This window comes from Coffea eugenioides, chromosome 8 (assembly GCF_003713205.1).
Source record: "Coffea eugenioides isolate CCC68of chromosome 8, Ceug_1.0, whole genome shotgun sequence".
Lineage (NCBI taxonomy): Eukaryota > Viridiplantae > Streptophyta > Magnoliopsida > Gentianales > Rubiaceae > Coffea > Coffea eugenioides.
The window spans coordinates 17002563-17074651 of record NC_040042.1 but is presented as its reverse complement, the minus strand read 5'-3'; the positions used below and the strand labels follow the sequence as shown (position 1 = coordinate 17074651).

General features: G+C 33.3%; 4 protein-coding genes across 5 annotated transcripts in view; 3 read left to right on the top strand and 1 right to left on the bottom strand.

Annotated features, from left to right (window-relative positions):
- Positions 1 to 25061: 25061 nt before the first annotated feature.
- Positions 25062 to 30092, top strand: LOC113781590 (pectin acetylesterase 8-like). Its single transcript, XM_027327550.1, has 12 exons — positions 25062 to 25276; positions 25375 to 25457; positions 25827 to 25956; positions 26068 to 26147; positions 26433 to 26519; positions 26629 to 26753; positions 26844 to 26904; positions 27228 to 27281; positions 27367 to 27444; positions 28741 to 28846; positions 29461 to 29606; positions 29716 to 30092. Exons 1-12 carry the CDS (start codon positions 25156 to 25158, stop codon positions 29842 to 29844), a joined length of 1200 nt encoding a protein of 399 aa, XP_027183351.1. The 5' UTR covers positions 25062 to 25155; the 3' UTR covers positions 29845 to 30092.
- Positions 30093 to 32568: 2476 nt separating this feature from the next.
- Positions 32569 to 38704, top strand: LOC113781589 (protein TRIGALACTOSYLDIACYLGLYCEROL 4, chloroplastic). Its single transcript, XM_027327549.1, has 5 exons — positions 32569 to 33102; positions 35028 to 35274; positions 35548 to 35902; positions 36315 to 36652; positions 38043 to 38704. The coding sequence occupies exons 1-5, from the start codon at positions 32828 to 32830 to the stop codon at positions 38238 to 38240; spliced, it is 1413 nt and encodes a 470-aa protein (XP_027183350.1). The 5' UTR covers positions 32569 to 32827; the 3' UTR covers positions 38241 to 38704.
- A 7518-nt stretch (positions 38705 to 46222) lies between these two features.
- Positions 46223 to 51604, top strand: LOC113780990. 2 transcript variants are annotated; one of them, XM_027326804.1, is made up of 6 exons: positions 46223 to 46643; positions 47535 to 48512; positions 49283 to 49477; positions 49578 to 49711; positions 50782 to 50892; positions 51094 to 51604. In XM_027326804.1, exons 1-6 carry the CDS (start codon positions 46446 to 46448, stop codon positions 51152 to 51154), a joined length of 1677 nt encoding a protein of 558 aa, XP_027182605.1. In that variant the 5' UTR covers positions 46223 to 46445; the 3' UTR covers positions 51155 to 51604. The 2 variants fall into 2 exon arrangements, with proteins under 2 accessions (XP_027182605.1, XP_027182603.1); XM_027326802.1 differs by having other exon boundaries at positions 49557 to 49711.
- A 14078-nt stretch (positions 51605 to 65682) lies between these two features.
- LOC113779913 (alkylated DNA repair protein ALKBH8 homolog) overlaps positions 65683 to 72089 on the bottom strand; it is an 8339-nt gene continuing 1932 nt past the window's right edge. The window contains exons 4-7 of the mRNA XM_027325697.1: positions 69591 to 69716; positions 68784 to 69074; positions 66468 to 66533; positions 65683 to 65930 (exon numbers count right to left, since the gene is read on the bottom strand). Coding sequence (XP_027181498.1) covers positions 65874 to 65930; positions 66468 to 66533; positions 68784 to 69074; positions 69591 to 69716 — 540 coding nt within the window. The 3' untranslated portion in view covers positions 65683 to 65873. The remainder of the gene's footprint in view (positions 65931 to 66467; positions 66534 to 68783; positions 69075 to 69590; positions 69717 to 72089) is intronic.

The following is a 72089-nucleotide window of genomic DNA, read 5'->3' as shown; positions in this document are numbered from 1 at the left end:
AACATTCATGCTTTGCATGACTGGATGTAAAAGATTTTGAGCCAGATAAAAATTTCCTGTTAAAATACCGTTTTTGAACAACTTTGGTGTTTGGATGCCAACTTGAAAGTCTTTTCGTTATTATCAGGTGATATGCTTTCAGTTAAAAACTATTTGTACGGTATCCTCTCTGACTACAATAACAGCTGAAGTTAAAAATCTCACAGGTAAGAATGTTGTTTACTTTCGATACATGTTGAAAGCAAATGAGAAGTTAGTGTTAACTATTGTGCTATAGGGTTTTGTGTTTCTAAAAATATGGGACATGCAAGGAGGCATATGCAGGGAGATAGGGAACTCGTGGTCGGAATATGTATTGTACTGGAAGCTATAGAAATATTAAGTTGCCTTCACTAACATTTATGTTTTGTTAAGAAGGAAAATCAATGCCAAGATTTATCACTGGTGGAGTTATCTTTTCTTGATTCATACTTATGCAGTTTATGATTATCCTCCTGATTTTTTGCTGCAGAATCTTGAACTGGGTGATCATGTGGCTGAGCAGCTAAGAAGAAGGAATCTATTGTTCTGTGTTAGGTATTCATATAATCTGATTAGGAGCGCAACTGAGTGTTAAATTTATTATTGTAATCTTTTAATCTGTTTAGCCTTTTTCTAGAAAATAGCTTCAGTAGCCGTTTTTAGTTAATGTGTAGTTATCATTGTTAAAGAACTCAACTACAGATATTTTTTCTTTAAACATGGACTTAGCCCCATAAGTTTCCACCTAGAAAGTCTATCAAAGAATTGTCCATTTTATTTGACAGAGTTCTAGAAGGCTGAGGTTATTATAATTACCATAAGCCCTTTTTGATCTCCATCAAATGAAGGCCGGCCAAGCCTTTGATCTTAGTTACAAAATCTACTAACAAAAGTTTTAATTGATCTCATTTGCTTCCTTCGATGGATTACAATTTAGAGTATCATCAGTGTGCAAACTCGGATATGCACAAATTTTACCACAAGAAAAAAATAATAAGCTACTAATCACCTAGCATTGAAGAAAAAGACTATTTGATTGCAGAATCTAGAAGAATAAAATGGGAAGAGGGCAACTATTTACATAGGAAAAGGGTAAGTAAGACTATTTAACTCTGTTTTAGCAATATTCACAAGACCACTAATTAGTCGCCAAAGTTTTTCCAACCTGCACATCCCACACCACAAGCAGCTATATAACACTCTTCGCTACTGATAACAACATCATCTAAAAGCTCTACAAATTTATGCAGAAAAAAATTCTTAAAGGAAAAGTAAGTGATCTCAAGTACTTGTATCATGACACTTGGGTGAAGCTGTGGGACGAAGCCACATTTGTGTTCATATGCGTGTAGGGTAATATGATATAAGAACTACTCTTTATACATATATATATATATATATATTTTTTTTAAAAAGGAAGAAGAAGAAAAAAGACAGCCTCTAGCCTCACAAAAAAGATCATTATTTTTTTCTCTTTAATTTGGAGGGGCCTCCCTTTTATGTTCCTTTTTACATTAGGATAGTTCACTATGCAGAATTCACATAGCCAATTTTCTGCTTCATTCACCTTTTCCTTCCTTTCTTGATTCTGCAGTTCATTAAACTAAGAAATAAAACAAGACGACAATTTGGTTCTGCTCTACTCCTTTCTCTCAATTCAAATGAACATTTATCTTCCAAATAGGACTAAGTGAACTAAAAATCAATTCATTGTATATCATATTTCATTTATGTATAGAAATAAAGTGCATATGTTCTTAAAACTCTTAATCGATTTATATTTTCTTATCTCCATGCATTGAAGTTATATTTGATAGTAATACACGGCAAAGAGTGTTAAGCAACTAGCTGCACCTATCAAAACTTTGATAATAAATGTTTGAAGTGTTTCTTTGGCTACTTTGATGTCCCTTTTTTTTTTAACTAATAATTAGTTATAGCAATTTGTATAAACAAATTACTAAAGACACTTATCTCCATAGACTACATATTTAATTATTCATCCCTTTCAAACTTACTAATAATCACCATACTTTTTCTCTATAGATTACTATTTTTGTTACTTCAAAACTGGGTAGGGCATTTTACATTTCCATCGCGCAAAGTGCATTTATGCCTCCTAGTTATACTTAACTTCTTATTGGGCTTGTGGTGAGTTAAAAACTAGTGTGGGCTCATGTGCACAAAAGGAAAGTTGAGTTGGACCAATCCAGTACAAACCGGTGGATTTACCCCCTATCCTCTATGTGAGTTAAGCACAACCCAATTTTGTTTTAATTTATTTATCTTACCTAAATGGATAGAGTTTTGACTCTTTCCAAAGGATAAAGTTTTATCTATAACAAATTTTTCCTAGACATTCTTCTTCCAACAGATAAAATTTTATCTATAACGAACATTAACAAAAAAATATCCCAACATTGCAACATCAGTTTTTGTGAAGCAATGTTTCTTTTTGGTTATGAAAATCTTATCTTTTCTTTCTAACATTTCTTTCTTGTGGCCTAGAAATTGCAAGCTTTCTTGCGGCCTAGAAATTGCAAGCTTTCTTGCTTCACTAATGGGGCACACACTACCTTTATTTCTCTCTAGATTCTTTCTTCTTCCTTTTCTCCACTCTCTCTACTCCCCTCCTCTGTTGGTTTGTTACATTTGCTGTTCTTGTTCCCTCTTATAAACAAGAGGAATGCTTGTTTAATTTTGGAAAAATATTTCAATACCCTAAAAGCATGATTCAAGTTTTTGTCCATTTCATCAACTTTATTATTATTTCCTTCACATTGTTCAAATTATGTACAAATATAGAAGTATATAAATGCTACTTAGTATATATTAAAAATATTAATAAGGCTTGGTTTACCATTGATAGTAAATCACAAAATATTCATAGTAGGAGGGAGGTGAAAGCAAACCACAAAATATTAAAAATCTTAAGACTTGGTTTTAAAGTTTTTTATCTAACTTGAGAGAATGTTTGCCATTGATTGATAGTCATATGTCTTTCTTCATCAAATTTGTAACTGTAAATTTTAACCTGGAAGTTTATCAAATTGGACAATTGTAGGTTGTTGTTATGCTTACTGAAATATACTGGATATATTTTATGTTTTTGTGTCAATACTTTCATTTCATACAAATTATTTTGACTTCTAATTTGTTATGCACATATCGTGAGCATGAAAAATAAATTGCCAAATGGTCTTGTGATTTATTGATTAGATGGGTGATAATGATAAACGTTCTAAGTCTTTAACTTCCATACTAATAAATTTGTCAAAAAAATAATTTATTGAGTGCTTGCGCATTTGAACTAAATAATCATGATATGCCAAAAAATCGCATTCAAATGATTAGTAATCATATACTAAAAATTGAATCCAAATGCAAATAGAGTTTTTTTTTTTTCAAATGCAAATAGAGTTATCCTTGATATAAAATTATGAGAGACCAAATTGCAAGTTAAGTCCATTCGTTCACTATTTTCAACTAAGAATGTCATTTCCAGCTTTCAAAAAGTAGAGATTTGTTCACTTTGACTTAAATGAAGTATTGTATCATCTTTGCAAATCTTTTGAATAAGGTTTTTGGTAGCTAATTCTCATTTTCTTTAACTATCATAATAAAATTGGTAAGCCTAACTGAATTTGTCGAAATGCTAGTTCTATATATATATATATATATATATATATACTTTTACATCAACAATAATATTTTTATAATATAATCTATCCTAATATAGGGGGAAAGGAGCCTAAGGAGGCTGTGTATAAGGGGTTAGCAGATATAAGAATATGACTAAACCAAAGGAGTGCTCTGATACCTCCTTTAAATTTTTTTTACTACAGATAAGGTTCAAGGCCACTAAGCCAAAGCTGAATGGTTATTCTGCCTAGGATAGAATGGCTAGAGGTTGACATCAATACTCGACTAAGACACCGTACCCTTCATTATAACGACCTTTATGGAGCATCCCATAATGAGACAGTGCATTTGCTAGTTAGAAAAGCAAATCCCTAAACCAGCTGTTCCCGTGGGGCTATGTTATTTGGACCAAGATCAAGTACAGTTGAAATTTTTGTACAACCCTTACCTATAACTACCTTTACAGAGCTTCCATAATGAGACAAATTTTTGCTAGTAAGAAAAGCAAGTCTCTGAACCAGCTAATCTCACAGAGTTATGTTGTTTGGACCAGGAAGGGGCAGGTGCAACTGGAATTTTTGTTCAATTATTCAGTTGTTATACTTTGTACATAATATGGTAGTGTCCTACATAACTTTGTTCGGTTTTTTGTAATCATAAATTTTATTCGTGCAAATTAATTCAATGCATAAATACAATTGCATCTATAAGTTATACATTAAATTATGAATAAAGTACAATAACCATACCCAACCCAACGATACTGCCCCAATTCCATGTTATTTAGTCTTTGATACTAGCAAATTATTTAACATGTTTAGCTTTTCACTAACTCATACTCATCATCATAAAGATTGCTAGAGTGTTTTTTTTTTTATTATCATTAGAATATAAAGAATAACATTTTACTCCAAATGTAACTTAGAATTTCATTCTCATGATCCTCTTGCACTTTTTTCTTCCTTCTATTGATTTTTATATTGATTAATGTGTTACTGTTGTATTTTCTCGTATTTCCCTCTGTTTTGTCCAATTAATCTTGAATATTTACTTTCCAAAGAAAAGACGTTGATTTGTTTTGTATTTCTTAAATACACAGTTACCTTTTTTTTGTCAAACTACATTAACCTTCTGAGCATATCTGCCATGATTTTCCATATTTTAAAAGGCTACTAAATATGAATTAGGAGCCATTAATATTGGCAGTAGCAAGAGCATTAAAATATTCTTTTAACCTTGAAGGAAAAATTTTAAATGCGAACATGTACACCAACCTGCTATAACACATTTATGTATGCACTATCAATCTACAATTGAAATGACTCCCATACTATCAATACATAGTTGGCATGATGTCCTGATAAGCAATCTTTAAACTCATGAAATTTTGATTACCACTTCTTGATTAGTTGTAAAATCACTGATACAATTCTTCTTCATCCTTTTCTTCTTTGATCTTGTGAAGGTTCTTCCCCTAAGTGATTTGTATTCTACTTGATGCAGACTCGCATGCGATGCTTTGTAATAGGGGTAACATCGAGTTAAATCTAACTTGAGTATCCCCATGCTCAAACTCGAGCTCGATGTTCAAACACACTGCTTGAGCTCGAGCTCAAAACATATATTCCAAGCTCGAGCTCAACTCGTAGCAGATCGAGTCAATACTGGATCGAGCTCGTCAAAGAATTTCCAACTGAAGGAATAATTTAGTTATTTTTAAAATATTAATTAAATATTATAGCGAGTACTCAATAGAACTCAATGAGCTCTCGGGTACATAATATCCCTACTTGAGCTTGACTCACAGACTCAATCGAGGAGCTCGAACTCAACTCGGGCTCGACTTTGACTGAGCTCGAATCGAGCAGCTGAACTTCTTTATGCTCGACTCGAGTTCGATAATTAGATTTGATTGATTCTAGCTCGACTCAAACTTGATGTTGACTGAAATCAAGTCAAACTTTGATAGAGTCGGCTCGTGAAAGCTCACGAGTGGTTTGATTCTTTTGCAGCTCTATTTCCAGCAATTTGTTAATGTAATTTGCTTTTATCAAAAAAAAAGAGGAAATTTGTCGTGAGTTTTTAGTCAATAAAAGTTTGGAAGCAATTTTTTATTGTTTTGATGTGACCCTCTATGAGTGATGGTTTGATTTGTTTACATTTGGGCTTTTATTTGTTTAAAATTTCATGTCATAAAATTTTAAAATTTCATGTCAAACTTTGTCATCTTCACATAAATAAGAGTGGCCCAGTATACTTAAATTTCACAATGTTGGCACATGGCGTGATCTTTCTAGCGTGTTGGCTAGGGGCGTGACATTGTCACAAACCTAAAATCTTTTCATCTATGTGAATGAAGCCCAGCAACAAGACAGGCCGATCATCAGGTTTATCTTTCAGGCTAGACGTTGTGTATTGGACTTTTTGTTTTTAAATGAGCCGATCGGAATGTAAAAACGGTGTGGATCTCGAATACACGTATTATGAGAAGTTCATATTCGTTTAGCAATTTCTTTGGGATTCATGACTAGGTTTAATTTATGAATACTTGTACAAGTATGTGCTTGAAAACGAGGCCCGTTGATTGGGAAATGGGGTACATATGGTTGACTTAGATTCGACTAATTGTGGTTGATATATTGCATGTACAATGCAAGTATACGTTTACAAAAATGAGTGTATTTTATGTATTAATTGATGTCCACTAGGAGTGGGCACGGGTCGGGTATCCGTCCCATTCACCATTTGGCTGACCCGACCCGCACCTTGCGGGTCAGCCATTTTCTGACCCTTACGCGCCCCGCATATCAGCGGGTCAGCGGTACCCGATTATAGGGTACCCGCTGAGATAGAGTCGGGTCAGCGGGTACCCGTCTCGCCTCATTTATCATTAATTTAAAAAAAATGATTTATATCAATTTAATTTTATATTTTACACATTCATTTAAAATTTAATAATTTTTTTTTTTCTGAAAAAAGGTTTCCCACCAAGAAACAAGCATGTGAAGAGAATATAAGATAAAGGAAAAAAATTAAAAGAATTCAAAATCAATAAAAGTTTGAAATAAGCAGCACAATTTTGAATATATATGTATCATATTAATTAAACTTTTTTTTATAAACTATAAGATCATGGCCTCTACAAATGAATCTTGTAAATAAACTATAATCTCTCATATTTGTAATGCAATTTATTCAATAAAATTATTTATTTAGCTTTAACTTATTATTTTATAGTGTGTGTATAAAAATAAAAATAATATATATATATATATATGCGTGGCGGATTGGGTACCCGCGGGTTTTCAATTATGTGACCCTAACCCGCCCCGCATCTTAGCGGGTATCCGACCCTCTTTTGATCCGATCAAATAATAAAAATCGGATATCCTAATTTTCGGATCGGATATGACGGCTTTTCGGGTTAGCGGATAATTTTGCCCACCCCTAATGTCCACAAATAAAATTTATATAAGCACATACTATATAGTGTAGAAAGTACAACAGAGAAGCTACACGAAAATTACCAACCGTACCAGGGGTCCCGTTAATTAAGCGGTTCTGCTACTAGCTTCATTGAAGCAAGAATGCCAACAAGGGTCGGGAAAAGCTCGCTCACCCTGTCTATGTAAAGTTTGGATTCAAGGTTCGCTTCCAGTGGTCTTCCGTTGTGAAGCAACCCATAAGAATAAACAGTAAGTTGCTGAAAAATGCGTCGATAACTTGCTCAACCCTTAGAATATGGTAATTTTCTCTTCCTCAACTTTTCATTGACCCAAAAATGTGGAAGAGTTATTAAGACGGATGCAAAGTGAAAAGAAGGGTAAACCAATAAATAAAAAAGATTTTGGTACTAGAAAATTGAATTACAAATTATTACGAAAGGGTAGCACTGTTGATACTACACTTTTCGTTACAAAAGTTCACCTCCTTTGTAATATGTACAATAGAAAGTGGAGCAAATGGTGTGCCACAATAACAGTAAGTTTAATCCCGGTCTTGCTAACCTGAAGAAAATGGTTTGGGAATAATCAAATTGTGATTTGACAAATTTTCCACTTGTGAATTTTGTAACTTCTAGGCAAAAGGTGCTTGCAATCATAATCCAGAGCATAACATCATTCAATTAGGCAAAAATGTTAGTTAAGATGGTCTAATTAAAGACATAAGTGGCAACCTTGGTCTGTTTGGATTGTAAGTTATTTGGGATTATTTGGGATATTTTTACTGTAACACTTTTTGTGATGTGATGTATGTGAGATAAAAAGATATTGGGAAGATAAAAAGGTGTATTGGAAATTGTAAAGATGATGTAAGCAAATAAAATTGGGGAAATATGAAGCAATCCAAACAAAAAATTTCACGTTTTTTATGAACATATTTTTCAATTATTTTTTTATTATATATACATCAAATTCTTTTTGTACATTTTTTTATATAAAAATTCTAAAACTTTGCAACCCAAATGGGTCCAAGACTTTATTAAATTTGCCTTGACATTATTAGGACACATTCACAGAAAATCATATCAAAGCTGACTTGCAACTTTGTCAGACCGAGAATTTGCCATGCACGAACAGAAGCAAAGTTGTACCATGTACTCGTAGCTAGATATTGTGGACAAATTAACCTGTCTGAATACAAATACTACTGGAGATAAATCTTTTTCATTCTATTGATCAATAGTGATTGTTATTCGAGAATTTTGGTTAGCTGTTTAAACCTCACAGAAACTCCCAAACGCGAAAATGTGAGCATTCAAAAAATAAAGCAAAATATATAAACCACAAAATACAATAATTAACTCAAAACTTATATATTTGCAAGAACGATTAATTCTATTTTGGACTCCTGAACTTGCACCATTTTCTTATTTTGTACCTTAAACTTTAATTTTTGAACATTTCACCTCAAACTCTTAATTTTGGACACTTTGCACCCTAAACTCTCAAACTTGTCCCATTTAAGTCCAATCAATGATTATGTTCACAAAATTAATGAGATAAAAGGTGATGAAAATTAATGATAATGTATCTTTTTGTTCCAGCTATGAATCCTTAGCTTTTTTGACCATTTTAAGCACATCATCATTTATTTATATGATCTCAATTACTAATATTGTTAGCAAAATTAACAAGATAAAAGATGGTGCAAATTAATGATAATGTATTGTTTTATTTTTGATATGATACCTTTGCACCTTTTGATTACTTGGCACATTATCCTTGATTTGTTGGAGGTTCTATACCATTAATTTTGAATAAAGTTGTCATTGATTGGATTTAAATAGGATAAACTTGAGAGTTAAGGTATAAAGTGTTCAAAATTGAAAATTTAGGATGTAAATTGTTCAAAATTGAAGCTTACAGCGTAAAGTAAAAAAGTGATACAAGTTTGGCTGCAATCCCACAAAAATAAAAGTAACTAGCAAGAAATGAATAATTTTTTCTTATCTTAATTATATCAATGCAACCATGAACCAAAGACTGGCATAACATTCGTCCAGGAGAGAGATACATTAGAAGTGCTTTTGATAACAAGATATTGGTTGTGATCTTCTAATGTGTGACAACAAAAAAAATTATCCAATTTCCCAGACGGTGTTGGATATGCATAAAATCTGTGATTTTGACTTTAAGCCTTTGCACATGGCACTGTCTTTGCCATACAGATGGTGGTTGAAACCACCGATTGTCCCATTGAGTGCTATGGTGCAGTAATAGTCGATCATCATAATTCATTTCACAATCTCACTTATTTTGTCTATCAAAATCAAGAAAGCAAGGAAAAGCAGAAAGGAGAAACTAGTGAAAAGAATATAGAAAATGAATAAATTGACATAAATGATAGTAGTAATTAAAACAAATAATTATTGACGAAATTTTCTATCTCCAAAAGTTTTGATATCTTGGAGTGACGAGGGTTTTATTGCCAAGAACCACTTTGTCAAAGCTGGAACCAGCAAGTTTATCTAGTTTGAAAATTAACCAAATTAGAAATATTACGGTGGTGGCTAGGTGTTAGATAAGGACATTCTTCTAACTCTGTGTTTAGTTAAAAGTTCGAGTCTAGAACTCCCTGCAACTTTTCTCTCAGTTTAAGGTTGGAATTCTGCAGTTTCTTATAGGGCTTGTAGATTAGTTGCTATAAAAGTGTTCAAGTTCCCTGCACTTTGAGCTTGTGCAATTATGATTTGGCACAATTAAGTTCAATTATTGGACTTCTTAAAGCATTAAGTATACACTTTTATAAACTCTAGTATTTCTTACAAAATTGGTGTACATTAACAAAATATATGGGTACAATTAGGTGATACAAATGAGAATAAACCATATGAGAAACACAATATAGTACAAAATCGCCAACAGCACAATTGCATGCACTGCCCCATCTGCTGAACAAGATTAATTTGTTGGTTGATTGTTATAATAGTCAATTTCATCCTTTATGATAGGCACGAATGTGACTAGTGACCCAATAAAACCACTAGTCATTAACTTATACTGACCGCTCTTCCTAACTCTTACCCCAAATTTTCAATTTTTTCAGTCACGGCAATAAAAAGAAAGTCAAGGATAATAATATAACAAGTCGAGTTAAGTCGAGTTTTATCCTAATGGAGCCAAATCTCAACTGAATTTTATTAAGTTAACACTCGAGCTCAAGGTTTAAAAAAATAAATATTTTATTTTTAAAAATAAATAAAATAATATTTTTCTTTACAAATAATAAAATATTATAAGTATATATAATTTTACTATTAAAATTATATATATATAATCGAGTCAGCTTGCGAGTTAACGAGTTGAATATTTTTTAACACGAATTTGACTTGATCAGATCGAACTCAAATCAAGTTACATGTTGATCAAGCTTTAACTCTATCAGCCAAGCGGCTCGACTCACATACAGTCCACCAACAACATAATTGCATGCACTTGTCCCAGCTGCTGAACGACGTTAATTTGCTAGTTGATTGTTATAATGGTCAATTTCATCATTTATGATAGACACGAATGTGACTAGTGGCTCAATAAAACCACTAGTCATTGACTTATACTGACCGTTCTTCCTAACTCTTACCCATTTTTTCACTTTTTCATTGACAGAAGAAAAAGAAAATCAAGAATAGTAATATGTATTACATTTGCTTTGGATAGAAACATTAGATTGAAAATTGGCAATGTACTCAATTCGGCGTGGTGACTTGAACCTAGAAACCAGAAACATACACACAACTTATGACTGAGAAAATGAAAACTTAGTCAACCACATGGAACCATAGTCTCATGTCACAGTCCTTGTGGGCTCTTCCTTGGAACTAAATTTCAAATTTGCTTCTTTTAGCTGTCGAATTCTTTGGACTTTCTGGCCAGCATCAACCTAATTTTCTGTGCACTAGAATATGGGTCCAAAAGTTTGATCATGATATAGCAGAATTTAGACGTCACGACTTCCTGCCCACTTAAATTCAAAAGAGTAGATAAGGCTTCATCATCACCACACAATTTGTTTATTAGTCACTTTCCTTATGATGTTAATGCGACATTGATTGCACTTAATTGAGCAATAGAAAGGCTCTACATACTGTACAACTCCATCTACGTGCTTGAGGGAAATTCCAAGTTGAAGTGTTGATAAAATCAAAATAATTCTGCGAAAATTGTCAAATATAAACTCAAAGAAAATGAAATTAATGAAGTTATTACTGCCATTAATTAGATGCACTTTTGACTTTAACTATATGAGTATTGGATCTCAACAAAATTAGGAAAGTTCAAGGTGTAGAACTTCAAAGTTTTTTTTTTTAACTTTTAATTGTATAAAAAACCATCCACAATGGTTAAGCATGGCAAATTAAGCCATGCACCTCACGGGAGGATGTGTATCCAGTGCCGAGCCTGATTGCATGGATACTGAAGAGGAATGAAAATGTGAAATAAGGGTGTCCTGATTGGGTGCTAAGCTGAAGATGATTTCATTTTGTTCTCCTTTGAAACCCCCTGCTATTTCCAAACTTCTTGTGGATTGATTTTGCCTGGTTCTAGCGAGAAGGTTTTAGTATCATAGCCAAATTTGAAATCTCAAAAATTAGAAGTCCTAGATTTAAATTAAAAAGGAAACTAATTGTTGCCTTTTTATGTATTTTTTCTTTCTTACCAAAAAATAAAAATAATAATAACAGTAGTGAAGCAAGGCTGTCAAACTGTCTCCGTTTTGAATTCTTACCTTGTATTTGTGTTTCTTCTTAATTTACAAGAATAGTAAAATATAATGAAACAAAAATAAAATTAATATTAATTTATGCAAAATTGGAGCCCTCAAAGGATGGACGTTTGCTATATCTGTCATAGGACCTACAAACTATCAATATAGTAAAGAAATGATATTAGCGAAACCACAAACAAAAAGGATATTGGTGAAATGAATAATGAATTAGTTAATTACTTATTAGACTTTAATCTTATTGGAATAATTTTACTCAAGAAATAAGAGTCTTCACAAAAAAAAAAAAGACTAAGGATCTCGCTAACCTCTACGAAGAGAGCAGTAAAGCTTCTTTTCCCCTATATTTTTGTCTTAGATCAAAGAGTAGAGTAAGGGCCAAACTGCTTGTATTTCCACGACATAATAGATTTACGAGATTCCCCTTATGATAGATTTTCAGCAATCAATTCTGAATAGGGTTAATTACATTTACCTCCCCTGAGGTTTGACCAAATAACGAATCGATCCCTGAAATTTGACCAAATAACAAAAAGGTCCCTCAACCGTTAGTCTTTGCCGTTGACTGTTAGGGTTAATTACATTTACCCCCTTGAGATTTGACCAAATAACGAATCGATCCCTAAAATTTGACCAAATAACATATTCCTCCCCCACACTAACTTCTGTCACTTATATGTAACGGAAATAGCCAAAAATCTAAATAACCCTTATTGATTTCCATCAAATTTTTAAGGATTAATTACATCTATCCCCCTTGTGGTTTGACCAAACTACTTTTAAATCCCTGTGGTGTGGTAATATTACATGTACCTCCTTTTTAAGTAATCTCGTCAAAGACACTTAAATAGAAGTAGTAAAATATCATATTTACCCTCTTTGTAAAACTTGTAGTTAGAGAAAACTTACCGTTAAAAAATTGAAGGTGGTTTCAATAATAATGAATTAAACTAAGAGTTTATTACTTAAATAAAACAGTTTTTAACCAGTATAAAAGAAAAAAAACCAAGTATGTAATAATCAAACTTGATAAAATATGCGCATAAAGGAACAAAAGAAAGAAAATGAAGAAAGAAGGAAAGCTTAGAAAACAAAAAAGAAATTAAAATGTGAAAAGCAAAGAAAGGAATGGAAAACAAAAGTAGAGTGAAAAAAGGAAACCGACAATTGAGCGATGAAAGAAAATTTATAGAAGCAATGTAAAGGTTCACTCAATCCACCACAAAAATGAGACGGACATGATTTTAAAAAATGAGACCATTACCTGGTTCTCAAATATCCTTTGACTACTTAATCGGCCATGACAAAGTGTTTTGTGTAGAAAAGCCTTTTGCTAGTTTGGTTTTACAATGGGTTACTAATAAATAGAGTAAAATGCCAATAGAAAGCTGGTACTTCATTTATATAATATAGGAAAAGTATAAGGAGCTGGTACATTATGGAAAGAAAAAATGCGTACTACATTTTCAACCCTCTTATTCGCTAGAAATTTTAATTTTACTTTATATTTTAAATAATTTTTTTTTGAAAAAATAGGTAATTTGTTCATATAATTGGGAAAAGTCGTAAAGCACTGGTATTTTATGGGATAATGGGTATAACCCCATGTAATCCAAAATTTGTCACACTATTTCACCAAATTATAAAATACGTGTATGGCAAATTTTGCATTACAAGGTCTATCAAAATTTACTCTGATTTTATCTGTTAAATAAATTAATAATTTGTTGGATTCAAAATTTTATCTGTTAACCAAAATTTTTTTCTGAAAACACAAAAATCGATAGGTCAAAAATTTGATGGAAATCAATAAGGGTTATTCAGACTTTTGGCTATTTTCGTTACATATAAGTGACAGAAGTTAGTGTGGGGGAGGAATCTGTTATTTGGTCAAATTTAGGGATCGATTCATTATTTGGTCAAATCTCAGGGGGGTAAATGTAATTAACCCTAACAGTCAACGGCAAAGACTAACGGTTGAGGGACCTTTTTGTTATTTGGTCAAATTTCAGGGATCGATTCGTTATTTGGTCAAACCTCAGGGGAGGTAAATGTAATTAACCCTTCTGAATAGGATGTTCATATTGATCGTCCTTTTTTTTTTTTACAATTCAACATATTTGACCTATTCAAACCAAATAATTCTACACATTACCAAGTCAACAGAAGCTAGAAATCTTGATATCTCACTTAGAGCAAAGTCTCCCTGATACTCATCACTACATACTTCCAAATTCAAGAAATTCATAAAACCAACACCAACGACGCTGAAAACAACTATGTTGAATAAAAAGCCTCTGTTTGATAATCTATTTTGATATTTAAATTTAATGGATTCAGATTTTAATATAGTCAAACGCATTTGATAATAAAAAGTAAAACATCAGAATTAATTAAGTGATACTATATTTTCTAAGTAAAACTTATTTCAAAAAATAAGTGATAAGTTATTCACTTATCACTTAATGTGATATACATTCAAATGTATCAGATTTAGTACTTAATAATTATATAATTTAACAGATTTCAGCCTTCACCTTTCAAATTTTAGATTTTAGTTTTACAAACTTCAATTTTATCAAACACACCTATAACTCTTCAAAAAAAAAAACATTCATTATTTTCAAAATTACAAACTTATCCAGCTAATTTATGTTAGTCACTTTAAGTTGAGTGGGGAATTGTATTAACACGTCAACGCAAGAAGATAAAAGCAAGTTAATAATAGGGGTAGAGACGCGGTTACGTACTAACCCTTTGCTCGGTCCACCTTGCATTATCTTGTCATGCATGTTTGGAAATTATTGCTCTTTTAATTCATTTGATTGGTGTTAGTTAGTAAATGTATAATAGCAGAATTCAATCTTTTCAAATCAACTCACAATGGCCCTTCTCTAAAATTTAATAATTTTTTTTATCTCTTCTCACAATCGTTCGCATAATCATAATTGTCCACAACTATAGAAGATATTGGACCCACTAAAAATCAAATATGATGTCTTTTCAAGAGAAATATGCTAAATGCTTCAAATAAGGTATGTATTTTAAGTGAATTTCCCCCTTTATCAACCATTTCTTTTTAATTTTTCTAGCCTCGTACTAATTTGTTTTTAAATTCTTATATGATCTATCACTAAAATTTCCTTTATGAAATTCCTCAATCCAAACGAAACTACCGTTAGTCGAATGGTGGAAAATTAACAGGTCCACATAAGAAGATAAACAAGTTAATTATAGCGGTAAATGATTTTGTCATAAACCTAATTAGCCAAAGGGACATATAATAATTACGTGATTACGTGCTAACCCTTTGTTCGGTCCTTCTGGTAAAATTCACTTGGGTGGTGTTTGTTAGTAAATGTACAACAATAGAATCCAATCATTTCAACTCATCTCCCAATGGCCCTTCCCTAAAAATAATAATAATATTTTTGCACCTTTTACTGTTACACGCAAAACTATTTGACCTACTCAAAAATCAAATATGATGTCGCTCCAAGAGAAAATATTTTAAATGCTTCAAATAAGGTGTGTATTTTAAGTGAATTTCCCCCCTTTTCAACCATTTCTTTTTTAACTTTTCTAGTCCACTACTAATTTCTGTTTTTATATTTTTATATGATCTATCACCAAAATTTGCTTATACAGCTTCTGACATTACACGTCTCAATGGAAAGTTAAAACAATTGTGTAATTAATTTGCATCAAATTGTATCTATACCTTTAAATTATAATCTTTCTGCACATAGCGTTTACTCAAAATTTACCCAAAAAAAATCCAGCAATGGTGGCAAATTAATGCGCCTGCACTTGAATATTTTTATTTTGGTATGTTAAAATTACATGAAATTATTTTATTCAACCAAAAAATATTTATGTTAGTTGAAAGTACATGGAGAATCATGTTATTATAGCTTTACATCCAATTACTTAGTCAATCAATCGTTGGTAAGACATTTTGTTTTAGTGGTTAAGTTTGGAAGCTATAGCCTGAAAAGAGAGAATAAGCACAACAAAATTTACAAAAAATAGGGGAGACCATTAGATCAAAGCTTGCTCTGTTTTTACTTATAATAAGATTGTTATTAGACTCCAACCCAAGTTCTTGCTTCATGATACTGAGATTTCGGTTGATTTATGCAACACTAAGGACAGGACTCTTTGCGATTGTTAGAGCAATTGCATCATGCAAGTGATAGAACAAAAGGGTTGAATTTAGAATTGCGTAAATGAAATTGACTATAGGCATAACTTTCGATAAATGGTAATTTATACGTAGTTATCTTACTATTTATATCTATTCTACTATTATGCAAAAACGTGTAGACAAATTGAAACTAATGATCGTAAAAGTTCAAAATATGCAGCATTTCTTATGAAAATAATGCTCTAAGAAAAGAAAAAGAAAAAAAGTCTTTTTTTTTTTGCAATAACCATTTCTTTACAATTTCACATGCATTCACGGAAAAATTGCTGCAAAAATGCCAGACAGTAAGACAACATCGGCTGTTCCTGTTCCTACATCCTTCCAACGCACCAAACAAAGCCAAAAGAGATGAAGAGATCCAGCTAAAAAGGACCCCAAAGAACCAACGCGTCAAAGAAAAGTCTCCCATTTCTTGAGTGACAGCTGACCTTAAAATCACCATTCAATGTGCACAAGCATCTATGTTGAAGTGCTCATTTCCTATTAAACAAATCACCGGCCTTTCATAAAACTGATAAAAGGGCCTCCTCAAACTTCTTTTGGGTCCTATCCAATGACCAATCATGGGCATTCCTTTCCCAATAACTTTTTAGAGTGTGTAGCTGGTTTGCCTGGTTTGCCATATATATTTTTCACTTCTCTTCAAACAGCAAGAGTTTGGCTGGTTAAGTATCGTGAAAGTTTTAATTGTAAAGTAGTATAAACTAGAAAAGTTACTTTGTCACTAGGGCCATATGATACTGCCCTATTTTTATTTTTGGTAAAGGATACTATCCTATTTTATTAGTGCCAAATATTGGGGTTGCTAATTCTTGGTCATTTATTCATATTTCCTTTGCGGAGGTCCCTCGAGAGGGTGGGGGACAGTAAAAGTATGATAGATTAGGTCTTCCTTTATTTAGACGTTATAAATAATTTCAATCTTGTATTTTTATGGAGGTCAATTATTATGTTCATCTCCAAAATAAATTTCGGGCAACATCCCTCCCCTGTAAAACGGGGCTTGCTAATGAGACGAGAGTGAGTGAATCAAATTACTTGTAAGTAGGTCATCAGGTTTACTTAAATCAGTGTTAATAAAGTTTGAGACAAAATTTGAAAGACATTCAAGTCGAATTCAACTCGAACAAAATACTAAATTGAATGATCATTGAGCTCAATTTGACCCATGGAACAAATATTTTTGTTATTTTTCAATACTTGTTCACAAAGAATGTTTATTCTATATGATTCAATCTCGATTAGGCTTGAATTTGGACTTGATATTGTATAAACTTAAGTTCGATAAAACTCGGCTCATTATCAGATTTAGTTCGATAAAGCTTGACTATGTTAAGAATAAATAGGGTAAATTATCGTTTGCCCTCTATGGTTTGATGATTTACCAAATACCCCCCCAAAAAAATAGTTTAAAAATTCATATATAACTCACTCATCGTTGGGGTAAAAGCGTCACCATTAGTTTTCGGTTAAAATTAACGGTCAACAGTAAAAATTTAAAGTCAAACTAATAAATCGACAAATTCACCCTTTCACTACTTTTTTTCCTTTTTTCTTTTTTTCCCCTCTCTCTCTCTCTCTCTCTCTCTCTCTCTCTCTCTCTCTCTCTGTGTATAGAGAAGAGATGATTTTGAAAATCTATACTTTGGTCTAGAAAATCTTAATTTTTTCCAAATACAAAAAGAAATAGAATGGAAATAAAAAATAAATAAATAAGAAACAAAAAAGACATGAGGGAAATATAAAACAAAAAAATAAGAAACAAAAAATACTAAATCTTTTTTACTATAAATAGCATTATAGGTTTTTAAACCAAACCTTTAATGGTATTTTCTATTTTTTATTTATCTATTTTTAGTTTGGAGCAAAAAAAAAAAAGAGTAATGGAAGGGTAAATTTGTTAATTTATTAGCTTAATTTTGACTTTTTTACTATTGGCCGTTAGTTTTAACGAAAAAATCTAAAAGTGACACATTAACCTAAATTATGAGGAGGTTTGTATATAGATTTTAAACTATAGGAAAGTTATATGGTAAAATATCAAACTATAGGGGGGTAAAAGGTAATTTATCCGAATAACTTTTATCGAGTAAATCTCAAGTTTCAACTTGATAGAGTAGTCAAAATCGTATTTGAGCCAAACTCAAATAGGGCATTATTTTACATCGACCCAAAATTGATTCAGCATATAGATAATATATTCATCCATTCTGCTTTCCTATTATACTAAAACAAATAACGACAATGGAAAAGCTTTTATTCACTGTTTTTTTTTTACTACGTCTTGTCCATATACTTCTTGAGTATGCAACATATATACTTGCGGCTAGAGGTGTCAAAATGGGCGATTTGGGCGGGTTTGGGTTGGATAAAATGGGTAATGGGTATAAATGAGTCAACCCATTTATACCCATTTAATTAGATGGATATAAATGGGTAAGTCAAAAAATGAATTGGGTAACCCAATTACCCATTTATAACCCATTTATTTTTAACTTTTTTGTAAATTCATTTATATTCATTTTTACAAACTAAGTTATCAATTTATACCATCCTTTGCCCCAATCATTAGTTTTAAATATTTATTTATAATGCTCAATAAATCTAATTATCAATTTTTTTTCCCATCTGTACTCTATGTCGCAAGATTACATACTATTTAATAATTAAACAATAGGAATATAAAAATTTGAACTAAGTACTATAAAAGTTAACATAAAAACTTAATCCAAAACTTTTGAACATCTAGCATTTTTTCGCGTGTAAATTTAAAATTTCATTTTGGAAAAGTAAGAAAAGAAACTAAAACTTGTCATAAATTGGTAATGTTGAAAAATGAGCAAGTTAACAAACTAAAAGAAAATAAAATGATAAGATAAAACCGACAAATAATAATAATAAGAATGAAACAAAAGTAGTTAACATCATGACAAAGTGAAAATTTTGAAAAAAAAAATGGGTGGGGGAAGAGAGGAGGTTTGGGGGTAGATAACCCATTTATACCCATATGCAAAAATTTAAGATACCCATATCCATCTATTTATGGGCAGGTATGGGTAAACTTAGTTAAATGGGTTTGTTTGACAGCTATACTTGCGGTGAATCAATTCAACATGTATCTCAGCGTTTACGTTAGTTCAGAAACTTCATAATAATAACACTATAGAAATAAATACTCACGTGAAATTAAAATAAAAAATTTACATGTGAGAGCCTTAAATTTGGAACCGAGATATAGATGGTTTTCAACTTCGTTTAGCTATATAAATACTTAATTTATAATAAGGGTGTAAAAGATTATTGAATCTCAAAAGGTCAATTTCTCATATATTTTTCCCATGTAAAGTTTTTTTTTTCACAACTTACCCTTTTGGCAAAAATTTTGTCTATTTTTGTCAGGGGTGAGCAACTAAGCATGCAGACATCAAGGAAAATGAAAGGTGGACTCGGATGCACAAGAAACAAAATCTCAAAGACAGACTTGTCTTTTTTATGTCCCTAATTCCACGTATAATAATAGTTCTGCAAGTGTTAGACTAATGACTGACAAGGGCTATTAGTAAATTTCAAAGTTAATATAATAGAGAAATCGTGTATTAGAACTCTGAGAACAGAGTATCTCATAATTTGGAGCGTTAAACTTGCATTAATCGCTTTGAGAAAATTAAAGTAAAACTAGGCAATTGATATGAACATTTAAGAGGACCGCCGGGAGGAAAAAAAACAAAGTTCTTACAATTTGTGGACGTTCTACTGAAATTTGAAAATTGAGTTTGAGTAACTTATTTAGAGTAGATTTATGAACTCATTAAAAGTAACTACAAAAGCACAGACAAAGAACAAATTTTGAAGAGTTTTTACACGATTGAAATAGCTCAAACGACGCTATTGACCTATATTTTGACTTTATCTTTACTCACAGAGTTATCTTGATTGATGTTCAGTATATGCTGTAAGAAACATTTCAAACTTATACATATGAGATTAGCATCCTGCTGGAATATAAAAGATAGCATAGTGGTTAACTATTTGGTGATAAATAAGAAGTTTTTTTCAAATCTATTGCAAACTTAAAAGCAGTGTTTTGAAAATCAAACCGGACCGGTCGGTTCGATCGATTGAACAGCGAACCGACCATGACACCAGTTCGGTTCTATATTAAAGTTGACTTTGTCAGAAAACCGATCAAAACCGGCCAAACCCATGAAAATTGTTGAACCGGTTTTCAAGTCCCCCCCCCCCTTTTTTAAAAAAAGTTTTACAAAATGCAACTATCAAGATTCAAACTCAAGACCTTTGTAATAGAAGACCAATGTAATAACCATTGCACCATCACATCTTATTAGCTTTTTTTGATAAATTATTTATATAAAACAAATACCCATATTTCTTTTTTCCATTATTTTACAAAATCTCATCCTCTCATGACTCTTTTTTTTGAATCTTCAACTCTCTCTCTCTCTCTATTTCTCTCTCTCCTCTTTTCTTTTGTCACTTTCTTTTTAATCAAACCTCTTTAGTTTTAATTTATTGATGTTTTCTTCCATCTTTTAATTTTGTTTTTGTCCATTAAATTGAAAAAAGTTAAAAAAGAATTATTTTTCTTTAACTCAAATTATTTAATGCCACAACCACTCACTTTTATCTCATTTTTTGTTTCTTATCAAGTTTGCATTTCTATTTTCGATTCTCTTGACTTCCTTCAAATTCCAAACTTCCTTTTTTTATTGCAATCTCTAAATCTCAAAAACGTAAATTAAAATTTAAGTTCACAATATCTAAATTCTCATAGACGTGAATTTTGTATTCTTTCAAAATGTTGTGATATTTTTGGGTTGGATTTAAGATTTTTTTGGTAGATATAATAGAAATTTAGATGAAATTTATTTGTTTCAACTTATAATTTAAAATTTTTATTTTTGAAAATCCAAGTTATTCAAAAATAGTAAACTTTTCATCATATAAAGTTTTAAATTAGTCCATTGCATGTCTTATTTTGTGCATATATATTTATATAAATTATTTTTTAAAAAAATTATTAAACCGGAGTCGAACCCGTCCGACCGATTGAATCTCGACCCTTTCACCTCACCGGTTCAATTAACGGTCCGGGTTTTAAAACATTGCTTAAAAGCACCAGAAGAAAAGGAGGGGAAAAAAAAGGAGAGAGAGAAGGTAGTATGGTATGAAATTGAGCATTCTTTGGTTGGGAGATATTCTAGATCAAAATGTCACCCATAATATGGAGCCTATTCTCAACTGATTCTGATCTTTATAAAATCAGATTTTTGAATAGTTAAAATCAAAATTCAAGGGTGTGTTTGATAAAACTTTAAGGGTACGTTCAAGGGTGCGTTTGAATACAGTCAAATGTATTTGAATTGTTAAGTATTAAATCAAATACATTTGACTGTATATCACATTCAGTGAATAGTGAATAGTTTATCACTTATTTTTGAAAGCAAGTTTTGCCTAGAAAATTCAATGGCACTTAATTAATTCAGATGTTTAATTTTTGGTCATCAAACATGTCTGAATATATTAAGATCTAAATGCAATAATTTTAAACGATGACTTTCATTATCAAACAGGGCAATATCTTGTAACTTTTGATTTTGAATTTTTCTTTTAGCCTTAAAAAAGGTTAGAAGCTTAAAGAGAAGTATTTGAGAACATAACATAAAAGATTTTCAAGAATTAAAAGCTAAAGTGCGTCCAAAAGATCAATTGAGAGCAAACCATATTAAAAGGAGATCTACTCTTATGGAACTTTCATGAAGTAAGCTCAGTTGTTGGATATCCTTTGCGTAAGAAGAAATTTTTCTGCCCTACAAATCATAATACCATATATCAAGGGCTCTTCTTTGAAAAATATAAAAAGACAAAATCAATGGAGTTTGGTACACTAAAATCTGTATTTCTTTTACTAGAATGCTAATTTAATGCAAGAATATGCATGCATTATCACCATGTGGAAAAATAGAAGTACACTTGTACCAAAAGATAAATTGCTTATCCTTTTCTTTATTTTTTTCATTTTTTTTATGCTTTTGGTAGTTCTACTTCTGCAATCATTTACGAATCAAATAAGTTGTCACAAACTTTCTCTGCATATATAGAGCTAATGTGGCATGATACCTTTGCTGATATGATCTGACAATAGGATTATGAATAAAAAAAATTCAAAATATACAAATCGAATACTTTTACAGTATTGAGAAATGGATTGACAAATGTTGGAAATCTTGAATAGTCTTGTTTGGATTGTAACATTTGAGTGTTTTTATAGAAAAGTATACTGTAGTGATATGATATATATAAAGTAAAAAGGTGATTAAAAAATATATGAGAATTTTTTTCACGAAAAATAGAAATTCAAACGTGCTTTTAACTTTTTGTGGTTCATTTTTTCCGTAGATTGCTGAATAAAGTACCATATTCTTGTAATTAATCTTGTAGGCTATGATGGTACCCAAAATTTGTATTATTGAAATGGCCCAAAATTTGAAACGGGGTTTAGGTTAGTAAAAAAGCGTCCAAAAGTCTGCTGACTTTGACCAAAAAAAAAAAAAAAAGGATCTAGATTCGTACTATGTACAATGAAACAGTTTTCAAACCCTTGTGCATTATTTGACGTTGACAGGTTCTTTTTTTTTTTTTTAACTTCATTTCGAGAAAATTTTATTCCATCCATTCATGGCAGCTTTTGGAAGAAATAGATAAATTTTTTTTTTTGTTGATTAGAGTTTATCTCTACAACCGGGAAAAATTAGAGAAAAGGGATACCTAAGTGGGGCTCGTGTGTCAATTTTTTCAAATAGAGAAATTCAATAGTGGAGGGCTGTCTAACAAACACCGATAGGACATTAGTCAAGTCAATTTTTTTTGTTTGGATTGTAATTTATTTGTAAATTTTTATTTATTTACATTATCAATACATTTTCAGTTAATTTTTTATCTTACATAAATCACATCAAAAAAGTGTTACAGTATTTCCTTCAAAAAATTATCCCAAATAATCTACTACTATGGTTGATTATATTATGCATGGAAAAAATTTTGTGTTAACGTTTTTTTTTCTCGAGACATAAATAGCTAAGCTACTTTTATTTTTGCTATTACTATAAAGAAGAGAAATGACCTAACTGGATTATTGGTGACTTGGAAAAAATTGTACCACGTCCAAATTAATCAAATAGGTGCATCCAAACCAGTGGATTAAATGTGCTGAATTTATTTTTTCGAGTAAATTTAGGTGAAAATATAAGTCAGGGAATTAGAATCTGAATCACATCCAAAAAAAAAAAAAAACCTAAATAACTGCAAACCAAACAAGCTCTCGAACACACATTGGGATTAGGATAGGTAATGCTAGGGTTTATGTGGTTGTGTATCATTGTCGTATTTATCATAACATTTAATCTACACTTAGATGGTTGTATTCATAAATTGAATTAATATATATGAATAAAATTTACATGCACAACAAATTTTTATGAGTTCTATAAAATTAGATTTAAAAAAAATACAAAAGCCATATCACACCTCCCCCAAATCCCAATCCCAATTTCTCTATTGGTGATTGGTGTGGCTGAAGCCCTAAACAACACATATTACTAACAAAATGTGATATCTCACCAACCAAAATTAAAGAAGTGAAAGGAACCTCATTCCCTTTTATTAAAGTTTTCATTTTCCATCCGTCACTCAATAAATGTCGATCGCGTTAAACGATAAGATTCGTCATTGGCTTTCCAATTTCTTTAGTCAAAGTCCAGATTCAGACAAAAATGCGTTACCAGTTTTTCCCATTTAAATAATTGTACTTTACCACACTACATTACTCACGTTTTAGCGCGGAACTAAAGTGTCGGCCGCCTTGATTATTGAAGGTGTTAAGCTGTTTCACGATACAGCACATATCACATCTTTGGGGGCGAAAAAAAGGCGCTTTTCTCCTTTTTTTAAAAAAAAATTTTTTAGTAGGATTTAAGGCCTGTAACTTTTTCAAGCCATTTTTCTACATTTTTAATTTTATTTTTTAGAAAAATGAAATTCAATGCCTCTAAATCTTGAAATGCTGTTAATTCAATAAAAATATAAACTTTTTCAAATATCACCTAAATTTCGTTCCAACCTATTTTTCCATCTCCAAAAACTTGCATCCCTAATTGGGTTTTAGTGCATTATAGATAAAGACATCACTTTTTCCTTAACTTATGTGTTATGCAAAAAGACAAAAATACCCCTCATTATGAAAGGTAAAATACTTTGCTTTGATTAATTGAGTCTTACATGTTAATGTTAATGCAATTGCAAACATGACAAAACTTAATAACAAAGATTACCAATTTTTTTCCTTTACAAAAAGATGATCAACAATGGTTCTCCACTTTTTCCTTATCTGGAGTACCAATAGTAATTATTTTTCACAAATTTTTAGTTTAAATCTCTTTATCAACATCATCATCAAATTTCTTTCTTCTTGATTAGAGTTTACTAATTGTATTATTTAGTCTAAAAATGATGTCAACTTGGAAAAAGAATCCTCAAGATAAAAACCAACATGGTAAAACTTAATTTTCGTCCATAAATTAAGTGAATTGATGTTAAATTCGGATTGCATTAATGTATACAGCTAAAATCATGTGAATCTAATCATCCTTTTAGCAAAAAAAGGAGTCAAATTAATAATGCTTTATAGAAACTTCCCTTTACATTTTCTATCTCACTAAGACAATAATTTTCAGCTCTTCAAATAAGTATTAAATTTCAGTTACAAATATTATTAATTATTTTTTGTCCCAGAAAGAAGTTTTTAAAAAAGGTTTCATGGAAATTGCTTTGTTTTTCTTTTTCTTTTAAAAATCCGACTAAGGTGGGATTCTCATTAATGATTGCAGTTGCCATACTTATATATATAGACAAGCTAAAGCATTTGTCATTCTTACTTCAGAGAGCTTTTCTCTGTTTTCCTTTTTAGCTCTCTACTTTTTCTTTCTTTCATTTGTTTCTAATTTTCGTTACTGGTGATTGATTCTTGAAAAGATATAGGCAGAATGCTTAATGGGAGATTACATCTGTGGTTTCACATTCTTGTCAATGTCTTGATTCTGCTCAGAACAGAAGCCTTCTTTGTTGATATCACTTATGTTGAGAGTGCTGTGGCAAAAGGAGCAGGTAAAAAAGTTTCAAGAAATTCAATGAATTTTCTTTTTTTTATAAGGCATTTTTTATTTTGACATATATAGGATTGAACTTTGTTAACTTTGTTGCAGTTTGTTTGGATGGGAGCCCCCCAGCTTATCATCTTGACAGAGGATTTGGAGCAGGGATCAACAGTTGGTTGGTTCATATAGAGGTTGGCACTTTGTCATGATAACTTTAGCATTTGAGAATTTGAATGTGATAAAAAATATGCAGAATTTGATGTCCATTTCACCAAATTGTCTCATGTTTTTCAAGTTCTGAAGCTTTTACTTCTTTGCTGGATCAAATAGTAACAGTTTGCCTTTGATTGGCTTCAAAGAAAAGCAGTAGAAGCTGCTGCATGAAGTAACTATTTTGAGTCTTTGATTACCCAGTTTCAAGACAATTATACTGAACACGGAAACTTTCTGGATAAACTTGTTAGCTGAATTTTCCTTGCTAGGTGAAATATGGGATCTTTTTATAACAGCAAAAGATGTTCTTTATGTGTATGAACAAAGTTTATATTTCAAAATCTCAGGGAGGAGGATGGTGCAACAATGTGACTACTTGTCTAGATCGCAAAAATACGCGCTTGGGATCCTCAAAGCAAATGGCAAAGCAACTTGCTTTTTCTGGGATTTTAGCGAACAAGCCTAAGTTCAATCCAGGTAATATATCTTTAGTTAATTATCATGTTTAAGTGCAATGAATTACTTAGTACTGCATTTGTTTTTGTGTTCTTCCAAACTGAAATATTGCAAGTCCTTTTGAATTGCCAGATTTCTATAATTGGAACAGGGTGAAGGTTAGGTACTGTGATGGATCATCATTTACGGGTGATGTTGAAGCAGTAAATCCTGTAAGTCCACTGAAACTGATAAACAGTAGCTTTAGTTGAAAAGAATGAGATATAAATCCGTTCTGCCACGAATAACCAAATCTTTAGCCAACTGGTCAATAGGTATGCAAAAGTTAATATGAATTCTGCAAATCCAGTGTAGATTTAGCAGTAGCTGTTTTTTCTGTTGTAACACCAATTGACTAAGAAGATTACAGAACTTATAGTACGTCATGATATTCAGTCTATGGCTAACCGCAATCCATATTTGGACTGGCTTCTGATGGACATGTCAAATCTGAGCAGGCTACTAATCTTCACTATAGGGGAGCAAGGGTTTTTGTTGCTGTTATTGAGGATCTGCTAGCAAAAGGAATGAAAAATGCTGAAAGTGTATGATCGACTGATAGCACACTCTCTTTGTTTCTTCCTCATTTTTTAGATACAAAAATTGCATGAGTTATATAATTGCTTTAGGAGCTCACTGAACTCCCTATGCTAGGCTGTTCTGTCTGGATGTTCTGCTGGTGGATTGACTTCGATTCTCCATTGTGATAGCTTCAAAGCTCTGCTACCCTTGGGCACTAAAGTTAAATGTTTTGCAGATGCGGGTTACTTCATCAATGCGTAAGATTTTACATTAGAATTCCGCCCAAATTGAGTTCTTGTCACTTTTCTTGAATTATCAAATGCAAACTTTGTATGCTTTTACAACAGGAAGGATGTCTCTGGAGTCCAACATATAGAGGCTTTCTACAATGACGTGGTTAATACACATGTATGCTTCATTTTATTCTATCCAATTTTCACTTTTCAATAGGAAAATTATTTGACAGGACCAAGTAGACCAGTAAATATACTCGTTGGTTATATCAATGGAGACAATATGTGAGGTTTTGTAGCTAATATGCACCAATTATGAAGATAAAAGAGCCCTGACCTTCATTCTGTTACCTCTCTTTCTTTTGAAGATATTAAAACTGCAATCCTTATCCTTTTTCTTCTGGCTGCTTCTATATGTGTGCTGATAAGTAAAAATTAAATGAATACGAATAGTCTGTTCTAACTCATTTCATGATTTGAATATATACTTGGTTGCAGGGATCAGCAAAGAATTTGCCTGCAACATGTACCTCAAGAATGAAACCTGGTCTGGTATGAGCAATCATATTAATATCATAAATTAAAGATGTTTGCTATGTAATCCACTTAATGCTGATTCGTTTCACCAATGTTGCAGTGTTTTTTCCCCCAATACATGGCACAAGAAATTCGGACACCACTTTTCATAACGAATGCTGCCTATGATTCATGGCAGGTGAGAATTCTTTCCAGATTAAAAAGACGAATATAGTCATGCCAGAAAACTCTCTTCGATCTTCAGTTCATTGCTCTAGGTTTGTGGGAGACATGTCCTTAAATTTTCAAGATGATTGGTTTTTTCTATAGGTTTTTTAACAAAAGATTGTAACTGCCTCTAATTAGGATTATTATCAAATTGGAAACGAATCTATCCACACGTATGTTAAATGATATCAAAAAAATTTAAGTAATCATTCTTCTTTCTTAATTGTGTTGCTAAGTTACCTGGTAATCATCACTTAAGCTGTGCTTGTTGTATTAAGTGTATTGAGTTGTTCACCAGACTGATCTGTGGAGCCCCGATAGGAGTCCTGATATGTATTTTATCATACTCAGTGATGAGATAAAATGAGAAACTTGAATAAGATAAAACCATGTGCATACAGTCAGAGGAGGTTGATACCCTGGTTTTAATTCCCAAACAAGTTTAGTGAGGATTATATATATGTATAATTGTTGCTTTCAAGAGTCAAGACAGGTAGAATAATAGGACAGACTTCTTGAGAGAATATGTATAGCATATGGTTTCATCTTTTTGGTGTAGCTTGTATTTGGCTAAAATGACAATTTCGTTCTTAGGATTGTGGCTGTTCTTCTAAACAAGATGAACCAACAATAGATGCTTCTGTTATCTTCTCTCGCTTCTGTACATAAGATGTCAAATTGTCAGCATTACGCTCGCTTGAAAATGTCTAAACTTAATTTGATTTTCAAAAAGTTCAGGTTTTACATCAAGGGGATATATAGCATATGGTTTCTTCTTTGTGGTGAAGAAATTGTTTTGGCTCAAATAACAGCATCATTCTTAATATGGTGGCTGTCATTCTACATATGATAAAACTTGGACATTTTCTTCTGTCCTCTTCCCTAATCAACAAATTATGCAAGCGGTGATACTGCTCATATGGTGCGTATTTGAACATGTTTAAACTTGGTGGCATTAGGAGAAGATCTGGTTATGGATAGTGCAATTACGTTCCTTAAATATTTCTTTCATAGTAAGCAAGGATGGAGTATTAGAGAGGGAGAAATTTCTCTAGCTTTTGATAACTGAAAATGACAGAGAATTTGCTGAGCTCACCTTCTCCTCAAATTCATCTTTTCTTCCATGGCAATGGCAGCAATATTCCGATATCTGTTACATATCACATAATGGAACAAGGATTAGTCCTATTGTGTTCTTCACATGTACCATTCTGTTCAGTTGCATCTCATTTTTCTGACTCTTGATTATTATTTTAATTTTGCATAGATCAAGAATATTTTGGCTCCTGGTGTTGCTGATCCCCATGGTCTTTGGCACAATTGCAAGCTTGATATAACAAAATGCTCTGCTAGTCAACTCCAAATCATCCAAGGTTATTGCTGCTTCATGATTTTCTCTTAAGCTCCAAAGATGCTTCAGGTCTTGTTACTTTCAGTTGCTGTAAAAAAGGTCACAAATTATCTAAACTTTTCACTCCACTCTACCAAATTATAAAAACTATTTAAAACATATCTAACAATGTGATGCTATAGAAAAGCAAGAAAGTAAGCAGAATCTTTTTTTAATGGAAAATTGATCTGTTAAAAGGCATGTTACCCAGCTTAACTTGTAAGTTGTAGCATAACACAACCTGTATTTTTCTGGTCATACAATAACAGAACCTCCTAGGACTTCTGAAGAGTAGCATTGACTTTGCTTCTGACTTGGGGAGCCCAAAGTTAAACTATTAGAGATGCAGAAGGGGAGTTATCCCCTTCCATCTAGCTTTATGTGATAGGATGAAATTGGTTTTGATGCTAAATCAGATCAGACTTAACACTCTGATCCAGTTTCTGGTGAATGATTGGGCTCTACAATTTCCCATAAAACCTCCTCTTTCCATAGATGCTCAACCTTAATTCCGATAGTCAGCAAGTATACAGTTAAAAAGAAACTGAGTGCGCTATCAGATGGATTATTTCTGACACTCTTTATGTTGAAGTTTAGGTTTCAGATTGGAGTTTTTGAGTGCAGTGAATGGACTAGGCACCTCTTCATCAAGAGGATACTTTATCAATGGCTGCTATGCTCACTGCCAAACCGAAATGCAGGAGACATGGCTCAGGGATGACTCCCCCAGATTGAATGACAAAGTAAGACATGAAATACCTCCTAAAACTGCTTCTGACTCTGTCCGTTGTCAATCTTTCTGTCATCTGCATCCTGAATATGCTGCTTTATCATTAAATTTGTTTTCTGCAGACAATTGCTAAGGCAGTGGGAGATTGGTTTTATGACAGAAGTCCATTTCAGAAGATAGATTGTCCTTATCCTTGTGATAAAACTTGTCACAACCGTGTTTTCGAGTCTCAAGATCAACCATCGGTATAGATAGATTCTTTCCATACAACTACATTTTATGACAAATTCCCTATGAGGTAGGAGGATTTGGAAAGGAAAAGAAAGAAAAGGAGAAATAGAAGAATTTAAGTTCCTATTTATCAAGCCATTGCAATAAGAATATCACCAACATGCAAAAGTGTGTGTCTGGTGATCTTATTCTTGTATTGTAATCAACAAAGACTTCTGTTCCATTTGAATTTAATCAATTTATCAAAATTTTATATTTGTAGAAAGCATGAATATGCTTCTGAGCTCATTTTCTTTTTTGCCCTTTCTATGGATTCAATGATGATGGTGTGACAAAATAGAATAACAACACAACCACTGGTCAGCCTGCAGTTAATGGTTTCGGCACTGATAACACAAAATCAATGGCAAATGTCATCAAGAAATATGTAACAGGTAACATTAATCAGGCTCCTTTAATCATCAGTGAACATGAAATCTTCCATTTGCAACAGCATTGATAGATTTTGCAGCTGGTTCTGCAGTCATACTGAAATATGTTGCACTTCCTTTATTGGCGAACGCATCCCTAGAGATTGAGAGGTTGTTGTGGTGAAGGGGAAACAGGGATCAGATGCTGAAAGAACATCCAAAATGTTGTCTTAACCACCTTATTTTGACCAAACATGGAAACAGTTAGCTGACGATGTATAGAGACCATCACATTTTCATGTTATTTAGTTCCTCACAGGTTTTACATAGGACTTTGTTTACATGTTACACAAGTATTCTGGTGAAACAGGTGTCGTAGGATCTCTACAAGTCCAAGGTGATTTTATTTTGCCACTGGACTATAGCTAGAATAGAATGTATTTACGCTGATTATCTTTTGTGTGCATGTATGTGTCATACGAGTGCTTTCTTGGCTGTGTATGAACACAGACATCAGAGGCATCCAAGTGGTACCTCTCTTATGTTGCAGCTGCGGATCTCCTGTGGTTGGCAAGAGAAGCGCACCATCCTGTGGAAGGTCCGAGATCGGGTTAGCATGACTTAGCTTGATCTCAATCATCCATTTCAAATTTAATGAATTTTGAAATAGACGATGGAGATTGAGTAAGGCCGTATGGGCCTTTAATTTTGATATAGACGGTTGACATCGAGTCAAGCCGCATAGGCCCAATCTCGGACCATCTACTGGACAGTCTAGTTCCTCCAACGAGCGCTGAGTAGGGCTGAAGTTCTGCCAGATTTATATTCTGTCAAAACCTTGTAAGAAAGAAATGGCCGAAAAAAAAAAAAGGAAAATCTATAGACAACCTTGCAAAATACCAAAATACTTTGGGATGTTCCCCATTATTCCAAGTTTGTCCTCAATAATCTATAGGATCTATTCTTAACTAATTTTTTGTACTTGCCAGAAAAATCTAATATGTAATGTTTTCAACTGCTTTTTTTTTAATCATTTTTTTAGATTTTGGATTTTCTAAAGCTAAAAACAAAAAAAAAATCTATTGTTTATGTTATTGGAATATGCATTTCTTACTTACATGAGCAAATGTAAAATGCCAAACGTATAATTCTTTTCAAAAGTCATTTATTTTTTCTTTCTTATTGTTTATGTTGAGCATTGTGATTTTTTATTTTTAAAAAGTAATAACAGTAATTAAGTTCTAAATAGGTCCATTAAACAAAGAAAGAAAATATATTCTTACAACAAAACTTTTGCTTTATTTACCAAGTATAGGTCCAATTCCACCTTTCTTCAACAATGCATGTTTTATTTGTTTAATCCTTGCATATTTTTTTAGTTCAAATCTACTTTAGAAGTGGACTCATTAATAAAAAACATAAGCTAACCTAAACTAGAAACATTATCAAAGTTTCTTCTTCAAATTATCAAACTATTCCATGCAATACCTCTTTCAAGTTTCAATTACAAATTTGCCACATGCTTGTTCTTTAGGGATTCTATAACCCATCAACTTTTGACTCATGATTCATGGCAAAGCCTAACTTGCCTAGTTTTCTGATATAACTCAATGCATTAGTACATTTGAAGATCGTTTCGCCATCTTGCAACAAAATTGTTGTAAAGAGAGTTGGTACCTTTCAAATATTTTGATTGTGCATCAAATAACTCTGGAGATGCCAACCATAGTTTTATAATTGAGAAGATATTGGTAACCTACTATGATCTCCTTTGTGCATATTAGAAGCATCAAGAATTGTTTTTTTTAGTTCCCTTCTCCAAAATCAGAAAAATCGGGACATTTGAGAGGCCTAACCCAAAACTTTCTCATGCTTGAGAATAAGTCGCAAGTATCACTGCCAATCCAAGAAGTTTTAACTATCCAAGTGTATTAGTCAAGTATACTAAAAACCCATTGGACTTTGGTCCAATAATTATGGACGGTTAAGAGACTTTCTTGTATCAGATTTGATTTCTTTTCAGTGGATTCTCGTCCATTTCTCATAATACACAAATATATGATATATGCCTTCATTTAATATAAAGAGATATGATCATTTTAAATTTGATTAAATGAAGGGTTATAATCATTTTAAATTTGATGAATCCTAACTCTTATTACCAAATAAAAACATATGTTATACATTCATATGTACATTATAAGAAATGTAAAGAGAATTTATTGGAAACGAGTCAAGTTCTCGTACACTAAATTTAGGGTTCAAATCCTGGTGTAATATGGGAAAGTGAGGTGCTTCCCTTCCTCAAAGTCTCCTCTTCATAGTAGTAGGGTAGATTGTAATTGTAGACCTCGGACCAAAAATTAAAAAAAAAAGTACATTGAACAGGATAATGTCGTTTCTCATATTCTAAGTTCTAACAAACGAGACCTTCTCGGGCTGAACCGAAGAAGGGATAAGGAAACGAAAGCCTTCGGCCCTTAAACCCCCGATTCCCAATTATAAACAGTGCCACTATCAGTTTTTTCACTCCAATTTTGCTTTACAAAACATTTTTTGCTTTTTGCAAATTTGTCTTTGGCTGCTTTTAGAAATGACGATGAAGAAATTGAGATGGGCAATGGACAGTGGGTTCTGGGATTTGGACATGTCTACGCCGGTGACTTTGGATGGCAAGGCACGCCCTGTCGCCGGCGACCCTCTACCTCTGGGCGTAAGCCGCGGCGCCAGGCTTTCGAGGCCCAGACAGATCGATTTCTTCCAGCGTTTTATGGCTGCACCCTTTGTCCCTTCTTTCACTCCTGACCGCGGTCTTGCTCTTGAAAGGGTCTTCTCTCTTCCCCTGCCTTCTTCCATTGGTGAACGCTGGTAAACCCATTGTTCCTTCTTTTCTTCCTTCGGCCCAATCCCATTTTTTCGGATTAGTTTCTCTCTTCTTCGAGCTTAAACGAATTTTTGCTTTCGTGAATATTCGAGAGGTTTTTCTTTTTAATGAATGATGATGTACATTGTTGAAACATTGATTAGTTGTGGGAAGTTTGCAAAAATGTGGGACGCTTTGTTGTATTGATTCCTTGCCGAATTTAACATTTTTTGTGTCTCTGTGTTTCTGTGCGTTGAGCATTATATTTAGTACACAAATCGGTACAAATGCCACTGTACGCTTTTTATGAAGTATGAATTAGGCAATGGATTGCACCTCTTTCACTAACTTTCTGTAATTCTGAGAGTGAACTAACGACTAATTGTGCGCTGTATGTTGGTAATAGAGAAATTTCTATTAGTTTTTAGCATTTTTGCTTATTATCTTTTGATAGAAGCAGCCGGGATTGACTTCTTTTCAAATGTCATTTCTAGATTCTGATGCAGAACAATCTTAGGTCTACTTCATAAGAATTGGATATTAGAAGATTGCGGGTATGAGCATTAAGTAGTCCAGAGGTGTCAAAATGGGTGATTTGGGTGGGTTTTTGTTGGTTAAAATGGGTAATGAGTATAAGTGAGTCAATCCATTTATATCCATTTAATTAGATGGGTATAAATGGATAAGTCAAAAAATGAATTGGATAACCCAATTACCTATTTATAACCCATTTATTTTAACTTTTTGTAAATTCATTTTTGCAAATTAAGTTATCAATTTATACCACCCTTTGCACCCACCATTAGTTTTAAATATTTACTTATAATGCTCAATAAGTCTAATTTCTAATTTTTGTCTCATCTGTAATCTATATCGCAAAATTACAAACTATTTAATAATTGAACAATAAGAATATAAAAATTTGAACTAAATACTATAAAAGTTAACATATAAATTTAATCCAAAAATTTTGAACTCCTAGCATGTTTTTTGTGTGTAAATTTCAAATTTCATTTTGAAAATATAGGAAAAGAGGCTAAAACTTGTCATAAATTAGTAATGCTGAAAAATGAGCAAGTTAACAAACTAAGAAAAAATAAAATGATAAGATGAAACCACCAAATAATAATGATGATAATGATGAAACAAAAGTAGTTAACATCATAAAAAAATCATGACAAAATGAAGAATTTGAAAAAAGAAAAAAAAAATGGGTGGGGGAAAAGAGTAGGCTTGGGGGAAGACAATTCTAAATAGATTAATTGGGTTTGATGTGTTACCCAATAATACCCATTGATTGGGTATTCATTTATACCCATATGCAAAAACTTAAGATACTCATATCCATCTATTCATGGACGGATATGGGTAAATTTAATTAAATGGGTTTGTTTGCCACCTATAGCATTAACCATGCTGCAGCTCTTCTTAGCGGAGTTCTAGCTCCATTTAAATTATGGCTAAGTTATGTAGAACCTTCAGTTTATTTCAATGTGGTGCTACTTGCACTGAGATGCAATGTTGCTGATAACTGTAGCTCAATTTGTTTTATGGCTGAGTTTGGGGCCTTAAGTATAGGGGAATATTTATCAGAAAGGCATGCTTGGATGCCCTAATTAATGTGGCACAATTGTATGCTGTTCATTGGGTAGCACATTTAGACTAATTTACCTACAAAATTTGCTTCTGCAAAATACGCATAAAATAGTGTACATTCATTCTGTAAAATAAAATTAGTAAAAATGCTCGTTATCTTTATGACAGACAGCCAACCATACTAATGTCACAAGTTATCTCTACATCTGTCATGATCCTAAGCTACTAAAATTGCGAGATGCAATGTTGATGATACTTTATTTAGTCATTTCAATCAAAAGTTGCCCATATGTGGAGTCAGCATTAACTAATATTTATGTTCAAAGCCATGCAGGTTTGCAACATTACTTGGACAATTTAATATCCAGAAGTTTGTGACCTCTATCAAAAAGGATGGGACATTGCAAATGTCAGAACCATCATGGTTACAACGCATCAAAAAACACCTTTCTGAAAAATCCCTTTATGCTTTCAACCTCTGTTCAGAACTTTTGGTAACACCTGATGATACTCTTCTTCTTAGCTATGAAGGATATGGTGATGAGAAGAACTCTAGGACGAAAGCAGTTCTTCATCACAAGGCAAGAATGTACGAACTCAAAACTGTTATTAATTGCTTGTTTATGCATTTTTTATGTTTCAAATTTCTTTTTCCCTTTTCTTTTATCTCTGGCAGTAGTAGGATTCAGCACACATTGGTATGTTTGCATAAATTATTCCTTTTTTCACTTCCAAGCTAGTCAAATGTTCCTTTGTTGTTTTTTAGCTTCTGCTTGTACTGTGCTTTCGTTGCTTTGCAGTCTGTTGATTCTTTTCCTAGTACCCCGTGTAAATAGATACTTTTGTCATTGCAGTTTCCTCATCATAATCTCATTGTTGAAGCTGCTGGGCTAGAACGTTTTGTTGATCACAATGGTAACCACTGGGATGTTCCATTTTCTCTGGCAGCTGATGTTGCCTCAGTTCCTGCTGACTCTAGTACAAGCTATCATTTGTGCATTAATCACGTGATGGGTTCACCGAATGAAGTTCAAACTCAGTCAGCTGGTGGAGCACCTGCTGCTCTACTCCCCGGTTTGTGTGCCAAATGTGCAGTATCCTTTAAGAAGAATGCCAATATTTGGACAAGTGAAGCACCAAAGTTATCAATGGTGCAACCTTACGACATTTTTTTGTCCGATCCTCATATTTCAGTGTCCACCCTTCTAGGTAAAGATAGGTTGAATGATCCTTCAAACTTTTTTGTTTAAAAAGCAGAAAAAAGGTTTTACCAAATACTACTTTGGTTTTTGAACTTTTCTTTGTGTCGCCTAACTTCAAGGTCCTCTATCCATTGTTTTGTCAAAATTTTATTTTGTATTATAAATATATGGATAAATTTCATCTTGTCAGTTGATAACGTCATTGCTTGGTATTTATGAACTCGGTCTTCTAGAAATAATGAGAAGACAGGTTTTCAACAGCTACTCTAGAGAATGCCATTTGCTTATGGAAGTTTACATGTTTGTCTATTTGTCTGATGATTTGCCGCTTTAATTAATTGTTGATCAACTCATACATGTGAAAGTTTTTGATACATTCCCTGTTTCATTTGGTAATGACGCACAATATGCCCTTGCAGGTGCTGTTGTGACAGCATTTGTTGGTAATACGTCAATCAGAACACAAGGAGAACATGATATACAATATTTGAAGGGCTCTGGACTTCAAGCACAGGCAGCAAATTCTGCCATTTCAGCGGACCTGTTTGCATCTGCGTTTTTCTCAGCACAACATGGAAATTTCCAAAGGTTATTCCTGGATTTGACACGCATCAATGTACGTTTGGATTTCCCATCAGGGTTAAAGTTTCTCTCTGGTGCTGCTCGTGTGGGTTATAATCTGTATAATTCTCAAGAACCAAGTTGGGAAAGAATTGAGACGTTATGTCCAAAAGCCACCTTGTCATTTCAGCAGCAGGTACGCTGTCTTATAATTGTTTACAGAGGATATTACTATCAAATCCACGATCAGAATCTTTTGAATAGCTGCTGTGACCCATGGTTTTTCTTAACTATATTGACTTGTGCTATACTCGTCAATGATGTTATCAAATCAGGAGTTTATGTTTATCTTTTATGGAGCTTCATGCAAAAGCTTCTCACTCCCCTTTTTTAAGTGATCAACATGATAACAAACACAGTTTTGGTATGTGCTCTTGCCCAAAGTTGCTTATAGTTACCCTTGGAGTTACCTCTTTTTCATTTTTATCAAATCAGATACCTCTAGTTTCACCATCAAATCCTCCAATCTCCCGTCAATAAAGCAATTCTTCCATTACCCAAAAAACAGCTCTTAAACTGATTGTTATTACAAGAATTGATCAATTGATTGTTATTGAGAATTGATCAATTGACTTGTAAATTGCACATTGGGTAGTCGTAACTTTTTCTCTTCAACTGATTATTCCTGTCACATTTCTTCTTTGACATATCCTCAGCTTTGAGTGCTCCCTCAAATATCAAGCACTTCTATAAATTGTGAGGAAAACTGGAAGCAAGAGTACATCTTGCTGCACTGCCTTCTTTTTATTGGATTTGGATTTAATCTGTGTCCCTCTGCTGTAATAATAGTTGGTTTAAGCAGAGGCAGAGAAAGAGGAGGGGGGTGTTGGTTGTGGGAAAGAAACCAAAAGAAGAAGGAATGTATTTGCCCACGTATAATGTGTAGGAGAAAGGTGGAGGCAGAAGTGAAGAGTTTGGGGTGTGCAGAGCTGAGGAGTTGGAAATGGAAAGTTAGTGGGAGCAGTGACAGGATATGAGGAGGGAGGTCTCGTTGCATAGGAGGTAAGAATAGGAAGATGCAGTGCAGTGAACACATGTTGGGAAGCAAAGAACATAGTGGGCGGGAGGACAGGGGAATGGAGAAGTTAGTGGTGCTTGTGTCGAAAAGGGAAGGCTGGGTTTTCCTATTTACTTTTGTTGCTAACAATGATCAGAGCCTACATTTCATTAAACTACAGAGATCAGCATCTTCTGGGATTCTCTAGAATGAAAAAAAAAATTATTGTTTCTCTGTTAAAAGAAACCCCTCTGAAACATGTTCAACTTTTTTTTTTTTGGGGGCAAAACTTTAAATGAAAACACCGAAGGGTAAATTATGAAAGTTAAAGGCCTTCAGTAGTGAAGCTATTAGCAGTTTTCGAGTTTTTGTCTTTTGCATCATGTTTTTTTCTGCAAATTGAAGTCTGTTTGTTTTGCCAAAGCTTCAGAAGGAACTTGACAACTTTCTTCTGGGTGTCTTGGTTGGTTGTTTACCTCTCATGTAGTAATACTGATGATTGATATCATTTTGAACCTTCTCTTTGCAGATTGCTGGACCTTTCAGCCTTAGAGTTGATTCTGAAGTAGCACTTGATCTGAAAAAAGGAAACTGGTACCCAGTCATGAATGATCCTGTATTTGCAGTTGAATATGCCTTGCAAGTTCTTGGTTCAGCAAAGGCTGTTGCTTGGTATTCACCGAAGCAGCGCGAATTTATGTTGGAACTTCGTTTCTTCGAGACCTAAAACCATAAATATTTTTCCAGAATTTGTTCTGGGCAGTCTAATGGTTTCACCTCTTTAGCTCATCATTGGTCGTCATCTTTTTATTTGTATTACGTCGTTTAAAATTAGTAGCAATCTAGCCATCTTGGTTGAGTTGATAAGCATATGGACTTGGAACATCAGAAGTGCGAACACCTTCCAGCATGTGTGTGTAAAATTCTAGAGGTAATGATCATGTGGTTCTTATTGTTATTGATAGTTGGAAGTGATGATCTTTAAGATCACCAATGATGGGGTTATAGCTTTTGACACTTGGTGATCTGCCAGTGGGGATTTGAAACTGGGAAGATTATTTTTAGACAGATCCCAAAGTGATAAATGCAGACTTTTCGATTCTTTGCTAGTTATGAGTTAGTATTTGTTTGTGTCGAATTGTTTGTTGAAGATTCTTTAAATGAGAGATATAGCAGTTACATTTAGTGCAACTCATCACCGCATTGGAAAACCTCCCCGAGTCTTCTTGAAGGTCAATTTTGATAGTGCAACTTTTCCTGAGGACAGCTCCTTTGGTGTTGGACTGTTGTACAGAATCATAGGGGTGCCTTTGCATGTTTTGTTGGGGAACTCAGAGGAAGCTTTTCATAACATGTTATTGAGTCGTACGCTGCAACCCTTGGGATGTTCCTGACATACCAGTTGAAACTTCTAAGAGTGATCATAGAGATGATTTAGTTTTTTTTTTTTGGTATAACCTACAAGTATCTGTATCTGGTTTACGGTCTACGACTAATTCTGTTCAAATCGGGTCGGGCTCTTTGCGAGGGTAAGTGCTTCCAACATTGTCCTTTTCATTTTGCATGAGTTTCGAATCCGAGATTTCGTGGTTAAAGGATGTAAGCCTTTTTTACTTGCACCAACATTTGTTGGTATTGAGGTAATTCAGTGAAAGACATTATTGAGCTATGAATTCGAATGATTCGGCTTGCTTGACTCCGATAGATGACATAATAATGCCCGGGGTTTCACAAGCCAAGAGGCTTCCCGGGTGCTCTAAAGAATTTTGTAGCCGGTTTGCTTGCTAGGAATGTTTGTGGATGGATTCTCCTCCACCAGGTCTTAGCTGCTGTTAGAGCATACTCATAGCTGCTCGCTCTTAATAGGACAAAATTTTCAGTTTTCCTGTAGAAAAAACATGGTACTTGTTAATAATTGATGCTATTAATCAACAAATGTGGCACTATCTTGCTAGCTAGTAAGATGCATTTGGCTATGTTGCAAAATTTGTGCCTTTAAGCTTTAAAACATTTTGCTTCCAGTCGTGCATTTTTGCTTTTACAGTTTTGTTCCGTATCATTTATGGATTGTTTAATGTTTGGTGGCATAACTAACTTTGATTGATTGGTCAAAACAGACAATGTTTTCCTACTGGTATGTCCTTTGACAAATTCATGCTCGAATCCTCTCTACACTAGAAGCAACATTGATGTACAGACTATGATTGTACAATTAATGCAAATGAAAGTAACAAGTGTTTCCATTACTTTATAAAACCTAACTTTTTAAAACCTCCCTCACAAGAAAGTAACCTATAATCTACACCTACATTTGCAAGTTGTGGTGCATATATTGAAAAGAAAACTGCATGTCAAGAGTATTAAAAGATTTGCATTTAAGGAGAAAAGAAATTACAAATGCAGAGTTAAGGCCGCCGGGAGATATAAATGAAAGACTTGTCTATACTTTCTAAGGGCAAGACCTATGGACCAAAGCCAGGCAGATTCATTGACATTGTACTAAATCCAACCGCTTTTGTAATGGTCTACATAATAATACTCAAACATGGAGCAACTCCTCTCCCCAAAAAAAAAAAAAAAAAAAAGCGTTCATTTTAAAAGGAATCATATCAAAACTTTTCTTACTTTGAAAAATCTCTAAGACATGTATTGATTATATACTTATTTTATTAACCTCATTTTTAACGTATTTATATTAAAAACTCCTTCTAATAAATAATTTTCTTTCAAAAAAATCTTCAATCCAATGAGACTCCACGTACCAAAGTGACACAAAATTCATAGCATAGAAATCCAATAAACATATTATTCAATTCTAAAACATCTTATGATATAAATACAAGATCATTATACACACGAGTATGGAAACTCAAATACACAAGATCATTAATTAATCCTTGCCCCTCAAAAAATTAATTAGCTGCATTCAAATTCAAATCCCCTTAGATTCTCAATTTGAATTGATAACTTATTCGTGTAAAATGCTTAACAAAAATTCTTAAATCAGAATTGTTTTATTGCAATTCATGACTTAATCACCATGACAGGTCTCTTAGTTGAAAATACGAGAACTTCTTTCCTCCTAACATCTTTCTATATACAAAGTATGAGGAGGGGTTTGGCGTTAAAATTTTATGACATCTTTTGATTTTCTAATTCTATCCTCATAAAAGTAAAGATTTACTAAAGATAACTACTTCAATTTAATAACTTCTAATAACTTCCACTTCTATTAACTTCTATTTTTTGTTCCTTTTTTGCAAAAAAAAAAAAAAACTTTTTTTTTGCAAAAAAAAAAAAAGAAAAAGAACAACCTTCTAATAACTTCTATTAGTTTAATAAAAATAACTTATTTTTTTCTTAATTTGTACACCCATAAGGTGTGCTTTTCCTACTAGTTGACAGTTAATTGTCACAGACAGAGGACCTCTAATTTATCCATTCAACTCTAGTAGAAAATTTGGACCTTCATCCTCCTGAAAGAATTTATTTTAGTAATCTTGATTTTTGGTTGAAAACAAGGAAGAAACAAAGAATCATGAACGTAAGTGACATAATTAAACTTCAAAAATAAATAAATAAATAAACAACCTAAGCAATATATATCCATGTAAAATAAACCTTGAGCAAATCTTTTGACAAAACAAAAGAGATAAATGTACAAAACTATCTGTTTAAGCCAAAAGGGAGGAAAAAAAGACCCAAGAGCATATAGCTATTGCATTTGCTTGGAATATCCTCCAAACAACAAAATAATGAAGTCTATTGGCTTCTCTTTTATGTGTTCATTTTTATTCTTGAATTCAAATCATATGTTTGTCTCGATGCTTGTATCCGTCAGCAATTGCCACCCAATGATAGATTGTTCTTTAATCAATCTTCAAGACTTCAGAATGATGAGTAAACCATGATTAAAAATTAATGAATAGCAGTGAAAACAATGCAATAAATACAAACTTACGCAGTTTCACATATGCCATATTTTGTCCCCATATTAGAACAGGATCTATAATTGCCATATGGCTTGCCTTATCTAGAATAGCTAGTGAAAGAAGAAATCAAGTCACTGGATAAAGAAATTGAATAGGAAAGACTTACTATTGGTCACAATCAACCTTCCAAATGTTGTACGTAAATGTGTTGTCATTCATAGTTGATTAATACATAGCATAAACTTTTGAACTTATCTTATCTGTATTGTGGTGTAGATGTGTTTGAGTCAAATTTTGTTTTACATCAACAGATATTGGTTTAACTTCATCACATGCTCCTGCAACTAATACAACTAGTACTAAAGCACACCCATGTGTGTGCAATTTAAGAATAAATTAATTTTTATAAAAAAAAATTTAAATAAATTGATAGTTATCTTGGTAGTTATGTCAATTGGTAGTTATTTTGGTAATTAAACCTTTTTTATAATCAAGAGTTTGGATATTTAAACCTATTGGTAGTTGCAACAAAAATGATGTTGGTTATATATAAGGATTAATCTTTCCTACACTGACAGTATATATACTATCAGCGTTGGATAAATGACAAATATGCAAAATTTGAATTTGAAATTCAATTTTTGCACACATGTCATGAATCCAACGATGATAGTGTATACATCGTCAGTGTAGAAAAAATTTACTCTATATATAATTGGATAGTTAGGATAAAATTTAGTCTTCGTGGGGATAACTATGAAAGTTTAAGACGTGACAAAAGATGTTTAATAGATGATACAGATAAGGGTAAATTTGAAAATACACAAAGTTACAACTAAGTTAATTACCTACATAAGTTTTATTATTGTAAAGATATCCTCTCCTAATATATTATTTAGAAAAAAAATTTCATGTTTTTTATTGTAAAACTTTTTTTGATCTGCTTTATGTGATAAGAAGGGAATTGAAATGAATATTTTTTTCTCTTATAAATAACCATGACTTGCTGGGCCTACAATTTGAGTACACTTCATGGAATGAAAAAACAATTACCTGGGAAAATGTATTAACCACCGAACTTTTATGCTGCGATTAAATTAAAATTAAGAAGTATTTGAACAACATGCTTAAGGAATAACAAGTATTTTAAAAAATTGATCATATCCACACAGGCTTAGTAGTTTAATTCCTATACAAAAAAAAGAAAAAAGAAAAAACGTGATAGTAGGCTCTACACATCAACAAAAATTTGTTGCATTTAATTCTTCAAAAGGATTTTTGATTCATGTGTGTATATAATTGTTTTTTTTTTTTGTGATCTCCTAAAGCAAGTGCACCAAAAAAAGAGAGTTTTAAAATTATTCTATTAACACTTTTGCAAAAGAATTTTACCCTTTTGCCCAAAAAAAATAATAAAGCCACTTCTATATTGTGCATCCGTTGGACAGTAAACCGAGGAACTTGATAGATTTAAAGTGTAGATATCCGTTTGGATTAACTGTTTTTGGGGGTGTTTTTGAAAAGTTTAATTGTAGCAGTGTATATGAAACATTTTTACTATAAAATTTTTTTGAAATATTTGATATATTGTATGGATGAGATATTTTTTGAGTTATTGTATATTACTGCAGCATTATATTTGAAATTTTTGTTTTTGAAAAAATGGCCAATCCAAACAGAGATGCGGCTATTTTTAGGAGTTTTTGTAGAAAAATATACTATAGTGATTTGATGTATGTAAGGTAAACAAATGATTCAGATATGTGTTTATGAAAAATGTAAAAATTTTCCATCGAAAAATCACATCCTTCCTATTATTTTATGGGGTACAAAATAGAAAGAAACTTAAATGATATATTATTGATTAATCTTTCCTACACTGATAGTTGGATGAATGACAACTGTACAAAATTTGAATTTGAAATTCAACATTTGCAGACTGTATACAGTATCAGTTTGAATGAATGATAACTATACAAAATTTGAATTTGATATTAAACTTTTGTACATACTATTCTAAACACCCGTGCTATGCACAGTAGATCATATTTTTGAAAGAAATTATAATCGAAGGAGGAATTTAAATAAAGTAAGACATATATGTAATTGTTCTTATAATTTAGGACATGTGAAAGTATAGTTAAAAAGTGAGATTTTGTAGCAATAGTTCAATATATGATAAAAATATCTCCATTATTTATAAACTACCACATTGATGGAAGTTGGATCCTGAAAAAAAAAAAGTAGAAATCCATAGCATAAATTGAGCGACATAAGGGTTCAATTAAATGTAACTAAATATTTAATTTGATAAGTAAATGAAATACTTACAAATATTTTGTATTCGATTTGATAATCTTCTATGAAGGTAGGAACATTCTTCATATCAATCAACTTTGAGTATGAATGCCAGTATTGGAGGTTTAATTAATTCTGCTGAATTTTGTGGAGTCCGTACTATAAATGAGAATGCACGATTTTTGCATGAATTGATATGTTGGTCGAACAATGTACCTCAATTTTCCTAACAATTAAGAGCATATGGAATTCAAAATTATCACTTGTTTGAGAAAGTTTGTAAATAATATTGTATAAAAATATATACGTATAAATAATTTATACCTTCCCTTTTAAATCTCTACGATAAGAATCATCACACCGAAATATGAATCATACAGTGTGTTGTCTTGAAGAGCGAGGTATAGATTACCACTGACATCTCTAACTTGTATGTTAACATTGTATCTGTTAAGAAAAAAGTGTGATATACAATAAAAAAAATGTAATTAAAATTAAAGATATATGAAAATAATTACCTGACAATAGTGTCAACTACGTCATTATAATGAATACACACCATTTTTGAAAAACGAGATTGATATGATTGTCCACAATTTTTGCATAACTCATGAAACATATTGTCTATGTTAATGCTTTGAATGTAAGAAAGTATCCTAAAATATTTAACCTAAAACCATTCAAAAAACGTATAGATTACAATTATTAATTCAAAATAATATGTAGATAATTGTTCATTAATTAATTAATTAAGAGAATTTTTAATGTAGATGTGATTACAAATTAAGTTGAGGGTTAAGATCGATACTAGAAAAAAGTTGAAAGAGATGGTAAATTGCGGTTTTTAGTGAAATTATTTTTTTATGTCTTATTACTGGGTTGGAGGAGTTTTAATCGGAGTGGAATTGCTAATTGGAGGAGTATTAATTGGAGTGGGAAAGGGTGTGAAGGGAGGAGTGTTAGTTGGAGTAGAATTCTTATTTGATGGAAACATGGTTGTGTGTTTCAAATGTGGACATGATATATTTTATGAAATAAATTAAATGTAAAATGCTAGAAAAATGGAATTGAGAGTGGAAAGGTGTGTGGAGGCTTGTTGCTAAAAATCCCTTCTCAAATTTATATAGATAGATATAGATGTCATTGATCTAACGCTAATAGTGTATATTATGTGTGTTAGAGAATATACTCCTTCCTAACTTGCAAAAGAATCCTATCTAAAATTAATCAAACAATTATGGAAAGAAGTGTACTGACCACTAATAATAGATATACATCTATATATGTACTTTGATAGATTTAAGTGGTATAAATGTATCTACAAATTTGTATATAAATCCCCTCCCTTCTTCTAAAGACCTTGTTGTCGGTTGCTTTAGATTTTGTAACATATGATTATAGAAAGTGATTATAAAGTAAAAGCAACTCTTTAGTAGATTATAAATTTTAGCTTTTTTTATTATTAAAAAAATCTTTAATTTGATTACAAAAGCAAATGAGAACATTACATAACTTAATTATCCAAAACTAGAATCTATAATTAGTTAAAATAATCAATGAACAAGCCCCAGTCCCCACCCCTCCACTACTTAACAAAAAAAAAAACTATATCATAAAAATAAAAATACCTCTATATTATGTATACTAAGCATATACTCCTTCCTAACTTGCTAAAAAATCCCATTTCAAATTAATTAAACAATTATATCCAAAATCAGAATCTATAATCTAAAACAATCAATGAACAAGCCCTAAGTCCCGCCCCTTTTCTACTTAACAAAAAAAATAAAACTATATTATAAAAATAAAAATACATCTATATTATATTTACTAACCAATTTACTAGTTCCTAACTTGCTAAAAAATCTATCTCAAATTAATCGAACAATTATAGAAATAAGTGCACTTACCACTAATAAGGACTTGTTTGGGGTTGTGATAGTTTTGGTAAAAAAAAAAACTTATGGGATCTAAAAGCACTTTTAAGATGTTTGGTGAACATTATTTTATAAAATTAGGAGCGAAACTTTTGACGTTAAAACTACTTTTAGCAAAAGCTAAAATTTGATATTTTTAGAATAGATTTTGTGCTCTACAAAATAAAACACTAAATTTAATCATTTTATATTTTAAAAAATTTTAAATTAAACATTATTTAATACAATAAATATTTACTGAATTATGCTCCAAACAATGTATTTAAAATATTCAACTACTCAATAAGTGCTTTTATTGAAATTTATATTAGACGAAATACATAATTGAAATTATTTAACTACTTAATAAATGCTTTTATTAAAAGTTGTATTAGACGAAATACATCACAATAAGATAAACAGGCCCTACTACGTAGGCATATATCCTATACAGCGTTAGAGATTTGAATCCCCAAAAACTGGCACAAATAACGCCATGCGCGTGTCCCCTTCCCCCTTTTATCACACATCTTATTAAACATCTCCGTCTTATTTGTATCTCTTGTATCGCTCACTCTCTCTATACACATCTCTTCAAAGTTCAAACCGTACTAATGCCACTTGAAAAATGGAAAAAGAATGGGAGCTCTGCAATCATCTCTGGATCTGACGATCAATTATAGAGAAATGACAAAAACCCAGAAATTTGTTCAATAGATCTTGGCTGGAAAATCCCAGCTCAGCCCATTCTTGAGGGTCTGTTATTGGTGGTGGTGGTGGTGGAAGATGGGTTCTGGTTCTAGTAAGCAGAATGTAGCTTCTTCTTCGTCTTCATCGCCGTCGCCATCGCAGTTGCATTCGCCGTCACCGCCGCTGACGTCGCCGTCTGTGAGAAGGAGTCGATCTTACAGGAATAGAGGAGTGTTCAACTCGTCTTGTCTCCGATCCCAACACCAATCCGAGTCCCACAATGCTGACCAGCAGGTCAATTTATCTTTTTTTCTTTTGCCTGTATTTTTTCTTTTATATGTTTATATTTTTCGGTCTTAGTACAGATCTTATTTAATTCGTGCTTTAGTGCGTATACTGCACCTACTGTATTTCTTTGCTTTGGTGGATTGTACGTTTAGAGTGTTACTCTTTTTTTCTTTTTAAAATTTTCTTTTTGGTGATTTGTAAGTTTGTTTTGATATTATATGAATATAGGTTGTGCTTAATGAGAGCTAAAGAAGAGTTAGGAGTTAGAGAGATAGGAAACACAAGGACGAAGTTGATCAATATCTTGAAAAAAAAATGTCCTTAGTTGGACCTTCAATTCGATATGGAAATTTTTTTTAGGCTAGTAATTAAAGAATAATTTTATCTTTTTTTAAAGTGATTTATGTATGATATTTGTTGGCTTTGACGATATCCAAAATTGAATGTAGTGATTGAAATGGCAATTGGAGAGTAAATTTGACATATTGGGGATGTATATCTAGTTAGTGCTACCGGAGAAGGACAAAAGAACAGAGAACTTATGGAGGAGGATGGTGTTTGTGTAGTGAGGGGAGCGTGGAAAACTAGCTAAAATTTTCAGTCAGAAGGTGTATAAGAAGAATATTATATGTTGGATAAAATTATCTGGGTGATTGGCACAGTGGTAACTGCTAAAAGTTTTCTAGGGGAGTATTGTCGCTACCAAAGAAATAATGCTAAATTATCTATTTACAAGTATCAAAAGCTGAGATGGATCGGTTTTGCTTCTGAACATTGCCACTTACATGATGAATTCTACATATTCTTAGACTTTATCGTTTTAAATGCAGAAAACTTTTCATTTTTCCCTTCGTGCATTTATTCATTGGTGACACCTAAATCTGTGTTATGCTTCAGATGTTTGATAATAAATCTAAGAGAAATGGATTTGATGGCTGTTGTGCAAATGGGACCATGCCTGACTCAAATGAGGTGAAAACTAAATGCTGCAGAAAGGTGAAAGTTCAGCAGCCTGATGAATTAAACTGTGTGACATCCAGCATGGACAGTGATGAGTGGGATCAGTCAAGAGGTGGTCGTATGTCTCGAGCTTTCTCATCTCGAGGGCTAAACCCCTCAAGTCGTTTCCTTTCTCGCTTGAATATATTACCTGGTAATATTCGCTTTAGAATGAACACAGCAAATAGTTTAGGTTCTGCGAGACCTTATTTTGCATCCTCAACAAGCTTTCAAATGTCAAATAATGAAGATGAACCAAGTACATCTGGGAGCATGATTGATGAAAATGATAGGATACACAATCGTAATCACTTTCCGAGATGCTTTAGTAGTCGGTCTCCCATGTCACCTGGTGAGGACTTAGTTACAGGTGACTTTCTACAGAGTACCTCAACTCGAAGTGCAGCAAGAGAGGGAGTTGATCCTGGAGTAGACTCTGGTGAGAATTCATTTTCTAGAAATCGTGCATATAGTGAAGGTACTGAAGAAGGACTGGCTAATAGACGTATTGCAGCTGAGGAGACAGTGGAACAAAATGTGCGGTTTAGTAGAACTCTGAGTGTTGGCAGACTTCGTGATAGGGTTCTTCGAAGAACATCATTTCCAGACTTTGCTTTTGGTCCTCTTGAACAAGACCGAGAAACAGAACATGCAAGTCAAGTTAGTGAAGGCCGGATATTGGGTGCCGGAAGAAGACCAACATCAGCTGAAGAGAACTCCGATTCACAGGCTTCTTCCAGTCGGTCAAGACCTGATGCGTCTGGTTCATTGCATAGGCATAATGGTGATACACCACGACCCAGAGAAGCCAGGTATCATGACCTCCTGGAGTATAGATCAAATTTCCTTGAGCGACGCAGAAGAATAAGATCTCAGGTTTGTAAAATTTTTCCTCTGATTAAGTACATCGACTATGATTATTTCTGTGTCAACGAGGAATATTTCCAATTCAATTTCCATATGTGGGAAAAGTTCCAATATGTTAATTTCGGCAGAGGCTGATGGATACAAGAGCTTAAATAAAGGATATCAGAAAATGGAATTTGTTGCTCTGACATTTGATTCTTGGATAAATTCTGGTTGAATGAGAAGTCATACACATGATGTGCACTAATAATTTTCATCTTTTCAAGTTAGGATAAACAATAGACAACTCTGTGGTTAATACAACAGTTGTACAATAGCCTGCATATGCCAACATTTGTTGGCCAGTGGTAGAACAACCATTCAATCTCAGTGAAAGTCAATTCCTTAATTATGTCTTCTAGCTCTATGGTTCCTTCATTCATCCTCGATGGTTGCCGCATTGCTCTGGTAGTCTTATTCTACCATTTGCAGATGTATCTAGTATGAATAATCATCTGATTGCAGTATCTTTCTGGAAACCCTGGCCGCAGGTGGCCGGAGGGAAATGGGGATTCAACTTGACTTGATGCTGGATTTGGCTTGGGCACCTTTTTATTCATGTGTATTATATATGCATATGATATAATGAGGGGACTATAGCCTTGCATCATTAATTTCCGGACTTGAATATCATAAACATGCATTCTATATAACCTTTCCAGGGCATGAATATTAGCTGCAAGATCTACAACCTTTCTTTTCTCATACAACTTTTAGATGATATACATACATTCCTTTAGGTGCGTGCACTGCAGCGTCTAGGGAGCCGTTTCGAGAATCTTTCTGGACATGAAAGGTCTTGCATCTTGTCTGGTCAACACAGGAGAGGGCATTGCACATGTCGGATTAATCCTCGAGAGGCTGAATCAAATGATGAAACTAGTGCTAGGGCCAGCATATCAAGAATTGTGATGTTGGCAGAAGCTTTGTTTGAGGTAACGTTCCCTTTACAGGTTACTCCCCTCCTTTTTAACTTTTGCAGTAGGAGTTGAACGTTTTACTCATCTTAACTAGGTTCTGGATGAAATTCACCAGCAATCTGTAGTTTTGTCATCCCGGCCTTCTATGTCGTCACTTGGATCTGTTCCAGCACCAAATGAAGTGGTGGAGTCCTTGCCTCTGAGATTATACAGTAAATTACAAAAGCATCTGCAAGATGAAGTTGCACAGTGAGTACATGTTCCCTTTTCCATTTTCTGATTGGTTCTTGTGTTAAATATCGTTTAAACTTGAAATTTCCACTTATAGCACACTAAAATTTTTTTTTTAATCTTTGCCCATCGTATCTCCATGTAGAAAGAAAAATGGAAAGGCAGGTACTTTTTTGAAAGAAAGAGCTGAAGAGAACAGCTATAAATGTGGAATCTACTGTGTTGTCTGTCACAGCTGTTAGCGGAACCGTAGTGAGTGATATTTGCATCATTCAAAATAAAACATAAGCGGCTTATTACAGTAAAATGGTTGTTTTGTGAGAACCATTTAGTAAGGCAGGTTGCTGGCTCAGCAAATCTACTGCTCAAGTTAACTAAGTTTATGTTTGTTGATTAAGGACAAAAAATTTATCCATGGTTTTTGGGTTTTTCTGTTTTCTGCTCCTCTCCTTATGCAACTCTTTGGTTCTTTTCTTCCTTCATTATTCAAGGCATTATAACTTGGATGTAAAAGGCAGCTTTCCTTTTGTTACTCAAACTGGTAAAAATTGTCAAATTTCAAGCCCAGATGTACAATGGTATGCTGCAGCGGACAATGTGGCTGATATACTGTTCTAGACTTGTCTGAGATGACTGAGATGGCTTGAAAACCTCTCACAAACACTAAGCTCCAAAATGTTAGGTTATGGTTCAAGTTTGTGATATTGCTACCAACTTTATTTTGGATACCTTACATGTGATCCATAGCTTGTACCCCGAGTCTTGTGTTTTGAAGATAGTTTGTTTGACACATCAACCTATATCTCCACTACTCATGTTAATGACTGGTGAAGACATACCCTTTCTTTTTCCCATTACGTGACTGCATCTCTATTTTACTCCCTAAGGGTAATAAAGTTACTTGCAATTAGAGGGGAAGGGTAAGTTTTGTATGGCATGATACCAAAATGGGTCCAACTTGGGTACTTACTTCTGTTACATTAACTGGGACAGCTGAGGAACTTTCTGGTATTTAGTAGGCCTGGCCCACAAGTTTTCATTTGTTTACTTGAATAAGCAACCTTATTGCTTTCTTTAACCTATTGCAGATGTTATATTTGCCTTGTTGAGTATGAGGAAGGTGATTCTGTACGAGTGTTGCCTTGCCGTCATGAATATCACAAGGCATGTATAGACAAATGGCTAACAGAAATTCACAGGTACTCACAACTCTCCCCATGTCATTACAAATAAATTAAACTTCTGATTGTTGTGATACTATATTTGTTCTTCGTTTTCAACTGATGTCTGGTCACCATAGTGCATAACAAGAATATGCATTGGAAGTGGTTCAATACTTGAGTGGAATTAAAATTTGTCTTGATTCTCAAACCAGTATTAACAACTCTTTTTGAGTACAGGGTATGTCCTCTTTGTCGAGGGGATGTTTGCAGATCTGATCCACTGCCTGCGAATATTTGATCTTTATGTTTCTTCATCAGTTTCTTGAGCCAGCCGAGCCAGGCATTTCCTTTTCTGGATGAATTTATGGTCGGTGCACTGCAGTTTTAGAGGTTGAAAAATTCCGTCTTTGACATTATGCTACTGTTGTTGATGCATATAAGCTCTGAAATGAGCTGGATTGTCAACACTGGAAATCATAGAGGAAGGTGGGGTTTTTTTTTTTTTTTTTTAAAAAAAAAAAATTGCTGAAAAGCCATATCAATGATGGGTCCAACGTGCCCTGGTATGGCAATTTTCATGCAACATGATTGTAATCTGAGGATTACTGCTTCATGGTGTCAAAGGGCTGTATGGTATGTATCTGGAACTTTAAATTGGGAAGGGGAAATCATGCGAAAGGAATTGGCATGAGGTTTCATAGTAACCTAGAGTTATGCATGTTTGAATAGTATTTAGAAATTGATTTAATATTTTTTTGGTGAAATTTTTTATATTATTGGAAGATGTTTTTTAACTGACTTTTAATATTTCCATGTAGTACATTTTTTAGTCACATACATTACATCACAAAAGGTGTTGCACTGTGTGATTTCTCCACCCACCCAAACATAAAAGGACAATTAAGTAGTCTTCAAATTAACCGGACCAAATTGTTTGGTTAAACTTAGGACAGGGAAATTACCTATTAAGTGGGTTTGATTATATTGATAATTTTAGAAACCTCCCTTTAGGTTTTCAAGATGCGCCCATCTTTGTTTCATTTTATTCAACGCAACACCTGTAATATGCAGTTCCAAAAGCACAAGTACGCACTACCATTGTAACAATAGTGTCCTCGATAGCTATTACTGTTAAATGTTGCTACATTTGACTTACAGCTTCCTATACAATTTTTCCTTGGTTTATAAAACTTTTATTCATACTAATATGGATTTTGATAATGAAGCAAGTGAGACCAAAAAAAAAAAAAAAAAGCAATTGTGGTATGAAAATATGTTCTTTCCAACTTAAATTAATTTTTCAAGTTTACTTTTCTCTTGGGGAGATCAGTGATGATTTTAAGGGGTGCTAAGTGATACAGAAACATAGGGCAGCAATCTGAATTGTTAGTTGATTAAATTCAGGAATGTGTTTCCATTTAATCCTCCCCTTCTTCTTCTTTTTTTTTTTAAATTTGTATGTTTGTCTTTTCCCCTTCTTTCCTTTTCCTTCACCAAAAGGTCTGGCACCTTTGTGGTTATGAATTGCTACCATAGTTTTTTCTTCCTCTTTTTTTGGTGTAAATGTCAGATTAATCCAGAGTCGAGCACTGTCAAACCTATTTTTGCAGAGAGACTTTTTCAATGTTGTTTTTTCCATTCACAAAATCCAAACCCAAAACCTTATTTAAGGGATATCAAACTTCTTACTACTTGACTCAACAATTAATGATTGAATCACTACCACATGATATCGAGGCTAAGGGCATAAATGTGTCATGCTCTAATTGTGACTTATTTCAAAAAATCATATATCTATACACATACGTTGTGCCTTTGTATCGTTCTTTTAATCATGTCAAAACCTATCTCCTGCTATATAAAGTGCTGTGGTGTGGCAACTCACTTGACCCATATTATCTTATACTTACATCATATTTGCAATTGAAACAAATATGACCAGAAAGGCCTGACATCCACAAGAGTGACATGTTTCATGAATCTTCATAGGCTTAGTTAAATTTACCTTCTTGAGGTTTGAAGAAATTGTAAGTTGAAGACACTGATTTGTTCAAATTAAAGCCAAACCTCTCGATTTTTTTTTTCAATCGGCAGCACTAGGGGAGGTGGAACCCAATCGGATTATACAAGAAGTTAGAGGGAATATAGGCTTATTTTTGGATTTTTATAACTATAAGATATAAGGTTTGAACCCTCAACTTATCGTTCAATAGATATTTTAAATCTTTTTTGGTGGTCAATTTGTCTAAGACAAGTTGGTTAAAGTCAAACCTCTTGAGTGATAGATCAAATATGATATCCCCTCATGTTCAGTGAAGTCAGGAAAAAGAAATTGAAAAAAGGTGATGTTAGAAATGCTGCTGCTTATATCAGCAAAAATTATGTTTAAATGCACCAAAGTACCATTTTGTTATACGAGATAACTAGTCACCTAGTCACTTAAATCTTCTATTATTAATTCCAAATAAACTCATCCAATGTCAAATAATTATAATCAACTTACTCAGGAAAATTACACAAGACAACTGGGTAAAAACATCAAAGAACTGAGATTATTAAAGGGAATGCATTATTTTTAGCAGGTAACTGAGAAGCCCCAAATCCACGCTAAAGCACCCAATACAAAGATTCCCAACTTTGCTATCTTCAAAATGCAATTGTCCTTGATGAGTACCAAATGAGACTTAAGGAAATAAATCCACTAATATCTTAATTGACAAAAAAAAGACAAAATGGAATCAGAGTTTTTTCCTGACAAAGAAGGGGTTAGATTTAAGAAGTCGACGATGAAGTGAATTTAGAGTTGACAATTATAAAAGTATTGTGGTGTAAGATAAACTTGACCCGAAAATGAATAAAATAAATAAATAAATAAAACTTATGCTATGAATCCCATTTCCACAAATCCTATAATATGATAACCTTATAGTTAATCGCTGATAACATGGACTATGTACTGTCAAAAAGGTGCAAATGGATTAACTTTCCCAAAAACTAGAAGAACTTTTATTTCCTATGCTAATTTGGTTTGTTTGGATTGCGGTTTATTTGTCAAAGTATATTTGTTTACATCATCATTACAATTTCCAACACACCTTTTTATCTTTCCAATTATCTTTTTATCTCACATACATCACATCACAAAAAGTGCTACAGTAAAAATATCTCTAATAATTCACAATCCAAACAAACCATTGGAAATTGAATGTGCTTTTGCTGAAGAATCAGGTGTTTACGCTCATCCAACTTAAGAAAACATCTCATACTGTGCATAGATAAAATCATAGGCAACTAGCTGTGCTTTGAGGTTGGCAAATGATGATATATCCACAGCACCATTTTATTTCCACAGCAAATTGCTATCAAAATGACAATGATGTCCTCCAATAGTTAAAGGTTGAAATGTTGAATGCACATTGAAAAAGGTGAATTTGTCATTTCAGCTGAAATTGGTAGTGGCATTAAAATTTGGGCTGTGGCGTTATCACCACCTTTCGCACAATCTGTACGGTTGGTGGAGGAATTGTTGTTTTCATGTTTTGAGGCCAATTTGGTGCATTCTTTGTTATACTAGAACACGAAAATGTTGACTCGTTGACAATATTATGCTTGTAAAAAGCTTGTCTGACTGGCTACTTTTGGAAAAACAATCACTCTACAACTATAAGAACAAATAATAAAAAAAAAACTATCACTATTACGTAGAATTGGAATGGTAGGCCAAAAAAAAGAAAAAAGCTCGGCCATGTTCTCGTTTGCTTTAGATATTGAAAATCTAATTATGAGAAGTGATTATATGGCACAGAAGTTAATCTTGAGTTGATTATGAATATTAACTTTTTGGACTATTAAAAAAACTATAATATAAATATAAAAGCAAATGAAAAATTAATTACCTAAAATTAGAATTTGATGGACCCAAAACAATAATCAAACATAAGCCCACAGGAAAAATTTTCAAGAAAAATTGATATAGGAGACAAAGGCAAAAAGAAAAAAAAAATCTTCTTCAACTCAAAAGGGTTGCGGGCATTGATCATATTTCACTAGTACAAACGAAAACATAGGCTATTGACCTTTTATATACAAAGGACCCGAGAGTACTCTACTTCAGACTCCTATTACTACTACTAATACTAACATGGAAAATTAATCCTACGTTTCACACTACAAAATACAATCATACACCTATCTACACCTATCTAATCTACCAATTAAACAAAGACATGTGGCCACTAATAACTCATACTTGGTTAAATATTTTCTATAATGTCTCTCGTGAACCAAACTTTTCAAATTTGGACATGCCCAACATCTTCTTCAACTTCACAAAAGTCTCAGTTTTCAACGTCTTGGTGAAAATGTCTGTCACTTGCTCTTCAATTCTGCAATAGTCAATCTTAATCTCCGTCTCTCGAACCAACTCACGTATAAAGTAATGTTTGATATCAATGTGTTTGCTACATCCATTGAGAACTGGATTTTTTGACAACTCAATTTCCAACTTGCCGTTACAATAACTTTTCATACGATCAATCTGCTTGTGTTATAGAACATCAAGCATGTGACACAATCATAAAACCTAAGTTGTACTATTAGCCACGGCAATATACTCCGTCTTCGCTGTAAACAATACAATTATCTGTTGCTTATTAGAACTCCAAGAAAACAGTAGAGAAGCAATAAGAAATGCATACCCTAAAATACTCTTCCTATCAACTGTATCACCTATCCAATCACTATTTGTGTAGCCAAACAACTTAATTGGATAATTTCCTGATAAAAATACTATCACTTATAGTGCTTCCAATGTATCTCAAAATTCTCTTAGCCGCCTGCAAATATGACTGACATGGATTTTTCATAAACCTGCTAATCAAACCAATAGGAAAATTGATATCTAGCATCGTAGACGTCAAATATCTCAAACTGCCTACCAAATTTTTAAAGAAAGTGGGATTCACATATCCATCAATACCCTCTTTAGTCAACATAAAATTTGCTTTAACTGGTGTCATAATTGGTTTCGTTGTAATTATCTTGAACTTTTTCAAAATGTCACATGCATACTTCTTTTGAGAAATAAAAATCCCATAGTCAAATTGAAAAACTTCAATTTCTAAGAAATACGACATAAGTCCCATATCTGTCATCTCAAACTGCTTAATCATGGCCTCCCTCAATTCTACAATCATTTTCGGATTTTTTTTTTTAAATTAGGTCATCTACATACAAGCACACAATAAGAATGTCACAACGGACAAAAGATTTGATATATAGAGTGTGCTCATATGGACATCTTTGAAAACCACGAGTAAGAAAATAGAAAAACGTATACTATGCCCTTGGGACTTGTTTCAATCCATACAAGTTTCTCTTCAATCTATACACTTTATTTTCCTAATATCTTCTAACAAATTCTACTGACTATTTCACATATACTTTTTCGTTGAGTGCTTCATTCAGGAAAGCTGACTTGACATCTATTTGATAAATTCTCCAATTATTTTGGGCAACTAGAGAAATTATCATACATATTGTATCAAATCTGACAACAAGAGCAAACACCTCAAAATAATCAATTCCGAGCTTCTGCTTGTATCCTTTTGTCATTAATCTCATCTTGTGCCTATCAACTTCTCTATTGGATTTAAATTTTGTCTTATACATCCACTTCACTCTAATGACATTTTTACCAATTAGAAAAGAAATAAGTTTTCATGTGTCATTCTCCTCAATGGCATGAGTTTCTTCTTCCATTGCTTTTGCCCAACGATCATCACGAACTAGCTCCTTATACACATGGGGTCACAATCTGTAAATAAAGCAAAATTAATGAAATTTTTGTCAGAAGAAACATCATCTGATGTAATCACATAATCTTACAAACAATCTAGCATTTGCAGCTGATACTATGGACATTTAGTTAATTCAGTCTGTAGACCCTGAACAATTGGTGATGGTTGAATATCATTATTAACCTCCTATTCCTAATACTTTAGAGTCACTTTTATTGTTTTGAGATCTCTAGTAGACTAGCTTCAAATACCTCTTTCATCAAAAGTTACGTTTCTGCTTACTATCACCTTCTCTGTCACAGGATTGTACAATTTGTAAGCTTGCAAAACTTCACTATGGCCAATAAATACACATTCTCGCCCTTGTAATCAAGTTCTTCCTCAACTAATCAGGTACATGAGAGTAAGCAATGCACCCAAATACTATGAGATGGCCAACAAATGGTCATCTGCCACTCCAAACTTTTTCTAGCGATTTTATCAGGAAGACTTCTAGTGGGACACGTATTCAACAAATATACAACACAAACCACGGCCCCTGTCCAAAAAGATTTTGGTATACTTTTCAAGTTCAACAGACATCTCACCATATCCATAACTGTTTTATTCTTCTTCTCTGTCATTCCATTTTGTTGTGGAGTGTACTTAGCAATCAATTGATGTTGAATACCATTTTTTCTCAAGAAAATCATCACACACAAAATATTCTTGGCCCATGTCGGTTCTCAAAATTTTAATCTGACATCCATTTTGCTTCTCAACAAAGTCTTAAATATCTTAAAGGTTTCATGTGCATTAGATTTCTACTTCAAAAAATATACCCAAGTTTCTCTACTAAAATTATTAATAAAAATAATAAAATACCTACAGCCACCATTAGAAGCAACCTCCACAGTGTACAAATCTAAATGAATAATTTTCAACGGTCTTCTAGCTCTCTAGGATTCACCTATCTGACAAACATCCCTGTGTTGCTTTTTCAAAATACATATATCACAAATTATGTCAAGATTTCTGATACTAGACAGCCTATCAACCATTCTTTTACTAGATAAAAATCTCAAACTGTCAAAATTTAAATGCATAAATCTCATATGCCACAGTCAATTATTATCATCTATCACTGTATTTAGATACGAAAAATTTTTAATATTCAAATTCAATGAAAATAAGTGATTTGGAGTCATTGACATGCTGGTAACCATTCCAGATTTTTTTTTAATAAAAAATAGTACAACATTCTTGATGCAAATATCATATTTCTTTTCTGACAATTGACCCATGCTCAATAAATTATGAGGTAGCCCAAGAACATAAAAAATATCACAAATAAAATCAGTAACTCCATTTTTCAGGTTAATAGGAATTTTTTGCTTACCAAACACCGGTAAAACAGTGGCTCTAACTATCTAAACTTGTGAAATGCCTATACTAAAAAAGTACTTTTTCTACATAAATTACAATTTTCATTGCTTCAAAATTGGGCAGGGCATTTTACATTTTCATCGCACGAAGCGCGTTTATCCCTCCTAGTCCATTCTTTCACCCTATGTTTTAATTACCAGCAGTTGGCTATCGAATACCGAAGGTTTCCCATTTAAGGTTTTCTTTTTGTCAACATCCGATATGAAGTGGAACTAGGGATGGCAACGGGGCGGGGTTGGGGCGGGGGACCCCTCCCCCATCCCCCGCCCCGCTGCCTACAAACTCCCCTCGCCCCCGCCCCATCCCCCGTCCCCCGCTCCCCCCGCCCCGTCCCAGGTCCCGCCCCGCTGCCCCAGCGGGGTTAATAAAAAATTATTATATAATTTTATTATGGTTAAATCTTAGCAAATAATCAAGTATTAAAATATCAAAATATCATCAAATTATTATTCATTGTACTTTTACAATTGAAACTTATAAAAACAATCAAATAAAAATGATTTGAATACAATCCAACATGACGAAATAAATATAACTAAAGTAGTCAAGTTTTCACTTTTGGCACAAATACAATCACTAATTTATTATTGTGCTTGTGCTTTTTTTAAGAAAAAAATGTATTGTATTAAGTGTAATTAGGGATTTAGTATAAATGTATTAGTAAATTTAGTATAACCAATTAATAATTTGTATTAGTACACATATATAATTATTAGTATAATTAATAATATCAATTATATTATATATACTAATAGACATTATATAATACATATAACTAATAATATCATTATCATAAATTTGTAACTAATTAAATTATATATTATATATATAATTATATACATATATATTTATGTTTTTAAAGCGGGTGGCTGGGCGAGGGATGGGGCGGGGGTACACTCCCCCGCCCCGTTTCTAAGCGGGGGGAAAAAAATTCCCCCCGTCCCCGCCCCAACCCCCTCCCCATTAGCCCCCCGCGGGGCAGGTGCCCACGGTCACCCGCCCCCATTGTCATCCCTAAGTGGAACTGCAATAAATTTGGCCCTAACTCAGTTATTCTCAGATTTCTTGGGTAGCCCCAAACATGGTTGGCGAAGCTTTTTATCCCAATAAAATTTGCCAGCTTTTCTCCATTGATCTTGCCAACCAAACTTAATCAGCATTCTTTAGTGCTAGCTTCCACATCATCCTGACTCAAGTCAATGCCCTATATCTCCTTTGTTGATAGATCAAACTTTTGGAATGCATACGTAATCTCATCAGCCATGATCATTGCTTGGGTTGATAGTATTTCTTGATAGATCCTTCCATGTATGAAACACTTGATTAAACCTACGGGTTAAATATCAAGGAAGCATGTTTTCAGTGATAATTATGATCAGAGTGTTTGAAAAATGCAGAAAAGAAAGAAGAAAAGCTAAGCAAAAGAAAAGTGGTCATTAGTGGTCATTTTATGACTCAAGCTGTCCCAACTGGATGAGCATTCCTGAACCCTAAAGCTTGTCTCAGATAACACATGTGCTAGTAAATGAATTCGGATAGTAAATACTAAAATTCAAAGCTTGTGTTGTTGGGTATTGTTGTTGTAGGTTGGCATTTTGACAGTTTTGAAATTTGGATTTTTGGAGTTTAAAAATTTGAAACTTGAAAATACAAGGAGGAGGAAAACTCTACAATGAGAGAGAAGCTCTCAATAAGAGAGAGAATGTATTCCTATTGGATTGAGACTTGAAAGAAAGGTTTTGGCCCATAACAAGTACATTTTCGATCCAAGATATATCCAAGATCTATTGAGACCCACCAAAACTCTCCATAAAAAGAAGGTATATTTCTTAATAAGTTTGATTATCTCTCTAGAATTTCATATTTGGAGAGTCTCTCTCTCTCTCTCTCTCTCTCTCTCATTACAAAAATACTAATTTTAAGTATTGGAATTTGGGATAATTTCAGAAACCTCCCCTGAGGTTTCTGACACTTTCACTGACATCCCCTGAGGTTCTCAAAATTTCACTTACCTCCCTTGCTTTTGATTTTGTGGTAACAATCCAGTCCAAATCAGATTAAAATATTATTTTCATGTGTGAGAAGGTATTTTTATTCCATAGCTACCCTTTGCAGAAGTTGTATTAGTAGAAGATTCAAAGAAGAATAAATGATTTGGACTAATTAGTAAAGTTGAGGGGGGGTAAGTGCAATACAAAAAATTGCATGCACCAGATGTGCCATGCAACAGTTATTTGGCAGATTTTGCAACGGCTAGCTGCAAATTGCAACGGCCAGAAGGTTTGCTGTTTCAGTAGCAATAGCATATAAAGCAAAGCAACTTAACTACCTCTGAGGTTTCAAGCTATTAACATTCTTTGCTACTAATTTGGAGTGATAACAAGTGCATTTGCTGTGCTACAATTAGAGCTCTGAGTAAAAAGTTTTAGCTGCAACCATGGCCTCTTCAAGCCATAGGGGAGAATCATGGAATTCACCTACATCTTTCTCCATTAAAAACAGGTTTTGCCGCTGTAATCGCAAAGCAACCGTAATGATATCAGAGAGTGAAAGGAATCCAGACAAGTTGTATTTCTATTGAGAAATTTCCAACTTTGTGATGAATTTTAAAAAAATTCTACAAAAGGGGTGATTTTGGGTTTAATTTCCGTCAGGGGTGTCTTCGCATTTGTGAATTTCACAAATGCGAGCTTACAAGAGCTCGCATTCGTGGAATGCGAGCTCTGGTTATTGAGCTCGCATTCCACGAATGCGAGCTCTTCTCAATTTTTTTTTTTCCTTTTTTAAGAGCTAGGGAATTATTTCTAGGAAGCAAATGCGAGCTCTTATCTTTTTTATTTTGGTATTTTTTGAGAGGTAGGGAATTATTTGCAGAAAGCTTCTAATTTTTGTTTTAAAAAATGTTGCAAATATTTAAAATTTTGCAAATAGCTCGCATTTGTTAAATTTGACCTGCAAAAATTGTATTTAACTTTTTTGTTAGATTTCGCATTTATAAGTATGACTTGTAGAAAATTAGATTCAAATTTAGATGTATTAGGGTTTTAAAAATATTATATAAGTGATAAAAATTTTATAAATTGTAAAAATAAAATCAAACTGCTTGGATAATTAAATGTTATATTTGCATAAGAAATAATACAATAATCATAATAATGATAATACAATAATATTGGTGTAATAAAACTGCCATTAATTTAAATATTTACTTATAATGCCCAAAGAGCCTAATTACCAATTTTTTTTTCTCGCGCTCAAATATAACATTAACCCGCATGCGAGCTAACCTTGAAATAGAAAAAACACAGAATCCCGCTTGCGGGTTTCAGGAGTATTCGGATATTCTCATATGCACCTATGCAAATCGAACCAACCGGATATCTTATCCGTATCCCATTTTTTAAAATAAAAATCTTATAAATTTGAAAAATAAAATCAAATTTAGATGTATTAGGGTTTTAAAAATATTATATAAGTGATAAAAATTTTATAAATTGTAAAAATAAAATCAAATTTAAATAATTAAATGTTATATTTGCATAAGAAATAATACAATAATCATAATAATGATAATACAATAATATTGGTGTAATAAAACTGCCATTAATTTAAATATTTACTTATAATGCCCAAAGAGCCTAATTACCAATTTTTTCTTCTCGCGCTCAAATATAACATTAACCCGCATGCGAGCTAACCTTGAAATAGAAAAACCACATAATCCCGCTTGCGGGTTTCGACGTTATTCTGCGCTTCGTGTGTTTGCTTTTGTTTTGCTTTTGTCTTTTTTTTTCGAAATGGAGGGTTGGCGGTGGAGCTTAGTACGAGAGCTCACTGAACTCTAATAGGTTTCTAATTAGGTTTCTAATAAAGACTTCGTTCGATATGTGATATTTCAGCCGAACTTCGAATCCATGGCACTTATTACGCGCTTAAGCCACCTGTCCACATTAGCAATCAAATGGCTTGATATCAAGAATTCCACAAAGGTAAATTACCTAATAACCTTGCAAAATAGGCTATCCATCTTCCTTGAGTTCATATAAAAACATTATTCTAAATACCAAAAAGGACAAGCTTGAATTCCCAATCCCACCTGTGTACATAAATTGTTCTTATTTGATTGAACTTCTTGTCTTGTAACAAATGACTCCACAGACATTTTCTTGCAAAGTACGTAATTTGAAGTCAGGCGTGTAATCTTGCATGACAAGAATAGGTACGTAAAGAATAAGAAAATTCATTATGTAACTTAAACATAAACGGTAGTAATTAACCCCAACTACTTGGGATATATCTGTAATTTTGGCCCTGATGACGTCAGAAAAGGGGCCCAATTTTTTATCAAGGGAGGTAAGTGAAATTTTGAGAACCTCAGGGGATGTCAGTGAAAGTGTCAGAAACCTCAGGGGAGGTTTCTGAAATTATCCCTTGGAATTTTCCTAGGGATAAAGTCCTACCCATTTTTTCAAGTCATCATTAGAGTTTTACCGTCATCTTCTTTAGATCATTGAACTATTTTTTGGCATCAACATCATTCATCATCATCTTCGTTTTTGCCCAATTTAAGAAACTTAATTTCTTAGTCGTATGGGTAGTTTTTCCTTTTGCCTATAGCTATTGACCTATTGGGTTATTTTGCATTTTTTCCTCTTAGTTGTGAAAATTCTGTCAAATTAATGTTGCATAATAGGAAATCTTTGTGACACATAAATAAGTAAAGAAGAAACACTAGAGATTCTGGGATCAAATCCCCCTTTCCTCTTCCAAATTCTTAAATTCTACTTTTTCCCTACTAATTTTTTTAAGTAAATAGAAGAGTCATGTCACCTATTTTGATTCTCTATTTTACCATCTCTCTTTTGTCCTATACAAAGTCCCTGCTTTCCACTCACTCACAACACACTCTCCTTGTCTCTTTTTTAAGGCTTAAGCACAAATTGTCCTCATGTAATGTTAAATGAATAGTAAATTGCCTTGTGCAATTAGCAAATATACAAATTGCTTCTATAGATAGATCATGAAATACATAGATTATGTTTTGTATAACATGAGACCTCAAATACTTAATATTTTGAAAGTTTTAACCTTAGGAAATGGTATTATCATATTTTTCTATTAAAAAAACAATTCAGACTCAAGGAAATGGGGGTACAATTGCTAATACACAAGAAACTGTGAAGGATACTGCTTATTCATCAACTATATTAGGTTGTTTATCTAGAAAAAATGAATTAACTATTATCTAAACCATGATTAACAATTTGATTAAGTTGCTTATTCATCGATCTAACTAGTTTATATTTAACTACTTGACTTTTGTGGGAGGTTTTGGTGAGTTGCCTTTCCTTTTCTCCTTGAAGCATGGTTAACTACGAGTTAATCACTATGTTAAACCACTTAGTAATATTCATGAGGAAAGAAAAAATTCACTTAATAATATTCCCCTTCTAAATCGTTATCATCTCTATATTGGACCTTTGTATGCTCTCTCCAAAAAGGTGAAGTATTTGGTTCACCATTTATAGCCCCTTGTTATTTAAGTATTTGCCCGAGTTGCCAAGCATGCTTGTACTTGGTTGCACCAACTTAATACAGATACATAATTCCGCTTTCTTCCCCTTTATACATATTTGGCATCAAATAACCATGTTTATTTCTACTTTTCTAAGAAAGGCCTCTGTGTGGGCATGATTCGGTGAAGTCGAACTGTTTGCCCGTGAAAACAACAGAAAATAGCAAAGGAGTGAAGTTCGTCCCCTAGTATCACTTTGATGCTTAAGTTAGTAGTTGAGGTAAATATGTATTCGGGAATCTGAGAGCAAAATTGTTGCCGTTCCCCTCAAAATGAGGGTAAAATGCAGTATTTATAACCTAAGCGTAAGTGCTATTTACAAGAAAGTGGGTCGTCATAATGATTGGCGCCCCCACATATAAGCTTCCATCCATATCACGGCATAGGTCACATCAACCAGTGTCACTGGAATGGAAATGGGGCAGGGACGGTCATACTGAGCAGTTAATGATCATGATTTGGCTAAAAAATTTTGTGTGATCCAGATAACAAGTTGTGCATCGATTTTTACATCATGTGTGGAGCCCACAAAATTTTGTACTAAAATTATACATTGTGCAAACAAAGTTACGCCGTGTGTAATCAAAGTTACGCGCTGTTAAAAATGGCTAAAACCGTTGGGGACGATTGCATCTGCAACCGTCGGTGCCCCTTGTCCCACTGGAATGGGTCACCTGACCAATTCCCCGAATTGTCTTTCTTCGGTTGGGGGCCCTGTGGCCAAGCCTCGGGTTGGAATCTTCTTCCAGGCATTAGTTCAGGGTCCCCACAGCCTCCAAAGTTGTATCCAGAGGCATTAGTTCAGGCCCCCGGAGCCTCCAAGGTTGTATCCAGCGGACTTCGACATGATTCAGGCAACTTTATGCAGGAATTGATATGGTTACTGTATAGTATCTCGCATAGCAATTACCATCTATGTCGCGAAAACTGCTTAAGCAGTCCTAGCTTAGCTTATGCAATTACTGTGTCATGGTTTAACAAGGCCATAAAACACTCTAGGTTCATCCTCATCCGTAAAATCATCTCATCTTACTGCATCCATGAAGGAACATGAAGGTTGGGGTACGTACATGGGAATGAGAGGGTAATGGACTTCGGGCACGAAACACTCTAGGCTTTGAATATTATATGAAGTTGGCAAATAAGAGAGAGAGAGAGAGAGAGAGAGAGAGAGAGAGAGAGAGAGATGACATGTTTTTCCTTTTCCTCCTGCGTAATAGATTTTTAAACATATATACCCATTTTCTAACTAATGTAAATTCAGATGTTCTAGTTCATATGCCCTTTATTCCATGGAAATTTGTAATCAATCATTAGCTTGTTGGTTATGGACCTTAAATCCGCAGACCATAACCACTCTGGACGGTTTCTGTTGCAACCTATTCTACCCTGATCATGGGCATGTTGCACTGCAAATAGTGTTGGGCAATTTAGTCTATCTGCTACAGTCACAGGATCTCCTGTGGTGCACAGCTCCCATTGTTAAGAAAAGAAAAACAGTTGTTTAAGCTGGAAAAATGAGGTGGATCATTCATGATGCACTTATAAGGCACTAATGAGCATTGAGCAAAGCAGTTGTGTACATTAGATGTGCTAGGAATTTCATTCAGTCTTGAGATATTAAAGAAAACATTGCAATAAGCCAAACGAGATTTAAAAGATGCAAGAAAACTTACAAGGGAAACGGAAACTTCCAGTTAGTGACCTATGAATGACTTTGTGAGTTAAAGATAATTCGTCACAATTCTTAGCGCATATCAACACTATCAGTGCTGAGAGGGCATCTGGTATAGCATTGAAAAGCATCTCTCTTTTCTTATGCAAGAATAACCAGTACAGGCAACCTGGAACGGCACTTTGTAATTGGAACTCCATCTTGCCATTGTGTAAATGGAAGGAGTAACCAGTAAATACTAACCAGTACTACCAGTGCTGAGAGGGCATCTGGTATGGTAGTGAAATACAGCCAAGCATTTCTATCTTTTCTTATGCAAGATAACCAGTAAAGGCATCTAGAACAGCATGTCGTAATTGGAACGTCCATCTTGGCATTATGTTAGAAAAAGGAGTGTCCGTCCAATTACTGGTTAACAATTCAAGCCCTGATTTTGGCTGGTTCTTATTTTCTGGTTTCAAAATAAAGCAATTGCCTTACAGCTATTATTTTTTATAGAGATGCTTCCCCTCTGTCTGCAAAGGTTCTTGAAGTAAATCCTCGTCTATTTTTGAGAATCGCAGAAATCAGGGTATTGACATTGGCAAGGTCCTTTCCTAACCTGCATCACATGTAGAAGGATAATTAGAACTGTGATACAAGAGGAGGAATATCAATAGGCAGACCATTTTCTACCCAGCAACTTCTCAACAATTTCTACCCTCAATGCTACCAAATAATTATTGAGGACAGCAAACATTGACACTCAAATAAATATTTTTTCCCAGAAAAAACAATGATATGTTTTGCATACAAATACAAACTTGAGCAGACATAAGTAGTCATACAAAGACACAGACTTAGCCCTATGTAAAGTCATTTATACAAAGCTTGAACATGATTGGGCAGCATCTCTGGTAACCCAGCTCTATTCCACAGGCAAATAGAACTCAGAGGAAATGAAAGAAAGGGAGAATAGATTGCATATTCCAACATGGATACATAGCAGTTCTTTATCATTTCTCAAAGAATGATAATAAAGGGACTATCATGCATTCATTTGGTTTATTGAGCCGCCAATGCATATTCTTATATGGCGGGGCAAAGTCTAAAAGATGACAACACTAAAACGAGCAAGACAAGCCGGCTGAAACTGTACGTTGCGCATTGTGAATGACACTCTCCTTGAGCCCCTTCTAACCACATTGTCCTTCACTCTGTCAACCTGACACATAAACACTTGTTTTAAGATTAAAAAAAAAAAAAAAATTCCAGTGGCAAAGAAGTCAGGAAAAGATGTTCCAATTTCCATTAAATATTTAAAGCACTACAAAAGAAATTGAAAAGGTCAAAACTTTGAGAATAAGGTAATACTCTGCTATATCTTGAGGGCAATGTAGCTTTAAAAATGTGGAACCAGGTTTCCAAAGACATCAGTTACAAAATACATGTTTTACCACTTATTTTACAATGTTCAGTGTAGTCCACCGCTAATAACAATATCCATGACTTAGGAATCTATATAATCCAACAAATGTCAGTAAACCAGCATCTTTCCAAATTACAAGTTCATATTGCCATACCCATACAGATCATATTTTTTTCACAATATATACATGCAATATAACTTTGGCCTAACTATTAATGTAAATGGGTTTCAAGGATTTAAAGGGCAAACAACCATAAAAATAGAAGTTGGGGCATCCAAGATCCAGAATAAGCTCCTACTTATATTTTATTACAATAATCATTTTGGCCAAGCAACAAAACCATGAAAACCAAACAAGGATTAATCAATTTGTGGGCCAAAAAGAAGTATCAGCTAATTGCGAATGATCCAACTGATGGAAGAAACCAATGAGCATAGACATTAACAAATTATCTAACTGCTTTTTCATTTCAACGAGGTTCTATCTGGCTCTCATTTTAACAAGATGAAGTTAATTGTCCAAAACCTAATCTTTTCAACAATTTTCTCAGCTCCAAATGTTGGTAACTCAGAAATTAACTTTTGTCCATTTCCACAAGAAAAACTAGGGAAAAGCAGCTTGATGTAGTGGTAAAGTTGCTTGATTTCCACTAAAGAGACGAGGATACTTGAAAAGAGGAAAAGATTATCAAAGGCGGACAGAAATATGTAACTGAAAACTGGTAGGCATCCCATGCAGTAAGTTAGCCTTTTACTTCCTCCCCACCCTCTCCATTTTCTACTTAATAATTAATCCTTCAGATCCCACAACCTGTCTGACTAAAATTTACCAAAAACTACATGGTCCACAAGTCAGAGATTTGTATCATTACATGGCATTGCTAATCAATTTTTTGTGCCATATTTCACTTTAACCATTGCCTTTCTGTACATCAATTTTTCCATCCTAAACCTCATGAAGATTGTCATGAGAAAAATCCAGCGGAAAAGAATCAAGGGGCTTACTAGCTCGATCAACCATATTAGATTCTTCTCTTCAATAATCATGCTTCTCAAAATCTCTGCAGGCTCTCCAATGTTCTCTCCTCAGAAACCATATACAAGAGCTGCAAGTTCCCCTCTCTTAGAGTACTATTCTCTATATGTATATAATTCAATACTCTCCCCTCTTTTCTCCAGAATACCATCTGCCACACATACATCATTAAAAACCTTCTCAACTACCTAATCTTCCGTCACAAAATATTCACACACACACTCATAGCTAGATACACAGATAGATGTACACGACATAGATATAAAACACACACACACATATAAATGCATATATCATACATACATATGCATAATAAACGCATAAAACATATACAAATATGTTGCATATATGTGCGCGTCTGTGTATGTCTAGATGCATATACGTAAGTGCGTACAGACACACACATATAGAGACAGGAGCTACCTACCTTCCACAGTTGCATAACAAAACTCAGTAAAAAATTTTATATAGATTGTGCATGAGATGATTCTGATGCTAGTAAAGGAATTAAAAAAATAAAATCTTTTGTTTGTCCAAGTCATGCCTAACAAAATCTTCAGTTAACTACTTCCAGATTACTTCCAATTGCTGAAGCCAAAAGCTCAACTCCAATTCTCAAAAGAGAATAGAAGAAATCGTACTTTCATACAATATCTTAATAGAATTCTATCTAATGATCAATAAATTAAGTTGAAGTCTATATCTACACGTATCAAAATCCTAGTAATAATTTATTTTATTCTATAGATATTTTGATTGGGGTTCGAGAAATTAAAATAAGAGGATTGAGCCATTTCTTCCGACTCTTTTTCAAATTCGATAAATGTAGGCTAATCGTAGTGAATATATAGAATAAACGCAAGGAGTGTAGAAGGAAATAAATTCATTTATCTATCTTTTTAATCTTTCGAATCTACACTACATCATCATTAAAAGAAATTTATTCCAAATGAAGAACATTTGCGAACTAAATGACAAAAATTGTGTGAAACGATTTCAAAACAACATACCTTATGGTGGGGAATGTAGTGATGCCAAGCATACCGTGCTTCCCCAGATAACAATAGCATTGACCGAGGAGGAAGATATATAGCTCTCCTTATGAAATTTGAGCCACTATAAGAATCTGACACCTCGTTATCAAAGTTTGAGGTAGACGTAGGAAGCCAAACACCTGTTGAATATTTTCTAAACTCCATGATGCAGGGCCCTGCTAGTGAAAGGCTGTAAATAGGTTCTTCAAATGCTGAATGGGTGTCCACATGTGGTGACAAACCCACACCAATTGGGTATTCATTCACCTGTATAACAAATTTCAATATTTGTTAATTTGGGAAGTAAAAAGCAAGAGTATAAACCTATTGCTACAGAAGGAGGTGCAGGAAGGGTTGGGTAACTACTGCATAATTTTTCAGTGGTCACATCATAATCAATCTCACCTAGAATCAACGCCTCTTCCACTGCCAAACTTAATGGCCTTCTTCTCTAATTCAAGCCATTGAAAAATGTCCAATCCTTGTTAATTATTTTCTGCAATTTAGTGAATGCTTTTGATGGAAAAATTCTTTCTAGGATAATATAAGGTTAATTGACAGAATGCTTCCACCAGGTACAAATGTTATTTTCTATTAAAAAAAGAATAAAAGAACAAAGGTGTGATCCTACAGTAAGCCATATTTATCTTTGGTTTGCATAATATCAAATTCAAACTGATCATTTTGTGCCAAGGTAAACAATGAGAGTCATATAAAAGAAAAGAATGTGGAAATTTTTAAACAGTACACATAATGGATATACATGACAAATATGTTACTTACTGTTAGCTGGTCCAACTCTATATCCACAGAGCAACCAAGCTTTTGAAACTGTGAGATTCTTTTGAGTATAACAGACACAAACGAGGGAAGTTTGCCCAAGTACTGGTTTGTGTTAACATTTCTTGTCTGCAACAGGAAGTAAGAGATTAATTACCAAGTAACCCCATGAAAAATGCTAAAGCGCAAGGGAAAAAAAGAATTTTAAAAAGGATAACAGTTTTTGCAATCCAAGCATCCCAAAATAAAAGTGAAATTCCTATTTCAGATTTTAAAACATCAGAAGGTCCATGACATGAAATGAAGAATCAGTTTCTTAACAAATTTTCAGGAGTCCATTTCTAAATTAGTTGTTTGTGAGCAACATTAAAACCAGTACCCAGATTAACTTCTCTTATTTATAAACAACTTGAAGTTCGAATTCCATTTACCTTTTTTTGGATGTTGGCTCATTTTTGTTCTAAGTCCATTTTAATTTTTCCACTTCCAATTAATTTTTCTTGATTTTAGAACTTAATGCTTCCAATTTTCAAACAATGCCATCAACCATAACAAAATTCAATTAAGCTTCCAAAAATGAAGGAAAAAATCTTAACTTCAAAAGCTGAACAAAACTTACACAAGTTAACAATTTGAAAGGTCAAAAGGGAAGCCAAAAATATCAATATGCCAACTAATTACAGATAAAAAGAGCATTTCCTTGTTGAGCTATCTTAATTGACTTGAACTTATCAATGCGCTTATTCTTAATAGATACTAACTAAACAATTGTAATAGGAATTTATAGAGTTCTTTCCAACATTGCTATTCACGTTTAGCTTGTCAAAAAAAATTGTTAGAACTGCTTGAATGTGGAGGGCTTAAATAGAGATATTGATTTTAGAAGGTTTAAAGTCGTTCAAAGCTATTGCTGTTTTCCCTGATTTAAATAAGTGCAGAACTACAAAAGCTTGTGAGACATTCAAGTATTTGGCAAGTACAAGCAAAAGTCAAAATAATTTCCCACAATATTTCATTACAGATATAACAGTTGGGAGGAGAGGCCCAGACCAGGTAAGCTTCATAAGTCCAAATAACAAAGATAAGATTAAAGAAATCCATGAATGGATATTTTGATGTCCAAACAGAAGATAAGAACATTCGCAAAGGCCATTTTCAGAACCACGTATGTTTGTCAGCATTTTAGACATCACGAAAACAACAGTTTGATGGTAGTTATAGAAGTCAATCATATTGTGAGGTAAAAGAACTAAAAGTCAAAGAGACAACAGACAAGAGTCAAGTTTTGAGGATGGTAACAATTCTGGTGCCTTTTAAAACTACAACTGTAAGGTAGGACAATGACACTCTTCTGTATCTAACTTTTATTCCTCTAAATTTTCCTGCAGTCAAGCCTTACATCACCCTTCTAAAGCGATTGTGCAAGGACAAGTTCATTTTCATAATCGAAAATGATCCGCTTAAATATCTATTGCCCAAAAATCAAAACAGTCAAGTAACATAATTTAGATAACAGAAAAATTCACTCCACAAATAGTTTCTTCACTCCCAAATTAGCTTCAGCATTAGAGAGAGAGAGAGAGAGAGTTGAAGAGGCTGTTCTGAGGGACCGGGTATCTGTATAATCAGGTGTGTGGATATTTCACTTAAATTCAGTAATACTATTTAAACCTACAGTTCTTTGTCAATATCATGTTTATTTGGAACCAAATATTGTACTTTGCACAATGTTATTGATTATGAGGTAAGAATGTCTTTTTCTTGACGTTATGTACTTTTACTGTTTAAGAATAGAATTACAATCTTAAAACTCATTAACCATGGGTAGGAACAAATTCTTTAAACCTAGAAAAAGTGCTAACTTATTCGGAGAATTTTAGTCTAACAGACCCATTTCTTGCATAAAAAGTTCCACTTGCTGCACTTTCGGATAATCAATTTGCAACAATTTGTCAAATATGTCGAATATTACAATAATCATGCAACAACTATTTCACCAATTGATTAGAAACGTTAGCAAATACCTTTTATTTTCACCACGTAAACATCCAAGAGTCGGATTGACCACCACCATCCTATCACTTTTACAACCCTACCAACTGGATAGTTGAAAACTGACAATGTTAAAGAACGCTAAGCTCAATTCAAATCAAATTACCCAAAAGTACAGACCTGACAATCCAGAAAATACTTGTTTAATTTTACCTTTCAAATATCAAATGAGAATTGGACAGTCCATCCTGTCAGTTTAAAGCTTGACCAACTCATGTTTTTGAACACTACCGAATTCATTATAACAATCAACATTGTTTAATCCTGAAGAAGACTTTTGATGTCTTATACATCGATGTTAAAGAACACAAAGCAGAATTCAAATCAAATTACCCAAAAGTACAGACCTGACAATCCATAAAATACTTGTTCAATTTTACCTTTCAAATATCAAAGGAGAATTGGATAGTCCATCCTGTCAGTTTAAAGCTCAACCAACTCAATGTTTTT

Excerpts from the sequence above, each read along its gene's own strand:
- LOC113781589 (XM_027327549.1), top strand. The coding sequence starts at position 32,828 with ATGACGATGAAGAAATTGAGATGGGCAATGGACAGTGGGTTCTGGGAT. Across the intron at positions 33,103-35,027 it reads TCTTCCATTGGTGAACGCTG|GTTTGCAACATTACTTGGAC; the intron begins GTAAACCCATTG and ends AAAGCCATGCAG. Across the intron at positions 35,275-35,547 it reads AAGCAGTTCTTCATCACAAG|TTTCCTCATCATAATCTCAT; the intron begins GCAAGAATGTAC and ends TTGTCATTGCAG.
- LOC113780990 (XM_027326802.1), top strand. The coding sequence starts at position 46,446 with ATGGGTTCTGGTTCTAGTAAGCAGAATGTAGCTTCTTCTTCGTCTTCA. Across the intron at positions 49,712-50,781 it reads CTGCAAGATGAAGTTGCACA|ATGTTATATTTGCCTTGTTG; the intron begins GTGAGTACATGT and ends AACCTATTGCAG. Across the intron at positions 50,893-51,093 it reads TGGCTAACAGAAATTCACAG|GGTATGTCCTCTTTGTCGAG; the intron begins GTACTCACAACT and ends TTTTGAGTACAG.
- LOC113781590 (XM_027327550.1), top strand. The coding sequence starts at position 25,156 with ATGCTTAATGGGAGATTACATCTGTGGTTTCACATTCTTGTCAATGTC. Across the intron at positions 26,520-26,628 it reads GAATGAAAAATGCTGAAAGT|GCTGTTCTGTCTGGATGTTC; the intron begins GTATGATCGACT and ends TCCCTATGCTAG. Across the intron at positions 29,607-29,715 it reads CCCCCAGATTGAATGACAAA|ACAATTGCTAAGGCAGTGGG; the intron begins GTAAGACATGAA and ends TGTTTTCTGCAG.